The 72,089-nt window shown below is 40.0% G+C and overlaps 3 protein-coding genes across 3 annotated transcripts; 2 read left to right on the top strand and 1 right to left on the bottom strand.

The window, feature by feature from the left end:
• Positions 1-13,171: 13,171 nt before the first annotated feature.
• LOC135707305 (transcription factor Ken 2-like) lies at positions 13,172-17,384 on the bottom strand. The gene is made up of 2 exons (XM_065229107.1): positions 16,958-17,384; positions 13,172-13,404 (listed from the first exon to the last, which is right to left on the bottom strand). Exons 1-2 carry the CDS (start codon positions 17,382-17,384, stop codon positions 13,172-13,174), a joined length of 660 nt encoding a protein of 219 aa, XP_065085179.1.
• Positions 17,385-32,316: 14,932 nt separating this feature from the next.
• On the top strand, positions 32,317-32,913 carry LOC135707304 (uncharacterized). The gene has a single exon (XM_065229106.1). It carries the CDS (start codon positions 32,317-32,319, stop codon positions 32,911-32,913), a length of 597 nt encoding a protein of 198 aa, XP_065085178.1.
• Positions 32,914-34,174: 1,261 nt separating this feature from the next.
• LOC135707322 (uncharacterized) lies at positions 34,175-35,712 on the top strand. The gene is made up of 2 exons (XM_065229125.1): positions 34,175-35,177; positions 35,470-35,712. The coding sequence occupies exons 1-2, from the start codon at positions 34,257-34,259 to the stop codon at positions 35,590-35,592; spliced, it is 1,044 nt and encodes a 347-aa protein (XP_065085197.1). The 5' UTR covers positions 34,175-34,256; the 3' UTR covers positions 35,593-35,712.
• Positions 35,713-72,089: the final 36,377 nt, after the last annotated feature.

The following is a 72,089-nucleotide window of genomic DNA, read 5'->3' as shown; positions in this document are numbered from 1 at the left end:
ACGTTCTAGGTTCAATTGTCCTCAAAACTTGTTAATTAGGCTACCATCTCGCATTTTAGTTTGATTACATTCATAGATCAGGGGGCCTCCATAAGCTCGGTCGGTAGAGCCTGCGACTGTAAAGCAAACCATGCTGGAGGTGACTGGGTTAGAATCCCGGTTGGTCTAGGATCTCAGATTGGAACATTTCTCGACTTCCTTGGGCATAGTATATTATTGTACTTGCCACACAATATACACATGTAAAAAGCTCTCAATTAACAACTGTGGAAGTGCATCTAGAGCACTAAGTTGAGAGCAGGCGTTAAGTTACAGTTGGGACGTAATAGCCAGAGAAGATCATAGATAACACTAACTAGCGGAGGAATTCCGAATTGTTCTGTCCATCATCCAACAGTCCTTGACCTCCTGATCAACTTTGTCAAAGAAATCATTCGTCTAAATAGTCAGGATCTTGAGATACAGCAGCGCAAACATATTCACTTCAAATGCTCACTAGCACCACCTAGTGGAGGAATTCCGAATTGTTCTGTCCATCATCTAACAGTCCTTGACCTCCTGATCAACTTTGCCGAAGAAATCATCCGTCTAAATAGTCAGGATCTGGAGATACAGCAGCACAAACATACACTTCGAATGCTCACTAGTGCCGTCTAGTGGAAGAATTCTGAATTGTTCTGTCCATCATCCAACAATCCTTAACCCCCTGATCAACTTTGCCGAAGAAATCATTCGTCTAAATAGTCAGGATCTTGAGATACAGCAGCGCAAACATATTCACTTCAAATGCTCACTAGTACCACCTAGCGGAGGAATTCCGAATTTTTCTGTCCATCATTCAACAGTCCTTGACCTCCTGATCAACTTTGCCCAAGAAATCATCCGTCTAAATAGTCAGGATCTTGAGATACAGCAGCGCAAACATATTAACTTCAAATGCTCACTAGTACCACCTGGCGGAGGAATTCTGAATTGTTCTGTCCATCATCCAACAATCCTTGAACCCCTGATCAACTTTGCCCAAGAAATTATCCGTCTATATCATCGGTATCTTGAGATACAGCATTCAAATCATGCAAAATAGGAAATTTTAGGGCAAAACTGTGAAAAAACCCTAACTTACTCTATCGTGCCTAAAATGAAACCCACTCCAATCGATTTCTGAGATTTTTTTTTCTATAAGAATGACTATTTTTTAGTCTCTTGCTTCAGCGAGCACCGAAGTTATTGAATTTTAACACATTGTTTCGATTTTGTCCCCAGTGTGCAACGTCTTTCGAAACCGCCTACGGAATCGACCAGAATGATTTTGTTTTTTCTGTACAACGTGTTAAAGTTTTTTAGTTAAGTTTTATTCATTAAAACCACGATGTCAGATGGATTTATACAATAAATACAAATACAAATACATATACAAATAAACGCAGAAACAAAACACAACAGCAAATAAGGCTACCAGAAACATGAGTAGAAGCACAATCTAAAAATTAAACTCGTTGATATGAATGAAATGTCGTTCAGATAGGGTTAAGATCTAACTTCCACCATAATAAGCACAACCTGCACTTTACCTCTTTTAAGTATGGATTTTAACATAAAATTGAATGTTTCAACAAGGGTGTTAAAATTTAATCAATTATTTAATGGTTAATCGTATGCATTTAGAATGAAATTTAAAACATTTATTATTAATCTTTAACCATCATAACAATGAGGTAATTGATTCAGATCAATGATTAACAATTAATATCTGAAAAGATTTTTTTTCCTTGATTGGTTTTCCGTCGATCTTGTTTTCCGTGCTGAGCACCAACATGCTTGGCATACACAGTTTTGGCCACGAACTACTCATTTGCTAATAACTTTACACAGAGTTGACGAAACATAGTTCTTTTCCAAGAATTTTTGCGTTGTAAAAATGAAATGAGAAATGTTCGCTGCACATCTCAGACTTTACGAGTAAAAATTCCTTGGTGTTGATTCAAATGTTGAGATTTAGCTACTCTTTGCATATCTATAGTAAATTATGATCCTAGTCTATCAATTACTTTAAAGAAAAACAAATTTCAACAACTGAGTGAAAAGTTATTAACAAATGAGCAGTTGGTGTGTACAACTGTGTATGCCAAGCATGAGCACCAATGCTACCAACGCCAGGGAGGCAGCTCCCACACTTGGACCCTACCTAGCGATCCATTAACTCATGCACCGGGAGCCAACGGCTTTACTTTCCTGATCAGAGATGTTATGCCTCAGAACATTCCAGCGACGCCGACTTGAACTCAGGCCTGCTGGGGTGAGAGGCAATCACGTTTACCACTACACCACCGGCTCCACTAAAGCGGAGGTTAATAAGGTAAAAAGCAAGAGGAAAAAAAAGCCTAACATATGGTTTCAAATCACAGGTTGCAGAACATATCCTCACCAAGGACTACCACCACGATTTTCCAAACCGAATCCACACCATGGAAATCTGGTTGTTGCAGAAAGCCACGAGATCAACAAACAACGGAATTCATCTATATTCAACAGTCGGCGCCAACGGGATGTTCTGGGGCATTACATCTCTGATCAGATGGTAAAGCCGTTGGTCCTCGGTTCATGAGTTGATGGGTCGATAGGTAGGGTCCAGGTATGGGAGCTGCCTCCCTGGCGTCGGTGTAGCATTTTGTACTTAGTAAGAAATCAAGATCGACGGAAAAAAAAAAAAAAAATCTTCATTCAACAGGGATCAAGGAAACGGACATATATGGCTTTTCAAGTTATTACCTAAGACACATCAACGAGTTAACATTATTATTATTATTTAGCTTTATTTAGGAGGCTTTTAGCCTTAGGCTGGTTCGCCTCCAAACGAGTTAACAGTAGAGTACAGTAGAGCGTATCTGTCAAGGATAAACAAATAAGGTATTGGAATTGAATGGAAATTACTTATCCTTCTCATAATCAGATAACAATTATACCTGGTTTATTAATTTAATCTGTTGTGAAAAGGCTTGTGCAATTGAAAGGGAATAATTTGTCACATTTCCCATATTTATTGTGGAAGATTATGTACTTGGAGTATGTCCACAAACTACGTCAACACTTTATGAATGATTTAACTTTGCCTGGTTTGGTGTCAGGGATGTCTTTTCTACTAATTTTGAAAGTCGACGCATACCAACGAAATACTAAATATATGGCCCCCAAATGCCAATAAAGAGAGACATTATTGAACACTGCACAACCCATCATCTGTTTCCACAGAATTACGGCCCAAATTCGCAAAACTCGTCCGCTCTGCAGAGGAAAAACTCTACTATCGATAACGGAAATCAATTTCCAACCACTTCGTGATTAGCAATTTCATCGAAAAACCACTCATTAACCTGACAGTCATCTGTCTGTGCATTTTGCCACCCGGTTTATCCCTTTGTTCTATCGAATCATGTCCCATGGCTACTGCACTGGACACGTTCCGAATATGTTAATTTAATTATTTAGTGCACATTTTATAAAATTATAATTTCGCATAAAAGCCAAACTATGGGTGGCACGGCGTGAATCGCATTCGGCCATTACCCTCCCCCCTCCTCGCTTGGGCATCGGGAGCAACCGCTTGCGATCAGTGGAAAATGCTGATCGGAACAAATTTCGTTGACGAACCAGAAAGGCTGGTTAGCTCCGGGTAGACAAAGAGTGCAATTGGGGTCAATGAAGGGTAACGAAATGAGATTTGGAATTCACGGATGAGTAAACCCGATATATAGCGGACGGCGTTGTGTTGTGTTTTGGCATCACACGTGCCGGTATGAAGAAAATACTTCAATTAACGATGTGACAATTTGATAAATTTTTTTTTGATGCATGAACTAATTGAAATGACCAATTTTTGCACACGACGCAATTATTTGAGGATGATTCTAATTAATTTATTGAATTACCGCATTTCAAAAAGCAACGAAATCAATGAGCCATTTAATTCGCTGAACTCTTCTTCAGCCCATTCATCTCTTAGAATTAGCCTTTTAATTAGGTATGTTCGTAGAAAGGCCTTCAGTTACTGATTCATTCAAAGGCGCTTACTAACTGTGTTTTTATTTTTCCATGCGGTCGTGTCTAGTAAACAACTCAACCATTTTTTCTCTTTGCTTTGGTTGTAAAGAGCTTGGACCCATCAAATCCATCTCACCCAAACTAAAACTAAAACATTTCGAGAAACTAAGAAAAAAATCCAAATTGTATCACTCAATTACCCAGCATGATATATTTTATGAGCGATTATTATACTACGCATTTGACTAATCGGAAGCCGTTTTGTAAACATTTTCAGCAGAACAAACCGTCGATTGAGGTTTAAATTTAGTTTCGTGAGGCCAACATTTCAACGGTAACACATTCACGAGAAAATGCCATCGGCTTCATCTAGGAACTAACAGTGGCTCAGGTAGCATTTCAGCTTTCCTAGTTCACTTACCACGGTTAAAAAACGAAGCAAGTATAATTATTCTATTTTATTACAGTGTAACGAAAGAAAAGCTGCTTTGAATTTCAGCTTTCCTCTCCAGTGGAAAAAGGAAACACGATGCTCCTCGAATGCTAAGCACTCAATCCCCTTCTACCGTCGCAACCGCCCGCCCATCACTTCATTCACTCAATGGTTTTACGGCGAAACTTTTCCCCGTATTGGACTGCTCCTGTAAGAATGAGAACTGTTCAAGTAGTGTAGTCCTTTTAGCGTTACTCAACCCGACACAAAAGGCCTGTTTGATTTTGGTTACGGAAACAAAACCTAGCTCCCATTGTTATGTAGGTACGGTGGAATGTTTGCAGAAAATTGGTGAAAATTAATCACTTTGAATTGAATGCAAGGCATTCTGGAGTTGCGGTTGACGCACTGATGAATGATGGGAAAGTAATCGACGTCTGTGTGGTTTGACTTTCCGGTGGCATTGCCATTGATTCCATTGCGTTGGATGGAATTGACGACTTATGTTTGAATTTTCATCTATTCACTGAAAAACATGAGCAGTCGGGGAACAATGACACGTAACCGAACGAATTTGACTAGAGCACTTCAGTGAACACCGAAATCTTGTAGTGTCCCAGCAGTTGGTTCCAGCATCCAACAACGTTTCAGATGGTCTCTGCCAGTAACGGAATAATTTAATCAGTGAAACTTCATCAGGCGTTTAATATTTCATTGGCAGCAGTAGCTGGTGTACAATTTATCACCCAACTCTGCCTCGGTGATGTGCCTTTCCCTGGCTACTGTTGTTGTTTGTGCAAATACCTACCCCTTCCGATGTCTGTTTCAGTTTCGTAATACCAACCAGCAGCCAACACAGTCAAGTGGTACGACCAGTCAGGAGAGTGTTCTGGCGTAAAACTGATGTCACTGCAAGCAACACATTCAGAGTCAGCCTATATTACCAACACGCCGTCGTCTCTTCGATGACTGGTGCTGTTTCGAATGCCGGAAAATAGGCCAGGATGATGTTTATTACAGCTTTCTAGTGAATTAGGATTACATCAAGCGTTGGCTTGAAATCTGATACTAGGAGCAGTTGAACGAAGATATAAGTCTTTTAATTATTTAAGGTATTTATTTTGAAGGTATGCACAGAAAATAGGCATTCTAGTAGGGTTAGAGGGCTTCAATAGTTGATAATATTGACAATGAGGATTGGTTCAAAAATCACTACGAAGGCTGCTGAATACTTTGAGAGTAAGTTCGGTATACGTGATTCCAAAATCTTTGAAATCTTCATATAAATTAAAAATAACTTGTGACCTTCATGTTTTTCAGCTTTTTTTTTAAGCGTGTTGTTTTATTAGACCATGTGAATTTATTTTTAAGAATCTAAAGTTCAGTTCTGACCAAAATTTTACTTATTGAAACGAAACAAAATTTTTGATTTTAGGGAAAAAATATCAGAAACAAGCAACTATTGTCCGCATGTTATAATTTCACAAAATTTTCTTCATAGTGAATACTCAGAAGTAGTTTTCATAGTCAAAAAAGGTTATTGTTTTGTATTTGCTTTGATTATATAGAAGAAAATGGGTTTTGTAATATAAAAACGATGGAATGCTCCTTAGAACCTGCAAAAATGTTCTTTTGCTATGTAGCTACTCAGATTTACTGTCCTGCTTGTGTTTTTTTTAATCAGAGGAGCGGAGCGACGGGAAAGAGCCTAGTATAAGCTTCTAAACAAAGACGGTTAAGAAAAAGCTTCTAAACCAACAAATTTGATGATCATGAATCCACATTTTAACATATTAATATCATCCTTTTATGAGTCGTTGACTAAGTTTGTAGCTTCAAAATATAACCGAAAAAAAACAGTCTTAGTGAAAATAAAAAAAAATGTTTTCGCAGAAGCACAAACTGGAGCAAAATGTGGCCCATATATTTAGAAATGACTTGAAAACGCTGGACAGTATTGATGCAATTAACCATTTAGTTAGAACAATTTTTCTATTTTTATTCCGCGCAGCTTGTTATTTCGCTCAATAGACAATCAATTTATTATTGTTCATGCCATGCCACCATTTGAAACTATCGTGTAAATATGTAATAAAGGCCGACTAAAAGTAAAATGGAACGCAAAAAAAAAGACCTGTAATTGGTGATTCAATAAGTTTAAAAATTCCATAAATGGTTGCTGTACAGTACATTTATTAAAACTTCAAAGTTACAGCATTAGATGGTTACATTTCTCCAGTCCGAACCTTCCTCTTGATGGAGCCCATCAGTGGAAACGGACCCAGAATCAGCGTATTTCTTCCATTTTGCCGGCATTTGCTGGATGTCTTTGACTGCCCCACCACTTTGTCAAAGTTGCTGCTTTGAAATTGCCCAGTATTTTTCTATTGGTCGAAATTACGGTCAATTCGGAGGATTCATTAGCTTGGGGACCAAATCGATCTTGTTGACAGCATACCACTCCAGAACCACCTTGGCGAAGTGGCAGCTGGCCAAAAAAAAAAAACACAGCATGACAACAGCATGCTGAATTATGGCCATGAAAAATTAGGAGAAATCGTCTGGGGAATTGATTGCCCGTGGTCCCATACACCGAAGAGCTTTGAGGTATGTGTTTTGGACCATTTTACCCCATTTTCCCCTACTTTTTGGAGCAAATGTTTTTTCACAGCATTTTTCGTAAAACATAAGCACCTTATGCATGGTTTTAGAAAAGTATGTCTTTAAACAACAGTTCATGATGTATAAGGGGAATACGGGGTACACTTTATACGGGACTATGGGGTAAACGTGAACCTTCGCTAAATTTATTTTATTTCATAAAAATGTTGAACGATGCGATTGTTTGAATGACCGCAATGGTTGCCTGCAATAATAAGGTTTTTTTGGTAATTTTTAGTTTAATTGGGGTTAAATAAGCTTCCATTTGACTACTTTCTGTTTTAAGAGCGTTCTGTTTTTTTTTAAGTCTGTATACAGAAAAACGATATACTGGTTCTCGGAATTTTGTAAAAATAGGTAGTTATGTTCGTTATCGCAAAATAGAAGATCTGTTTTTTTACTTTGTCAAAAGGGTTACTATTAAAATGGTAGGGTGGTTCAAAAACTCATAACTTTTGAACTATAAGGCCTTTTTTAAAGATTAGAATACCAAATGAGAGATTATTAAAAACATTATTCAGAATAGTATATATTCAAATTAAAACAATTGAGGTTCTATTAAAATTTGTTGATTGTATTTATTTTCAATGGTTTTCATGGTTTGTAGATCGAGGGCGCATTATGATTTTATATTTTTCTTTTAAAATTTAGACCTTTTAACACAGCGATGTTTTTTTTTTCGATTTTGAGTTATATTTTTTTTTTCATGAAGTTATCATGGTTTAGGTTTTCAAATTTGATTTACGCCTATGTTGACGTTCATAGAATTAAATCAAATTTCAAAACCCACAACATGATAACTTTAAAAAATATTTAACTCAAAAACGAATCAGAAATCAGGATCATAAATTGAAATATGTATGGATAATTTGACCATGTAACAGTTGCAATAACTCAATGGAGACACATGATAGTTTATTCGCATAGAAGTATTGAGTGAAAACCCAAAACTTCATAACTGGAAAAAAATATAACTCAAAAACGAAAAAAAGCAATCAGCTCATTTTTTGATATGTTGATTTAAATTTAAAAAAAAACTTTAATAACACGATGCACGCTTCACCATGAAACCATGAAAATCGTTCAAACAATGCAATCAATGTTTTTTATACAAAATCCCAGTTTTTTTTAATATCAATAAATTTTTGACATAGAAACGGTCAACGGTTGACAAAAAAAATCTGGTCTAATATTTTGCGAGAAGGAACAAAACACCCAAGTTTTATGGAATTCTGAGAACCAGTATATTAAATTCACATTACAATTTCATGACAACATTTATATAACCTTTAAAACAATGTTCACTCAGCTGTTCAGAAGCAGGCCACTCTTGATTTGTGTCCCGCAATCGTCTGCATTCTTGGCAGCAACCATTGTGTAGTATTCCTCAATGTTCTCCATCAACAGTTTTTTCGGTCGATTCTTCGTCGGTTTTGGAAGCAACCGTTTCTTGATGAGTGTGTAAGTGCTGACCACGTTTTGCGTCTATTGCTGCAATGGAAGTGCTCTGCCCCCCATTGGCAATACTGCCATACAATGAAACCACTGGAAGCGGCTCCCGTTCTGATGGAGGAGGCTTATTGGATAACGGAAGATAAAGTGTTTATTGTGTTGTACCTTTTGACTATAGTTTTAAGATGTTTTGTATACTGAAAAAGAATCGTTGGCTCTGTAAAGTTAATTCGGTTGAGCCTTATCAAATAAATTAATAAACAACAATAACCATTCAAACATCACAACAACAAAAATTGTCTCCATTGCTGAACTAGTCCATTAAATAACACAATAATTTTAAAATGGCCTAGATTACCCAACATTGTGTTGATATCGATCCTCTTAAGGGGAAGCTCACCGGCCCAAAAATAAAAAAAATATTTTCGGTACGTTTTTATTTTTCTAAAAATATTGGGAAAAATTATCAAAAATCCAAGAAAATCAGTTTCTTCCTTAGATTTTTGTCAAAAATTACATGCAAAAAAATTTTTCTTTCCCATCATGAAAAAAAATTAGACTCTCAGAAAAACCGAAAAGTTGATGTTTTGTGGTTTTTTGAGTCCAACTTTATGCCATAATGACTTATAAAAAATGTTTTTGCACGTGAATTTTCTTTGAAAAATTAAAAAATATGTGATTTTCTTAGAATTTTGATATCTTTTTCCAATATTTTTAGAAAAATCAAAACGTAATTATTTTTTTCGGAGCGGTGAGCTTCCCCTTAACGACAACTCTAAAAATCATATGGAAAACTAAAAATCTTTCATTAATATTGAAACGCCAAAAATGGAGTTTCCAAACTGGCTTTAGAAAGTCATTCTGAAATTAAATGATAGAATAGTCTTGAAAACGCCAAAATAATTAATTAATCAAAATAAAAAGCATTGAAAACCAAAAATTGATTTTGAAACAGGTTGTCATTGTAACTCAATTTGTATTATCTCAGCATAATTTTAAATTCAATTTGCATGATCTTTAAAAAAAAAGATCAATCTGTCTGGATTCCTGCAAACCTCCTGAGGGCAGCCCACGATCCACCGGTGGTTCGCGAGCCATAGATTGAGAAACGCTGCCCTACAATTTCCCGAAGAGGATGACGTATACAGTCGAAAAATCGATGTTTGACGCCAGTTTGAATTCAAGATGGTGGCCATTGGATTCAGAAATACTGTCAAATATCCAACAATATGGGTACTTTTGGAACGAGTACGACGAGTAGATGTAAAAATTCGATATCCGCCACCAATTTGGAACCCAAGATGGCGGCTATCGGTTTTATTAAAAAAAAACAACTGTCAGATGCCCTACAAAATTGGGGTTTTCGTTGTCATTTAGGAACAAAAAAAAATTCTTGCTAAATAATAAAGTCTCCGTTCTGAAAATACTCACAATACTTTCGCATAATACCCATATTGTTGGCTGTTTGACAGTTGTCTTTTGTAAAACGGATGGCCGCCATTTTGGGTATCAAATTCACAGCGGGCATATATTGCGCATTTCACACCAAACTAGACAAATACGCTCGTTTTCACTTATTAGAAGGTATGATAAAAGTACGAGTTTCAGTCTATCGTCTTGGTGTTTCGGTACACTTATTTCTTATGATGCAAGCAATAAGTTCTCCAAAAACATCAAAACGATTTGACCGAAACATGCACTTTTATCACGCTTTTATGCATTATTGGAGCAGTCCAGTTTCAGATGCAATCAGCAATAAGTTCTACAAGTTTTACAAGTCGTCCCCGTTCTGAACATACCCATATTGAAGGATTTGACAGTTTACAAAAATAGACGTCCACGATCAGGGATTTCAAAATTGTGGTGGACATCGAATTTTAACATCGACATGCCGTTCTTGTTCCGAAAATACTCAATATTTTACGTATACGGCAGTATTTCTAAAACCAATTATCTTGGATTCCAAAATGGCGTAAAACATCGATTTTTGACTACTTCACGTCCCCAGTCCGGAAATAAGCAAATTAATGGGTATTTTATAGTTGTTATTAAACAGATATGGTGAACATCTGTTTCCAAAATGGCGTCCAGCCTTGGGTTTTGACCTCTACACGTCACCCTTGTTTTGAAAATACTCACATTGAACAGCAATACGGGGTAAGCTTCGAGAAATAGCATATTCAGGAAGTGCGCAAGTACGCTGACGCTACGTAGTGAGAGAGTTCTGAGCTAATATGACCACCATCCAGAAGACCGGGGTCATCTGCACAACTTAGCTGAAGACAGTAAACTTCTATATGGCCAGGATTTCGAGATATACCTTAGACAGGAAGTTTGCATGCATACTAGCGTCTCGTAGTGAGAGATTTCTGATCTATTATGACCACCATCCGAAAATAATAGGTTATATAAACAACTTTGTCGAAGACAGTAACCATTTATATGGCCAGGATCTCGAGATACAACATATATAGGAAGTTCATATGCACACTAGCGCCGCGTAGTGAGCATTCTGAACTAGTATGACCCCCATCTGAAAGGACTTGGTCACCTGAACAACTTTGCTCAAGACGGCAACTTCCTATATGGCCACGATCACTAGATATTCTATGTTGGGCCCAAATGTCATATTTTTATTATAGCGACCATAGAGAGACCATGAGTCAATAACAGAGTAGCAAATATTGAAATGGGATAATCCTAAACATGCCATGTATTTTGATGATACACGATGTGTGATTTCCCTCTCACAGACTTCAGAATAGAGTAGCTGGCCCTGAAAAGAATTTCCGTACCTTTATTTAAACCAATGAAAGTTAAAATGGTACAAAGCCATTTTGGGTGCAGAATTATATACCATTGATAATGAGATCATTCATAAATGACGTAGAATATTTTTGACGAATTTTAGAACCAACCTCGTAGCGTATTTTGCTAAAACTTATACATGACCGATGTCAACTTCTGAAACTCCTCCCTCTCTCCTAAAATGCAACGTCATTTATGGATGTTCTCTAAATTGTATTAACTTGATGTGTCACCCTTAAACTTGTTGTTGTAGATCGATTATGCGTCATGCAGTACCTGAAAAAAAGGGAAAAGAAAATAGATTAGATCATGTTTGATGCTTGTAAAATAAAAGTATAGTTATTCAAGACATTCGCATAGATCAAATTTATTATCAATACAGTATTGACGATTTCACATTATTATTCATTGTTCTACTCCCGTTGACATTTTTTAGCGACAGATATTTGAACTAAACCCTAAATCATATTGGATGGTTATTAATATTCAATACATGTTCTACTCATGCAACCAACACGCTCACTCAAAAGCCAGAGCCCAAAGCGTACTCGTGTCTTTTGCTGGCCAGTGAACTCCCGGAGCCCCTAATTCAAATTTGATGAATTCAATTTATAGTCAGACTCTGCCGACCGAACGAGGCCACCGAAGGGAAAACTTAAATCTAATTTTCATTAAATTTTCCCCATCCTGTACGGCAACGACGATGACGAGAATGTCATCATTCAGGCGCACAACAATGTTACACCACCGAGTGACATGGTAGCAGCATCCGACAGCTTAGCAATCGATTTCTCATCAGGCCGGATCCACCGGCTTGTAGGCAATGGCAATCTCGAGTCAAAACAAACATCGACGACGACGACGACGCCAGCCAACAACGATGACAATGTCGACTAGTTGTCTAGAGCGGAGGTACTACATAGATCCACAGGCACAGGAAACTGTAGTAGGACACATGAGAATTACGACATCCCCCCCCCCTCCCACTTCTTTATGAAAATCAGCATATAAGCAAGGCACAAACATAACGCATCTTGTGGCTGAATGAAGCACACACTCGATGGCTTCCTCTTTACTAGTTCCACACTCGACTTGGCAGCTTGGCAAACCGTGCCCTCCTCAACTGGTCCATATTTCGCTGTCGATGGCAACAGTGACAACAGCAACAACTGGAACCGGAAGACCGCGACGCATGTTTGATTTCGAGTGGATCCACTTTTCTGTAATAACCGGGAGAGCAGATGGCTTCAGAGGTGTTAGTAGATTTTCAAGGCAGAAGGCGTGCAGTTTGCCACGTTCACCTGGGCATGCCACTGACCAGGTAGTCATGAAAAATTGAGTGGAAAATAGAGGATCCTGCTGAAGTGGGACATTTCAGATTCTGGCGCACGCTGGCAACTGTACAATACCACTTTTAATCAAATCATGACATGGCACCCATTCCAGCAGAAATCTACGGTGGAGAAAGACGAGACGGTGGTGTTGCTGTGGGGGAGAAAGCTGTTGATGGCAAATATTATCAACCGGAAAACGAAAGTGGTACTTCTCAGCGTTGGCATCGTAGTCCGTCGGGGATGCGAACGATCATGCGTGTGTGTATAAGTGTTGGATTCTGCATCGCCCATTGTGTTTCAGTGTGGTAGACGTTGTGATGAAAAGTTACATTCAAACCGCACATTCGCGTTAGGTTTCCATGAGTGTTGAGAAGGATGCGTATCCTTGAAGTACGTCACATTTGATTTTTTCTTTTCTTTTGATGGTGATAAGTTAGTCTCTAGCTTAGAAGTAATGCTTCACACATAGCTGTTTGATTCCTCTACGATGCCCAGGGATGAATCTACCATTGCCACGTCCATCGTCTCCGTTATTGGGAATGGGAAGACTTTGATGATGATGATGATGATGATGATGATGATGATGATGATGATGATGATGATGATGATGATGATGATGATGATGATGATAATGATGATGATTACGGGATGGAATTGATTTTTGGTAGATAAATGGGTCTAGGATTCAACCCACCATTTTTGATTTGTTGGTATGCAAAAATGTCGGTCGGTACATTGTTTTAACGGTGTTCAGATCGAATAGATTGGACCCGATTTATCAAGAGATACGCCACGGATGCACTGGAAAGTTTCAGTGCAGCCATCACTTACTGCTAGATCCGATTTTTGCTTGATTTGTTGCTGCATAGTCAGAAGGTAGGTTCGGAATCTTGCAGACGAGTCTGAATTTACTTTTCAACAGCTCGTGTACATTTTCATCCTGAACGATCTGTTCACTTACATCTTCTGCCACTTGCTGTTGATTCACTCCAAAAAGTCAGTTCAGGAGTTTGTTAAGTTCAAAGCACATGTATCATCAGTACCTCTTGTAAATCAGGTAAACGGTGTCCATTTGAGAAGAGAACCATTAGCGTGCTTACCAATATTTACGGAATAAGATCCAAGTCCTTCAAATGACAAGTTCTTCCAGATTGAAGACAATAGTGTCAAAAACCGATAGCATCGTGAAGCTGATCGACTCCACATAGTATATAAATTCATGCGTTGGTATCGAAAGGTCTAAATTAATAACTGTGGAAGTGCATTTAGAACACTAAGCTGAGAGCACGCAATACGCTAATATGCGCTAAGCAATAATCTTGGAAATGCGAATAAGAAGATGATAAAAGGTAGATGATAAAAGGTAGATGATAAAAGGTAGATCATAAAAGTTCAAAAGAGCAAAAGATTGAAAAACAAAAACAAAAGGAAAAAGCTGTCCTTAGACTTTTATTCCTTTTGACTCTATGTCTTTCAATCTTATGTCTTTCTACTTTTTGTACCATAACCTCAAGTTCTTATAAGCTACGAGTTAAAATTACTGAAATTTCGAGCTAAAAGATGCGTTAAAGATTACTGACGAACTATCGAACTTTGAAATATTTCTATGACCCCAGATTAAAAAAAAAAGCTCTAAAATTTTCATGAATTCTATATCATGAACTATATATGAACTATCAAAAGAAGTCTGATGGAAAGCTTTTAAATAAATTCACATGATATTTTCAAGGAAACATTGAGAAGAGACTTTTGGTAAAATTTCAGGGAATTTTAGATGAATTTTAAGGAAAATTCCATGATAGTTCGATGTAGAATTCAAAAGGATTTATAGTGAGCAATTTAATCGAATTGTTTTACTATTTTCAGTGGAACTCTGAGAAGGCCTATAAGCTTATTTCATGACAAAACCCGAAGAAATTTTCTTAGATCTTCAATCGAAAATAATTCAAAAGAAAAATCAAAGATGAACTCTAAATATATTTACAAAGAATTTCTTGCATGACAATTCTGAGAAGAATTCGAATAAGCATTCAAAGTTGATCTTGAGTAGATTTCCAAAGAGATTACGACAGGAATCCCAAGGCATTTCTCTCAGTTCGTTCTTACGACGAGTATTTAGATTCAGCTTCACACATGGCAGTGCAAAACCATCTATGGGTGAAGAAAATTTCGTAAAAGCACTGGACGCGGATCCCGTGCAGATGATCACTGCATATTGCATAGCGGAGGAAAACGCTACGTTCATCAAATTCAAATAAAAAGAATCGATGCTTCTTTAAAAAAAAAACTACTAAAATGATAAAATCTCAAAAACACCAAAATATAACTCTCTCAAATTTTGATATTTTGTTTATCGAATGTTGCTTAATTTTTGTTGAAATTTTAGGTAGCGACTGTTTGCGCCTTGGGGGGATATTAAAGTTCAAACATTGTTGTATTTTTTTGGTTTTTCAACAATATCTTTAAAATTCGAAGCTTAGACCAGTATGTTTCTTCACAAAAGTTATTTATTTTATGCATTTGTATAAGAGAAAAATATAGTATTCTATGGTTGTCAGCAAAAAAACCGAAACAGAATGAAAAAAAAAACATATTTTCGACATTTTTTTTAACTCTATATAACTCGGAATAAGTAGGCTGTGGAAATTTTACGTCTTAAAAATAGTTGTTTATTTTGTAAAAGTAAACAACTTTGCCCAAGACATCATGCCTCCAAAACGTCAGATAAAGCAATTAAATTGTGGTTCCATCTTTGCGGAAGAGTTTTGGACTATTTGTTTATGTCAATAGATGGTTCTTATTATGATGAGAAACATTACCCGAGACACCAAGTCGCGGAAAAGCTTCGTTTCGAAATTGTTAATTTTGCTTTGCTAGATTGCATTTCTGACCCAGTGTGCAGTGGAGAGCATCGCTGAAACAGCAGCCACCTGTTTTCAAGTTCAAGAATGCTGCGTATTACCACTATAAATTCGGTAAAGTTGACTGTACAGAGAAGGAGCGGATAGAGGACGGGCGCTGTTGAAGGAAAAACAATTGAAAAAAGCAAGGGAGCGGAGGGCATGGCAGAAAGTGGAAGCTAAACTCAATTTACCTCTCAGGAAGAGTAAGAAGCACTCATAAACAATGTTTCTCAGTATTATTTTATTGTAATTATAACAATATTGACTGGTTCTCGGCTCAGCGCCTTAACAAATAAAGTAAATAAAAAAAAGCATTTTCCGCTCCTTTTAGGCTTCTCAAGCGGATGGTACTTCTTGGGAATTCCCGGAGATCGAGAGAATCTTTTATCTAGTGAATCTATATCATCCGAATGTATTTTTTTTTTTAATTTCTTAAGGACGGTCATGAATTCTCCTAGAAATATCTTCCGACTTCCCAACTCTACCGGAATTTTTTCCTATTTTCACCGCAAACATCTTCCAACTTTCTTCAATAACTATTTCCCTTTGTTATTTCTTCTGGAAAATCCTTCTCGGTAGTTTCTTTCAATTTTCTGACAACTTCTCCAGGAAGATTATTTCGATTTCTCTTTGATGTGTTTCCCGGTATGGTCCAGAAACATTTTTTTCTGAATGTCGGCTCTGAATGCTCCCGAATACTCTTCTAGCTTATCCCGACCTTTGCTGCTTTGTGTTTCAGGCGGGTGTATAGTTCTGTCACCGTTCCAAATGTTCTTGCGATAATGTCCATGTCGTCCGCAAAGCACACAAATTGACCGGATTTCGTAAAAATCGTACCCCGGCTGTTGAGCCCGGCTCGTCGCATTACACCTTCAGACCGATGTTGAAGAGTAGGCATGAAAGTCCGTCACCTTGTCGCAGTCCCCGGCGAGATTCGAATGAACTAGATAGTTCACCCGAAACCCTTACGCAGTTTTGCAACACCGTCCATCGTTGCTTTGATCAGTCTGATCAGCTTCCCAGGAAAGTCGTTCTCGTCCATGATTTTCCATAGCTCTGTGTGGTCGGTACTGTCGTATGCCGCCTTAAAGTCGATGAAAAAATGATACGTTTGGACCTGGTATTCACAGCATTTCTGGTGGATTTGCCGTTGTCGATCGGCCGTCGATGAAGCCGGCTTGATAACTTCCCACGAACTCGGTCATTTTAGGTGATAAACGACGGAAGATGATCTGGGATAGCACTTTGTAGACGGCATTCAAAATGGTCATCGCTCTCAAGTTCTCACATTCCAAATGGTCGCCTTTCTTGTGAATGGGGCAGTTTACCCCCTTCTTCCACTCCTCCGGTAGCTGTTCTGTTTCCCTGATCCTGTTGCAGGCAGGCGGCTAACTTTTCTGGGCCCATCTTGATGAGTTCGGGTGTTATACCATCCTTACCAGCTGCTTTGTTGTTTTTAAGCTGTTGAATGGCATCCTTTACTTCCCTCAGCGTGGGAGTTGGATCAGTTCCGTCCTCTGCTGCACTGACGTAGTCGTTTCCTCCATTGCGCTGGTCGCCCGTGCCTACGTTCTCCTCGCCAATCAGGTGCGCATCGAAGTGCTGCTTCCACCGTTCAATCACCTTACGTCCGTCCGTCAAGAAGCTCCCGTCCTTATCCTTGCACATTTCGGCTCGCTGCACGAAGCCGTTGCGGGATGCGTTGAGCTTTTGGTAGAACTTCCGTGTTTCTTGGGAACGGCACACCAGTTCCATTTCGTCGCACTCCACTTCTTCCAGGCGGCGTTTTTTCTCCCGAAAGATGCGGGTCTGCTGTTTCCGCTTCTGTTTATACCGTTCCACGTTCTGTCGGGTTCCATGCTGGCTTTAACTGGGGGCGCTGTTACCGAATGTATTTTTTTCCTTGATTTGTTTTCCACCGATCTTGTTTTCCGTGCTGAGCACCAATGCTACCGACGCCAGGCAAGCAGCTCCCACACCTGGACCCTACCTATCAACCCATCAACTCATGAACCGGGGACCAACGGCTTTTTACTTCCCTTCCGAAAGAAGGCGTGATCAGAGATATTATGCCTCAGAACTTCCCGGCGGCACCGACTGGAATTGAACTCAGGCCTGCTGGGGTGAGAGGTAATCACGTTTACCACTACACCACCGGCGCCGCTAACTTACCGAATGTACACGAGCGTATGAGACGATGAGCAGAGGGCCTCGTCATCAGTTTCCTCCTCTTTTCGCTCCTAACCGTCTTGCAGATAAAACGTGCTTCAGTATCCAGAAACACGCAAAATACCGGGCAGTGTCTGTTTAGCATTTTCAATAACACGCAAGGCGTAGCGCTTCAACTCAGTGTAGATGAATTGCGTTCATTTTGAATATCTTCGCTGGATGCGCGAGCGAAACGAACAAGTGAGTTCATTATAAATCATCGAATACGCGTTTGTTGGTAGTCACCAGTGTTTGATTATCCAACCCAAAATTTCAAAAATCAGAAGCGATCCTCAAAAGCAAAATAATCAAGGTTATTTCTGGCAAAATGATTCTTTTGAATATTGTTGACCCCAGAGTCTAACACCTCGATATTATCATCAATTCAGGTTGAGGTAAAAATTTCACATTGATGCGTGTGTAAAAATCAACAAGACACGTTCTTCAGCGCTTTATTTGTGTAAAATGAAAATAATCATCAAAATCACCAAGATGAAGACGAATATTTAAATTGACAACAACACAGACGATACTGAACATCCAGCCACGAAAGAACAAACAAATGTTGACATCGATACTCAGAGGTTGCTTTGATCAAGAGAATGTTTTTACGTCAAAATTCAAATTCATGCAGGCCGGCAGGTGGTCTCTCCGTTAAGGTTGTCTTCATTATCAGCTAAGTTTAGTGTAGACGGAATAATTTTTAACAGAAATAATACCGAGGATTTCAACCATTTACATATTCAGACCGTCTTTCCAGTGACATCCAAAGGTAATTTCTTTCGAGTTTTCTCAGATGTTTTTTTTTTGTTTTCTCTGGAAGTATCTCCAAACTTCCCCAAATTATATTTCCTACTAAACGGCGCCGGTGGTGTAGTGGTAAGCGTGATTACCTCTCACCCCAGCAGGCCTGGGTTCAATCCCAGTCGGCGCCACCGGCATGTTCTGAGGCATAACATCTCTGATCACGGCTTCCTTCGGATGGGAAGTAAAGCCGTTGGTCCCCGGTTCATGAGTTGATGGGTCGATAGGTAGGGTCCAGGTGTGGGAGCTGCCTTCCTGGCACGTCGGTAGCATTGATGCTCAGCACGGAAAACAAGATCGACGGAAAAAACAAACCAAAGGAAAAAAATATATATATTTCCTACTAACACTGGATGTTTCTCTCGAGGTTCTTCTGGCTTCTGACCTCCCAAGAAGTTCTTCTGGCTATCTGACCTCCCGGGAGTTTCTTATCACTTCCCTCCAAATATTAGTCTGACTTCCCGTGGAGCAATCTCACGACATTTTCCAGAAGACTTTCTGGCTTCTCTTGGGAGTGTTTTCTGACCTTTCACGGCGGGTTCTTCTTCTTTCTGCTTCTGCTTTCCGCTGGAAGTAGGTATCTTTTGTCTTTCTTCGGAAGTTTATAAGATCTCTCACAGATGGTGTTTCGTCTTGTCCCGGAAATGTTTTCTAACTTCCCACAGAAGATTAAAAGTTTATATCGGTTTCTCCCGGAATCATAAATTAAATTTCCCGGAAATGTATCTGGTGTGGTTTGATCTTTTCTATTTAGTGAAAATGTGTATGTATTTAGCATACCTTTTCTATAAATAATCCGTTTCCTGGTATTGAATAATTATATTTAATTGTTTATAAGGCTTCGATCATTTAACGCTAGAGTCCTAGCATGGTCTTTTCGACCCAAACGAGATAGGAATCATCGGATCGCGGATATCCTTTTGCCAACAGCTTAAGTTCAGACGGATCAGAGGTGCATGTCCAAGTTCAAAAGCGGGAGCATAATTTTGGAGTAATTGGAGTATAAAAATGCATTTCTCAGAATTGTATGTCATTCCAAGTGGTCGCGGTTACCGATGCAAGGGGCACTATCGTGGCTCCGGGCTGTGAGTCATTTACGTTTGCGCGTTTACTTCACATGGGAACGGTGGAAGAAACATGATCCTGTGAGCTGTGTATATGCTTTGATGAGAGCAGGCCATGGGCCTTCTAGATTGAGTGATAATTGTTGATGTACGTTATGAGTTTTATAAAGAGGATTGATGAAATTAAATAGGGAACAACAAATAGGTCTACGACAAATAGGAATCTAGAGCTACACTTTAAACTTTAAACTGTATTCCATTGGAAAAAAAAGTCCTTAGCAATAGTTCATTACAAAAAAATCCGGACACATTAAAATCTCTGCCATTATGGCATTTTTTATGCATTTTTTTTTTTAACTTTCCTGAATCAAGCTAAGAGTGTAAGGAGTTCATTCCGATTCGATCCTGTACGCTCAAAACGAAAATCCCGGTTAATCCACTCCTTGAAGTTTTCGATCAAATTTCTGGGCAGGAATTTTATACCTCGGTTGACCGGAAAAGTGCCTCGGAACAATGTAAAATCAAAAAGAAGCCAAAGGGGCTTATTACGGATGTCACTTCACGGTGAAAACTTGTCACTTGTCGCCACGGTGAAGTGATGCCCATTTGATTTGTACGGTAATCACGGCTCTTATTCTGAGTATCACTTCCTTATTACCGTATAGTGAAACCCGTAATAAGGCCCAAAATTCCCCAAAAAGTTCATTGTGTGGCAAGTAATCTGCAGTTGTGGGCTGAAAAGCGAAACTTTCGTTACTTCTGGGACCATGAACCAGCAAATTATCCAAGAGAAGTACCGGCGGAAGAGACTGCCTTTTCTGGAGTAGCATGAGGTGGATTACCTATTTTGGCCGAACTGCTAGTACTCAAATTCCACCAAACAGTGGTACAGCGAAAATGGCTTCATAGTGGTTCCCGAGGAGATGAATCCGGCCAATACTCTGGAACTAAGGCCAATTGAAGAATACTAGTGAAGCTTCTTCTTATTCTTCGCATTTCAAGCTTATTGCATATCGCATATTATTGCGTGCTTTCAACTTAGTGTTCTAGATGTACTCCCACAGTTATTAACTGAGAGCTTTCGATGCCTGTACCATTTCTGCATTAGTATAATTGTGTGCCAAGTACAATCATTCTCTATGCCCAGGGAAGTCGAAAAAAATTTCCAACCCGAAAAATTCCTAGACCGGATCGGAAATCGAACCCAGCCACCTCCAGCATGGTCTTGCTTTGTAGCTGCGCCTTTACCAACTGAGCTAAGAGAGGTCCCATACTAGTGAAGCACATACTTAAATACTATTGTGAAGCTCATACTGAAGAAAAAGGTGGAACTGCAATTGACCTTAAGGATTTGTAGCGGAAATGGAATTTGGCAGCCAAACAAGTGGGAACAAGACTCGTGCAAAAGATGATGGGCTGTGTACGAAAAAAAGTTCGAGCAATGGCCTTTGGTAAGAAGGAAGACTGAAACAATGGTCTTGAAATAAGCATAATACCTACTAAGCTGTTACATTGAACTATGAAAAATAAAACGCATTTTTAAACCCCAACAGGATTTTCGTGACCAGATTTTTTCGTGTTCAAACTTTATGAATCTCATTGGAAAAGTTTTAAGGAATTCCTGATGATCATTTTTTTTAATTCTGAGAGCATCGCAATGGAATTCAGAGCAAAACTTAAAGTAGCATTTCATTGGAAAAGGTCCTTAGTACATCGATCGATGCTCTTCAACAACTTTCTATTCGGATCGTCACGATCATGATAAGCCATATTCGGCGATTTTCACAACACAGTTCGATGGAAGAAGCTAGTTTTTAATAGCTAATTTGGAAAATAAAACAGCAAGAAATGGCTTTGTGTGTCAAACGAAAGCGTCAATGTAGTAGTAAATGTGCACGTAGGATGTTTTGCATTATTCGAGTTTGAATTAAATTGTTTATAATTGTTCTGAGGAGAAATTCAAGACAATTCTGAGCAAAATTCAAACTGCTACTACTACTACGTACTAACATTTATTCCATGGGAATCCAGAGAGATGAGCATCAGAATTACCTTGCTGAAACGAATTGACCCTGAAACATTTAACACTGACTTAAAACTGAAGGGTTAAGTGACTGCTAATCGATTCAACTGGTTTGAAAGGACGAAATTTTCAAAGTTTAGTAGCATACAAAATTTTCAAGACGGATTTTCATAAAAATAATAAAATGTTCAAGAACTTTCCATATAAATCCTGAATATATTCCATCAACCTTATACTATATAACCGATGGAATGATCTATTTGACATGCGAATCTAATTCGGTGTAATATTCAACAACTTTTTGAGCCAAAAACATGTCCTGCCATTCAGTTAAAGCCTTTACGGCCAATCCACGGTCACCTCCTTCATCCCTGAACAATTCCTCCACTTTAACTTTCATCGATACACACTACCACATGTGCATGGTGCCAGACCGAATGATGCGAGACGATGAAGATGAAGCTGGGCTGTGATGTGACTGCTAATGTTGGAAATCCTCCGACCGCCGCTGACGACGACGTTGCGATGGACCGAAAAAGGCGTGCAGAAGCGTGTGCCGAAAACGAGAAGAATATTCATGATCTGTATCGCTTCCTCGACGCTACAAATTGGGGGTAAGTTGGAACCGGGTGGGATTGCTAATAGAACATTAGACCAAAACGTGATGGATATCGGAAAGGAGTGTGTTACTTTCGTGGGTTGCACACATACACACACACATACATACTCATCCGGTCGCTCTTTGGGGAAAACTGATGTCTACTCGGAAACGGAAACGTTACATCATTTCAAAGGACTGCTTTGCATTTTTCCCCGCCGGAAACATTGAAGAGACGGGATCTCATCAGTGTCGAAATTCGACAAGTTTTTGGGACATCTAATTTACCAGCCGGATGTCACCGAAATGGGAGTTAATAAATTCGACGATAGTTTAATGGGGTATAATGGATTTCTATGCTTGGATCTATCATCATCATCGCTGCAGCTGCAGCCGGTGTCGACCATTATGTCGGCTTAATGAACCGCACTTTAGAGGACATTTCCGGAGATACTCCCTGGGGACCTCAACCGGCAGGCAATTTTACGGGCCCAATGTTCGGTGGTTTAGGACACAACCACAACGACAACTACTACTCCGGGTATGTTGAACGAATTTATTCGCCTCTAATTAAAATGGGCAAATATAAAACCAAAGTTTGCTGACTGAGCGCCGGGATTGACCTGCTCTGGACATCGACCACTAAAATTAAAATAGTTACAGTTATCGTAAATTTGAACGAATGGCCACTCTCTGGTACGCTGAGAGTGTGGGTGGGCCAGAATGCATGTTGCGTTCATCGTTCCATCCACCCTCCACATCTCTCGACTGTCAGATGGTTAGGAGTGATGTGATTTACTGGGGCACTCCACTAACGACGATTGCTCGGGTCCTCCTAGTGGGGGTCAAATCAAAAGTGCGGTCGTAAAGCGACAATGAATGTCAGCCGGCCACCCCGGGTCAGTGCAGGAAATCGGCAGCGCAGCCATTGTGCACCATACGTTGTTGTGTTTGGCTTTGGTTTTGAAGTACAATTATGGGAAATGCCTTCCAGTAGGACTCGTGCCGGATCGTTCAATCCAAAAACCCTAACAAATAGTAGCTGGTGCTACGCAGAGCACCAGTCAGCACTTCTGGTGACCGACATCATGGCCATTTGCTGAGTCAAGCTATTGCGGGGAAATGGAAACTCGAATTTGATATGTTGTGATTGTGCTTCGGAAAATTAATCATAAATTATTGAAGTCGCTCTCAGGCAGCATATTCAATGGGAGCGAGAGTCAGAGGCGCCCCGGCAAAGCTGGTTAATAATGAATGAAAATTTGATGGATTCTGCACAGATGAGGCCTTGGTGGGTTGTTTGCTACAAAGTTTTGCGGATTAGTCGAGGATTTTCGATGGAAATCATCGGTGTTGGGATTCAGTTAGGGTTTGAAAATTGCTCGCAGGCGAGAGACTTGTCTCTATGTACTCTTGATTAACGGGAATATACTTGGTTTGAGTAGTCGTGTTTGATTTAATTATTTTCCGAATATTTTTAGAGATGACGAGCATGATTTTAATGCGGTGGATTTTTAATATAATTTGTGCACAAGTAACATTGCATGTTTTATTGAAGCAAGGAGAATGTTAAAATCATATTCTACAAGACCACGATGAAATTCCAATTGTTATTTGGATGGTTATCTTTTTATAGTAGGTTGAGTTTGTTCGTATTTTACTTCAGGCTTGGATTATTTGCAAATTTCATGCAAGAAGATGAAGATCTAGTTTCAAAGTACACACTCAGAAATACTTAATCTTACACGTGACGGAATCCATTTTTGACATAAAGGATGAGACGTAAACAAATATGTCGTATAAAACTATGTGCTCCTAGACTGAAAAGTTCGAAAGTACGTTTGATTGAGCTGAATTTCGCGTCTATTCTGAATCAATTCTATGTCAAAATTGACGCTCGTATATGTCAGTCTCAGAGCACCTAAATTTACATCAATTTTTCTAAGTGTGTAGCGGAAAAACAATTGAATTGAATTGCATAAATTTTACCAAACAGTTCAGCTGTTCAGATTTCGGTAAAAATTACCGAAGTCGGTGATAATTTCTAAGTGTGTAAGAACATCGAGGATGTCACACAAATCATCAACTCTTTTCAAGGTCGGAATTGAGTTCTGCCATGGGTGATGTGAGCCAACTTTTCGCTACTGGTACGATCGGTGGTGCAGTAGATAAGTAAATTCCGGCAACCGATGCAGATGTAGTTACCAGAACCAAAAGCCTCACAATCGTGACCAACGAGTAACGCGAAGCGAAGGGCTCAACGGTATCAGGCGCAATGTGCAATGCAGCTGCGGTAAAAGGAGTTCCACACCTTCCTAGTTCTCAGGTAAATTTTGACGTTGTCAATCTTAAAAAAGGCTCAAACCAAGGGAGCCAAACCCAAAATGCATACTGGTACCCACGTCGTAGACATTCCCGTCTGGTCGATGAACGATGTAGTTTACGCGAAACCCAACGCGCGTTATGATCCGAACCTAAACGTTTTGGGTTACTCGGTTCAGTCATTGTGAATTGTGTAATGAACGTGACAATAGTAGAATGGTGCAGTGTGATGGTTGCGACAAGTGGTATCATTTTTCTTGTGTAGAAGTAAGTCACGACATAGCGAATTATTCCTGGATGTGCCCACAGTGTCATCCACACGTGTATTTTGGCGCAAGTAATCCAGTGCAGCAGAGACCAGTGCTCCAGCAGATTCATCCGGTAGATCCACCCCCAACGTTATGAGGTCAACGAAGACCAGCGGAAAGGCAAGCAGTAATCGAAGCAAACAACGCAAGGTTGATCGACTGTTGCAGAAGCTGGAAGAGCAGAAGCAGTTGGAGCAAAGGTTCCTGGACGAGAAATACCGAATCATTGACGAAGAAGATGACGACGACGATGGAACTGTGGTGAGTGATGATGACGTTGGATCCGAGGAGATTTCTAAAGTTCGAGGTTGATTGAGATATACGGAAAAATGTGGTGAAGATTATGATTTCGGCCTTGTTGAAGAAGATATGTACGATGATCAACCGCAACGAGTCGTTCAACAGGCACTGACAGGAGAGCAAGCAGAACCACGATCAACTCTACAGGGCTTTGTTCCTAATCAACGATCAACACTTCGAGAGCCAGTTAAAGTCGATTCAAGATCGGGAAGAAGCCGTATACAGGAGCCTCCAGTGACAGCAGACCTGTTCCGTCGTCCACCGGCACCATATCCAGTGGACCCATTCCGCAAGCCGCTGCCAGCTGTTATTTCAGATAATCAGCACCGCCAGCCACCAGTACCGATTCCAGAACTTCATATACGACCCCCTCCCCGAGCAAAGTCCAGCATCAAAATGACAGCAAATTGAAATCAAGTTTTGATATCAAAATCAAACTGAAATCATAATTTGATTTCAGTTTACGCAATTGACACATTTGATACCATTTTTTGTTTTAATTTTACTGTACATTTGCTCTTGAAAAATATGTTGTTGCGGGTTTGTTTTCATTGCCTTAGCATAACATCAAATTGAATACTTGTATTGGTATCAACAGGAAAAATTGATATCAAATTGAGATTTCAGATTGAGTCTCCCTGATAGCGGAAATAGTTTTCAATGTGAGAAGCAAAACGACAGCAACCTAAGTAATCATTATCATCGAAATCACAACATCAAATTTAGATTTCAATTTGATCTCAGACTTTGCTCAGGTCCACCGCCTGCTTTCGAAGACCAATTCTATCGACCTCAAATTCATCCATCAACGACAGCTTCAAGAGGAAACGAGGCTCAACAACCGCAAGCTCATTGGACAGCTACTCATAACTACCAACCACAGGATTCACGACAATTTTCAGCTTCAGGAGTCCAGTTTGATCCATCATTGCAAGGCTCTCAGGCAGCACGGAATCGTAAAGCTTCGAGGGCCTTTGTGGATGTCTATGCGAAATTCAGCTAGCAGTACACCTAAGTCCTCCAAGATGTCCTTCAGCCAGATTCCTTCGGATGCCGCAGCTCTTAGTGCCACGTAATCTGCCTCGCTTGATGACATTGCCATAGTTTATTGTTTACTGCTTGCCCAACTGACTAGAATAGGTATCCGCTTATTGATTTTTGATCGCTGCTATTTGAAGCCCAATCTGCATCTGCATATCCAGTCAACACTTATGCGTCATGCTCGCGGTTGATCAGTACCACAGCTCGATTTGGGAAACGCAAGGCCCTTCTCCATCGGAACTTTCACAGGCTTGCACTTTTCCATTCCAAATTTCGTCAGAAGTTTGTCAATGACCACCTGGCGCATAATAAATCCATTTTCTCAATCATAGCCAATTCAAATGCCAAGGAAATGTCTAACTTCTTCACAATCACACATCTCGAATTTCAGCGAGAATGTTTTCTTCAGTTGATCTATCATAAAAATGTTGTCTCCCATCCGGAGTAGATCATCCACGTACACAATCACGTAGTGTATTTTGTCGCGACTCACCCTGGTATACAAACCGTAGCATCAGACAGTTCAACTTCTCGTTCCAGCATCGAGGACTTTGCTTAATACAATCTAACGGTTTCGCTAGTTTGTATACCATATTTCTTGGAGCTTCTACTCCTTTTGGAACTGCCATAAACACATCTTCTCTTAGTTCACCATATAGGAGTATTGACAGCAGTTTTGACATCAAGTTGAAGGACGTGAAACACTGCAAGTGCTGTCCTTATGGTGCTCAGCTTAGCTACTGGAGCGAATGTTTCAGCATAGTCCACGCCAGCCTTCTATTGGAATCCTTTAGCGAACAAACGAGCTTTGTAGCGGATGGGGTTGCCAAAGTCATCATCTTTGATTCGAAATACCCATTTTGATTGCAACGGCTTGATTCCCTCAGGACGCTTCACAAGTCGCCAAACGTTCATCTTTCACAGTTTCCAACCAGCATGTCTTGTCAGCTCGACCGAAGGTATCATCCATCTAGAGCACATGAAGATTGAGCAGCAGTTTCTGTTCCAATCAACATCGTATTTGACTTACCGCAGAACGGGCGCTCCCGTTCGCAAGACCTCGTAGAAGTTTCAACCGAACTTGATCTACGTTCAAAGCACGAAGGGAGCGCAGTATTTGAAGCTTCACTAAGTGTCGTCTTGCTGTGGAGCGCGGCCGGTGTGTTGAAAGCAGTATCTGGTTCGACATCCTCTTGACCATCTGATTCGACATCTTCATTTGATTCTCGCCCCTCTTGCTCGAATCTTCTAGTGTCTGGTAGATTTGCTGCAACATCAGCATCCGCTTCTTTTGTTAAATCGTAAGGAGCCGCAAACAAGGTGGGCTCGGGCTCTGCGTTAATCTTGGACCTAAACGGAAAATTGTCTTCGTCAAATTTTACGTCTCGTGCTACAAACAAGCTCTAGATCTTCATATTCCACAGCCTGTACCCATTTGGTCGACCATAACTGATAACTGACTATACGAATCTAGCTTTTCCGCTGCTGAGTGGGAGCCCATGCGTATGCCTAGCTGCAAACACTCTGAGCTTTGTCATATCAGGCTTCTGATTCGTCCACATCTCGATAGGAGTTTTGCTTTACGAAACAGCATTGGTCGGACTTAGGTTCATGAGATAGACCCCAGCTTCATTCACGATACGTTTTGGTGTATAGGGCTCTATCAGCGTCATACGAACTTTCTCGATTAACGTCCTCTCGGAGACTCCATTCTGCTGTGGAGTATATGCAACAGTTGGTTCTATCTGGATACCCTTCTCGGAATAGAATCGTACCTGGTCCTTTGAGCAGTATTCTCTGCCCTGATCCACGGTAAACTTCGAGATTCGGTGGCCCGTTGCAGCGGAAACCATCGCTTCATAGTTTCGAAACTTTTCGAATACCTCTGATTTTTTTTTATTGATAAAATTACTGCGAAGTGTGTAAAATCACCAGACGATGTACCGAGCTTTTTGCGTAACCGGTCTACAAACATCAGAGTGAACGCGTTCTAACGATCTTTCAGATCTTACTCGTGTGTCGTTGAATGGTTCTCAGCACTGCCTCCCGAGAACACAAGTATCACAAAAATCAAGTTTACCTTGTTCAAAGGCCATACCTGCTACCATTGCCGTTAGTTTCCGCAGATTTTGTATCAAGGTGACCTAGCTTGCGGTGCCACAAATCAGCTACGCACAGGATTGCAGTTTCATACTCCAGGTAAACGTCTAGTTTGTAGAAATCGTCTTTGAGAGGACACATACCTACAATCTCACCAGTGTGGTTCATCTCAGCCAATTTTTCTTTAAACGACCCCTTGACACCTGCTCTTGTCAGTTTTTTCACCGATAGAAGGTTCGCTCGCAAATCTGGTACATAGAGACCGTTGTCTACGGTACACTGAACACCTAGGCTTTCGACTTCGTTAGTGCCAAGTTGTTATGGACAGGTCATCTTTTGCAACACAAATAATGATGGGATTCTTCGTCCTTTCAAGAGATTCGAAATATCCCTTCTGGTTCACTAGATCCAGAGTCCAGCTTGTAGGTAACCTTTCTTCGATCACCGCTTTCAGATGACCTACCACCCATGAACGCAACAGCCTTTCCGCCTTTCTGTAGTTCTTAGCCATATGTCCTTTCTTGTGACACCGATTGCATTTACCTCTGAACCTCCGGGGTTTCTGTTTGATTCCAATAAACGCTGACGGCTTCTCTTTGAGCTCATTGGTCATTCGGTAAGATTTCTTCATTTCTTCTGCCAATAAACTCTCTCGAGCGGTCTACTTATCTTCATCAAGCGCAAGTAACAATTTTGGTTTTATGAGGGATCTGTAGGCCATGATTTAGACTTGTAGAATGCTATAAAACCACGATAAAACCAGCAATGTTACTTGGGAGGTTCTCCAACGTTGTGACTAACGGGCTGGGAGGGTAACGAACAGCTGCGAAACCAGATCACTTTCTCCTAGTTTTACTCCTACTGACTTCAGTTTCCGAATAATCTAGTCGAAAGTGTTCAAATGGCTTATTGATTGATGTATCTTCGGCCATTCTCAGCTTTGCGAGTTGCTTGCGAATAAGCGTTAACGACGAAACTTACTTCTTGCAGTAGATTCCTTCCACAGTACTCCAAATTTCCTTGGCTGTTTCTTTTTTTCGAATCAAATCCAGTAAATCATCGTGGATGACGGAGATGATCACATCCGTTGCCTTTCCATCTATGTCTTGAAACGTCGCTCCTTCAGCCGTTACGGTTGTTGCATCTTTCTTCACCGCATCCAGCAGGATGCACCAGTCGATTTCAGGAGGTTCTCAACTCTAAACTTCCAATTCTCGTGTCCGGTACCGGAGAATTGCGGTATCCCGATTACGGATTATCTGTATGTATCGCCCATAACTTTTAAAATTTATAACAGTGGTTTGAATTAAGAAAGAACTATATTTTGAGTCTGTACAGGACGAAAGTTTGATAACGAATGTCAAGTGTGCACTTTTTGATATCTTCAAACAAAAAGGTTACTAGGGTAGTGTCTCCTGATTACTTCGATCTTTGACAGTTCGGTTAGGATGCTCCATTTTCCACTGACGGTTGGGACATGAGCACTAACTCTTATCCTAGAATGTTATGGCTTAAGAACTAATACTCGTATAATTTCAAATGCAATGAATTCTATTTAGATGATCAGGTAAGTATCAAGATCCACAACATCTCGGCCCCCCGTTAAAGCACAGCATTCAACCGACAGAAGATAAAGAAGGTTCATCGGTCAGCTGAGTTAAATCGGTCGACCCCAGCTGCTGTGTCACCTGAAATCTCATAAATCGGTAGCAGACACAGCTCTGTTGTTGCACAACGACGAATTCCGGTTTGAGTGTGGACATCCACTACCCGTACTATGTTGTCATTGTTTTAGTAGACCGCTACAACGCGTCCGGGAGGCCAATGTTTGGGTGGAGCGACCGATCCCGAGGTCGGTAGGGATCTTCCTCCACTTAGCTGGACGCTGATGCAGCAGGCCAATATATTCTTTAGACCAGCGGTTCCATAAGTCGTTCGTGGCTCGCTGCGTCGTCTGAAAGTGGGATAGGCGATTAATGGGAATGCTTCAGTAGTCTGGCCCGGGGAGCCAGAAAATATGCAGGAGTGAGCACGGAAAGGTCTTCAGGATGATTGGAAAGTGGAATTAAAGGTCGTGAATTCATGAACGCTTGAACGCCTGAGCCTGAGCAGCAGCTATGCGAAAATCGTCAAAGTGGAACATTGATGAGTCAATGATCCTGACGAGATGGTGCTTGAAGCTCTTCACCGCAGCTTCCCACAGCCCACCACAATGCGGTGCTCTCGGGGAATAAACTGGAACTCGATGCCCTTTTTTAGGCACTTATTAGCCCATTCGTTAGACTTCAGTCGCATCTCCTGTATCTCGCGGAACGCGCCAACGAAAGCGCCGACGAACGCGACCGACTCGATTAACAAAGTTGCCTCAACGGATTGACGCACGCAGTAGTCAAGTGAATTGATCTGGCAATCAACCTTGAGAGATGATGATCATCACGTAACAGGATCGGAAAGTGACTGTCGAAGGTGCCAGGTGATTGCACTAGGCGGCCGTTCATAGAACAAGCCCTTACTCGTCGATCAACACGTCAATGTCCTTGAGCGGAGATTTGAAGTCTGCTTTTCGCAGAGTCAAAAACTCTTGGCCGTGGTTCTGTAAATATCGCAGTTCCAGATGGAAAGTTGATCCATATGCAACTCGAATGAGAGATTTGAGAGCATTGTTGTACTTGATCGGTGTGATCTGCCCGAAAGTTCGAGCATGGCTCGACAATTGGTAATTCTTCGCGAAACGAAGGCAGAACGAAGCAATCTTAAGAAGATGAGACAGTTGCGAAAAGTCATGAATCAGCGAATCATCGAACGTGACACAAACGAGTGCGACCATCGGCCGCTGCTTGACAGTTTGTTGTTGTATGTCAGTCGAGGTTATGACAACAGGTATGGTGGCCCATACCACCAAAGTGCATCATCGCTGATGTCCTTGGGTTGTACTCCGCGAGAAATTCAATCGGAAGAGTTTTACAGCGTTGGAACGTGACGCCATTGGGAGCCTTCTGTGGTTTTGAGGACCTCTGCTCTTCGATTGGATATGAATATTTTCCACGATGACGGCGGGGAGTTGATCCAGTGCAAAACGATCGTCGAGTCCGACCAGATGGTGATTTTGGCTTTAAACTTCGTGGTTTTACGGATGCAGTTTGTCAAATTACTTCCCAGAACGGCTGCACAGAGTTTCAAACGTCGCGTGGAAGAGCCGCTGATTGGAGCGACCCGTGATTTTACTATGAGAAGATTGCTTGTTCGCGTGGCGGTTGGCCCTTGGGATACTACGTAATGCATGCTCAGTATTCATTCGAAGAAGCGTCAACAAAGCAGTGCAGCCTGACTGCATCATCTCTGAATACTCATCGTGATATACGAAGATCTCGGATGACACAGACCGATTCTCAAAGGGACAACTAACAAGATTGAAGAGTCTGCGGAAGTCCATCGTCCCAATTCAGTTGGAGCTGCCATAGCCGCTGAACGAACATCTTAGCGGTGGCGACTACCGGACCGATGAGCTGAAGCTGCAACATCTCCGACAGGACAATGCGTTTGATAACTCGTTGTAGTTGTGGAAGATCAGGAACTTTGAACGCAAAATCGTCGTTTTTCGGGGATCATAAGAGACCAAGTGTTTTGATGGATGAGAAGCGATCAAGTTCTAGTGACGGTTGATCCTCCTTGAGTTCGTCTGGAAAGTGTTCCAGGATACTAGGATGTTTCGCGCTCCACTTGCGCAGCTTGAAACCGCCTCTCTTTAGTAGGTCGTCCAGTGAGAGGCATCGGACAAGCTAGTAAACGTTCGCTATACAGTGACAGTACAATTCTCCTCTCGTTTCAGATAAAATTATAATTTAGAATGATTGGTGCCGTTTGTCTGCCAACAAAGACAGTAGAGATTAGCACCTGAAAGATCCCTGAGCATCTACCGATGGCGGATCCTCAATTCAACGTGAGTCACGGCATTAACCTCATCGTTGGTGCTGAGCTGTTCTCGATCCTGCTGCTAGCGGAGAAAATTTCGTTCAATGACAACCTTCCGGTTCTACAGAAGACCACCCTTCAATACAAAGTTCCTACCAGCACACCCGCTCAAATTACGTGTCTGGTGTCCATTCTTGGCAGCCTAGTCACTCAAGTGAAGAGATTCTGGAAAGTGGAAGACTTCGACCACGGCAAGACGTTCACGGCCGAAGAACAATTATGTGAAGCTCAATTTGCCAAAACCCACACCCGCAACGCTGAGGGACGCTATGTGGTCCGTCTACCAGATCGCCAAGAGATGGTACCTCTCATCGGGGAGACATGGTCAATGGCCGCTCGAAGACTCACCGCTGTGGAGAAACGCTTTCGGAACGAAAATGCTCTTCATACAAGCTACGTGCAGTTCATGGACGAGAACCAACAGCTCGGGCATATGGAGAAGATTAAGACGCCCGTCGCATTGCCCCAGTTTTTCTTGCACCATCACGCAATTCATCGTCTCGATTCATCTACAACCAATATAAGAGTCGTGTTCAACGGCTAGGCCAAAAGCAGCAACCAGTTCTTCTTGAACGACATTCTATTAACAGGACCAACGATTCATCGTCATCAACTCTCGTTTCGAATTGTCATGAAAGCAGACGTGGAGAAAATGTATCGTAAGGCTTTGGTTCATCCGGACGATCAAGCTACTAGGCGGAGAAAAGAGTCATAGCCACTGAGAACCTACTGTTTGAACACCGTCACCTACGGCACATCTTGTGCTCCATATCTGGCAACCAGGTGTAGTGATACAGAAATCGTAGTTGAACTCTAAAATATATTGTAGATAAAACCAGGTACATATTTATTATACAGAATTGAATATTTAAATAAAAAATAACAACACGGTTAAATGTAAGCACAACCCAAACGCTCACGGTATCATGTTTGGCAACCAGGCATGTAATTAACGCAAAGCCTATGCGTTTTGGCAGCATTTCCGGAATGTTCGGTCACATAACTGAGATGCGAATTGGATTCATTCTGTGTGCTTATTTCATGAAAGCAGGACGTGCGTTTCAACGTGGGATACGACCTCGGATACGACATGGCGGAGCCGATAGGTAAGTAGAGTGAAAATTGTGAATAAAATTAATTGTTTGGTCAGCAAAAAATTATCGCCGATAAAAAAAAAAAAAAAGCTTTGTTAAATTAGTGCGAGCGAAGCGGTCTTAGCACATTTATGTATGAAAAATGTATGGGCGAAGCGGTCCCAAATACAGCATTGCATGAGTGAATCGGCTTAGCAAAAAAAAAAAAAAAAAAAAAAAAAAAAAAAAAAAAAAAAAAAAAAAAAAAAAAAAAAAAAAAAAATGGTTGAGCGATGCGGCCTCAGCCCTTAAATAAAATGCGCGGAAACTAAACAAAAAAAAATGTTTTTTATTGTGAATTACAGCGAAACGAATGCAGACGCAGAATAAGCAGAAACAAGGTTATAGGATGAAGGATATGACACGTGAAACACCGGTTGAAAATGCTAACGCCCCTCCGGTAGAGAAACAGAAGAAAAAATATAAAATGAAAGATCTGTCCCGTGAACTGGCAGCTGAAAAGGCTAAAAACACACAGCTCATGGAAGAACTCGAACAAAGTCAGCGAATCAACGAGGAACTCTTAGCTAACCAAGCTGATAAAGAGGCTGATGGATCCGATTTTGACAGGGAAACCCGGTTTTCCAGCACTCGGAGAATGACAGCTGTACCACACTTGGAAGAGTCCAGGTTCTACACGTCCATTAATCAGCTCTCCATTGCCTCGGTGAACATACCCGAATGCAAACCTGCGGATGACGGTGAGATTCATCGCCAGTGTTTTGAAGCTTGGAAAGATCTTCTTGTGGACTCAATGACATTGGCAGGAGTGGAGGATGAACTCACTAAGTTCACAATTTTTAAGGTTAAGGCCGGTGCAAAACTTCTTGAAATCTTCAAGAACACTAGGTCGTCGAATGAAGATCCGAATGTTGACTATTTTCCATTCACGAATGCAATGTCCAGGCTCAAATCCTACTTTGGATCGGGATCAGATGTAATGCTAATAAGGCGTAAATTAGCATTGTTGACGCAGAAGCCAGATGAGTCCGACTTATCATACATAAATCGGGTTGGCTCAATGGCTAGACTCTGCGAGTTCGATGGCTCAAAAGAATTCGAACAGATCGTCGCAACAATCGCCGAGCATGCCATAAACCGAGATGTCCGAACGACTGCACTAAAAATGCTGAGTCGCAATAAGTGTTTCACAGACCTGATCGATAAAGTACGCGAAATTGAAACCATTAAATTGAACGAAGAATACGTCCGTAAAAAGTACCGGAATGTCGAGCAAGGAGTGGTAGCATCCGTTAGTGCATCTTTTCCGAGGAACACGAGTCATTATACATCGCAGAGAGGTTTCCAGCATCACGTAAACAGATCAATGAGAGGAGGCAGTCGAACTCTACGTGGCAGACAACCTTACGCTAGTGGTGGTCCATCGTTCCGTTACACACCTAAGGAGTCTTACGCTAGTGGTGGTTCATCGTTTCGTTACACATCTAAGGAGAAATGTTGGCGCTGTAACAGCATATATCACGAGGCTGATGTTTGTGGTCACAGAGAAAAGAACTGCAACAACTGCGGGATTCTTGGTCACATTCAGCGAGCGTGTCTCTCTCGTGGTAGAGGTCATGGTATGAAGCGACAAGCAACGGAGTCGTTGGAGACTACTGCGAAGAAGATAGCAGCAATTGAAGAAGTGAAAGATGACTTGGTTTCTGTTGAATCAGTAAGTGAATCGACTGAATTTTAAGCTGATTTTTTTTATTCTTTTCTTTGAAATATCATTAACGCACAATGTTCTGAAACCAAAAAAAAAAATGGATAAAAATACAATTTAATAATCATTGCTTCTAAAAAAAAAAATAAATAAATAAATAAATAAATAAATAAAAAAAAAAATTTAAATAAAAAAATTAAATATATAACACTTCCGTTATTTACTATGTATTTGAAAGGTATCTCAAAAAGGCAATGTTAAATAAAACAATCTTATCAATAGTAAACACATCTTCCTACAGGTACGTTCGGAACCTGCACAAACTGTGGCGGAAGTTGTTTCAAAATCTATAGTTGGCCCTCAAATGCTATCAAATCAAGTTCAAGGGATTATTCTCGAGAACGTTGCACAGGTATCTAAGTAAATAATTTGTAAGATGATGTATCTCATTATGTATATACACAGGTTGCGTGTACCAGCTCCAATGTCCAGTATATTGGGAGAAGCGACGCTACTATCACTGCGAAGGTATCAGGTATGCAATGCGTATTCATGATTGATTCCGGTGCGCAAGTGAATACGTTCACCGAGAAAATGTTTGAGGAGCTGATTTCACACGGCAGCTATAGCAGCGGGGTTTTAAATGTCCAGTATAAATCAGACAAGTCACTCAAAGCATACGCAACAGAAGATACCATCAACGTTTTGGCTACGTTCCATGCTCCCCTTTATATATCCAGCGATAGGCCAACCTTCGTAGAGAAATTTTATGTAGTCAAAGAAGCCCGTGCTTTACTAGGAAGACCAACGTCATCACGGTACAGTGTTTTGATGCTAGGTTTACAAGTCCCTATTCAATCTATAGTGGAGCACCCGTTTGTAGAATCAATGTACGCAGGTGAAATTGCTTCGATTTTGATAGCCGGAAAATTTCCTAAGTTCAACGTCCCTCCAGTTAAAATCTACTTTGACACATCGAAACCACCATGCAGGAATGTTTTTACTAATATTCCTCTGGCAGTCAAACCGTTAGTCGAAAAAAGACTCCAGAATCTGGTTTCAGCCAACATTATCGAAAGAGTAGTCGATGGAATGGATACTTCGTTCTGCTCGTCAATGTTGGTGGTACCCAAAGGTAAAGACGACATACGTCTAGTAATTGACTTGCGTGGACCAAATCGCTATATTCACCGAACTCCATTTCCAATACCTACTCTGGAGAAAATACTCTCCGAGTTAGATGGGGCCAGATGGTTTTCTACAATAGATCTGTCCTATGCGTTTTTCCACATAGAATTGCACGAAGACTCACGCCATCTTACCAACTTCTACACCGAATTCGGAATGTTTCGCTGCGTTCGACTGCCATTCGGTCTCTGCAACGCCCCAGACATATTTCAGGAGACGCTTCAACGAACTGTGCTGGCTGATTGCAAGGGATGCAAAAATTATTTAGATGATGTGTTGGTGTTCGGGAAAACCAAGGAAGAACATGACGTCAATCTGGCGAATGTACGAGCATGCCTTGCTAACCACAATGTTGTATTGAACGAAAGCAAGTGCGTCTTCGGAAGCCAGTCGGTTGTCTTCCTCGGATTTCATCTAACTCCTAACGGTTGGCAAATTGGGGAGGAAAAAGTACAAGCAATTAAGAACTTCAGGCAACCAAACTGCTGCGCTGAAGTTAAAAGCTTTTTGGGCCTAATAACTTTCATGGACAAATTCATTATGCATCGTGCAACAAAATCTGAACACTTACGAAATCTCGCGAACTCCGAAAAATTTTATTGGAATGACAACGAAGATGATGAGTTCAATTGGCTGAAAAACGAAGCTTTGGAATCCATTAAGAGGCTTGGATACTACAACCTGACAGACCGCATAGAATTATTTGTGGATGCCTCACCTGTTGGTTTGGGGGCGGTACTTACTCAAATCGACGGAAATAACATTCCACGGATTATAGCTTGTGCGTCTAAAGCGTTATCCGTTGCAGAAAAACGTTACCCCCAAACACAGAAGGAAGCACTTGCAGTTGTCTGGGGTGTAGAAAAATTTGCCTACTATCTGTTGACTAGGCCGTTCACTATTCGGACAGACGCGGAAGCAATCCAATATATTTTCAACGTTAATCACCGTTTGGGAAAACGAGCAATTTCACGTGCGGAGAGCTGGGCGTTGAGATTGCAGCCTTACGACTATGACATCCAAAGAGTACCCGGAATCCAAAATGTAGCCGATGCGTTGTCTCGACTCATACCAGCTACACAAGAGGCTATCCCATTTGAAGTAGAAGAAGAAACTCACTACCTATACTCTTTGGATACTGGTAATATGATCATTACGTGGGATGAAATAGAAACGATGTCTGAAAATGACAGCGAATTACTATCAGTGAGAAAATCGGTGTCGTCGAACAAATGGCCATCTGAACTGCGAGCATATGAGGCACAGAAAAATAATTTGCGTTGTCGTGGTTCTATGATCTTCAAAGATGACAGAGTAATCCTACCCTACTCTCTGCGACTAAAGGCACTTGATTCAGCACATGGAGAGGTGGCGATGAAGCGTGTAATGCGTGAGTTTTTCTGGTGGCCCAGGATGTCTGCGGAAATAACTCGCTTCATGAAGACCTGCAACACCTGTGTTCAACTCTCGAGACGAAATCCACCATTGCCCCTATGCTCAAGAGAATTGCCTGAAGGACCTTGGCAAATGCTTCAAATAGACTTTCTTGCAGTACCCTCCTGTGGATCCGGGGAATTTCTGGTAGTAACGGACACATACTCGCGCTACCTGTTTGTAGTAGAGATGAAGTCAATGGATGCAATTGCTACAAACTCAGCCTTAAACGATGTTTTTCAAATGTGGGGATACCCTTCTGTCATACAAAGTGACAATGGACCTCCATTCCAGAGTACCGGATTCATCTCATATTGGGAAAACAGAGGAGTTAAAGTACGAAAATCTGTACCACTAAGTCCTCAGAGCAATGGGGCTGTTGAAAGACAAAATCCAGGTATCATTAAAGCCCTATCAGCGTCTAAATTAGAAGGATCTAACTGGCGTAAAGCACTACAGCAGTATGTCCACAGACATAACACGTTAATCCCGCATTCACGGCTGCAAGTTACCCCCTTCGAATTAATGGTTGGTTGGAAGTACAGGGGTAACTTTCCCGGTCTATGGAAGCCTTCCGATTTTAACGGAAATTCCAGTGAACTTGACCGCGCGGAAGTTCGAGAGCTTGATACTGAGACGAAGTTAATATCGAAGCAGTATGCTGATCACGTACGTGGGGCTAAAGAAAGCAATATTGTCAGCGGCGACACGGTCTTACTTGCACACCACAGAAAAACTAAGACAGATCCTACTTTCTCTTCAGAACGGTTTGAAGTTATTGCTAGAGACGGTGCAAAAGTTGTAGTGATGAGTAGATCTGGAATTCAGTACACTAGGAATGTCCAAGATATTAAAATAGCACCAGGTTTAAATCACTCTGATCGGCAAGAGTCGCATGATAGTGATACACAGCCTACACATAGCACATCTACTGACGATCAACCATCGCTTCAACGGGACTTCAGGAATCTTCGACAACGGAACACTCTAAGTCGACCAGCAAGATTTGACGAGGATTACATCTACCAACTATTCTACTGAATCTCGATGCAAGGATCTCATAACGTTAACACCAAACATTCCCAGAACTGGAACGGCAAAGCACTTCGATGTACCCGAGTACTTGGATTTTTTTTTGTTATAAAGCTTATTCATAACACTACAAACTAAAATTTAAGACTGGCTAAATAAAGAACTATTGATTTGGTAATTCCTATTCATTTTGTTCTCAACTCGAGTTGTATACTTCTCTAAAATTCGGTTTATAGAGATTGCTGACGTTTATCGTACGCACACTACGTCACGTATACATATACGCAAAATGTTTTCATCGAAAAAAAAAAAAACTTCATAGCGGAAAATTTTCTTGATGAAAACAAATCACTGACACAACCATACTTTAGCGAACCCTTTAGCCTTTTGTAGACCTTTTGAAGTTTGGTGACGCAAGTCAATGACTTTTATACACTGGAACAAAAAAACCTCTTTTTTTGCTGGGATTCACATTCGACATAAATAATAAAATTTATTAGTATTAATAGTATTCACAATAAATCATAATGTCCACAACAATAAACTAACCATATAATTTAATGTTTTCACTATAGAATCTATGGTAAATGGCGAAATCTACAATAGATCAAGGGGGTTGTTATGTATCTTAACCAAAAATCACTTTTTCCCGAACAAACTTGATCCATTTACCCGAGCATTTACCACTAATTGTATTGTTGTTCTATTTTTGTAAAATCCTTACAGTATGGGACATATTTTACATTTATTGTAATAACAATATGTTAAAATTTCTTGTACAATATATGCACAATAAGATCAATTGTTGGCAAGAGATTTAGTTGTAATTGTATTTTATTTTATGGTAACTATATGTTTTTTTTTCCGGCACGGCAAAAAAAAAAACGCATTTATTTTCAGTAGTATGCAAAATCAAATATTCGAAACATCCGCTCATACAACAGAAAGTAAAAAAAAAAAAAAAAAATGAATTTCTAAGTATTTATATTAATAAATCATTGAATGAGAATTTTATTTTCCGATACTTATTTTTTAAATACACGTGATCTAAGTTAGAAAGCAAGTAAAACGCTGTCCAGACTGTTGAGGTATAACATGTTATAACGGTTGTCGAATAATTGCAACACAGAAACCACCATCAAGATAGCACTATAACATGTTATAATAACTCTGTAGTCTGAACGTACTATAAAACGCTGTCCAGACTGGAGAGTTATAACATGTTATAACGGTTGTCAACTAATTGCAACACAGAAACCACCATCAAGATAGCGCTATAACATGTTATAACTCTGTAGTCTGAACGTACTATAAGAAGGAGTACTGTTGGGGGTAGATGTAGTGATACAGAAATCGTAGTTGAACTCTAAAATATATTGTAGATAAAACCAGGTACATATTTATTATACAGAATTGAATATTTAAATAAAAAATAACAACACGGTTAAATGTAAGCACAACCCAAACGCTCACTGCATCATGTTTGGCAACCAGGCATGTAATTAACGCAAAGCCTATGCGTTTTGGCAGCATTTCCGGAATGTTCGGTCACATAACTGAGATGCGAATTGGATTCATTCTGTGTGCTTATTTCATGAAAGCAGGACGTGCGTTTCAACGTGGGATACGACCTCGGATACGACACCAGGGTCCTAAATCAGCTAGCTGATGATGAAGGGCATGAATTTCCACTGTCTGTCCCCATTGTCAAGAAATACTTTAATGTTGACAATGTCTTAGCTGGAGCCGACAGCATTGAAACACTAGTTGACACCAGTACTTTTCTGCGATTTAACGCAAGGCGTTAGCGTAACGCTTCGAACACGAAACTTGATTGTGCACGAGCGAGATGGTATTGTCCATGATTGTCCCGGATCTTGACAAGTGATGTGAACAACATCACCGTAATAGCAAAAATTTAGCTTTTGAACTATGATCGAAAAATTTCGGAAGAAAACTCCGGGAAATGTTTGAATTAGCTTCTGAACGAAGCTGAAAAAAAATCCAGAGAAAGTCGAAAGAAGCTCTCCTGGATGAAGTTCGAGGAAAGTTCTAATAAAAGTTGGAAAAAAAACATCCTGGAAACTTCCAAGGCATGAACTGAGAAACTTGTGGCAAAAATTTAAATAAACTTTCGAAAAAAAAATTGGATGTCACATTTAAAGGAAACCAGAAAAAATTCGGAAATCGGAAGTAAATTTCCAGAAGTAGCCATTTCCAGGGAAAGTCAGAAGAAGCTTGGAAAAAACCATCCAATAGAAGTCGAACAAAAAAAAAACCTTTGGCTTATGGTCAAACTTCCAGAAGAAGACGAAAGAAATTTCTGAGAGAATTAATAGAACTTCCTGGAGACGCTAGCAGAAACTTCCTAAGGTAGATTGGAAGAAACATCTGAAGGAAGTCGAAAGAAACAAGGACATAATTCATAAAACATCCCTGAAGACTCCGTTATTCCCCTGAAGTTTTCGGAACATTCACGAAATGCACTTAGGAATATTCCATAATTCCTCAAAATTACTAAAAAGTTCTTGTAATTTAACTGAAATTGGGGGCTGTTTTGGAGTTCTCTGGTCATCCTCGAAGCGCTCGGAATTTCCCTGATTATAATTAGAATACCGGAATATCTCTTATCATCTTTTAAGGTCTCTGGACTTTCTTGAAGATTACGAAATCTCTTAAGTGCTCTCACAATTTTCTTGAATTTATTGTAACGTCAGCATTGAAGCTATCTGATCTTCCCGATTTTTTTTTTAATTTTTTAAAATTATCGAAACTGCTTTTAAAAAGCATAGAACTTCCCATAAAATGTTCTCATAATGTTCTTATTTTCATGTTACTTCCCTCACGTTTCCTAAATTTCCATGAGCCCCTCAGTACATTGCTAAAGTTTTCGGGAATTGCCTCATTGAAATTAATTGATCTGTCCTGATGTTCTCTGAGCTTCACTGAAGTTCCTGAAAACCATTAAATCTCCCTGAAGTTCTTTGGAAGTGTGAAGTTTCCTTAAGTTCACTGGAATTTGCTGCACTTTTCTGAAATTTCCGGGTTTTCGAATTTTAACAGAAGTTAATGGAACTGTCTTTGATTTATCGAAACTTGCGCAAAATTCTGGACTTTTCTGAAGTTTCAGAACTTTTTAAATGTTCCTGCAGCTAGTGTGGAACCGCAAACAACATCTGATAGCATCCTTGAAGTTCCGGGAAAGTTGAAAAATTGGAAGGAGATGATAAAAAAAATCATTCGAACGAAGGTGGCAGAAAATTTTGGATGGCTGAAACTTCAGGAAGATTAAAAATGAATAAAATCTTCCGGAAGTTAAATAATGTTTAAAAATATTTCTCGATTCCCTAGGAACTACCGGAAAGAGCCATCGACTATTTCTCGATTGATGGGTAGCCAAAAACGGCGAGGAAATGCAAACATTAGTCGAAAGAGTATTAAGCATGAGCAGTGTTGGCAAAGTCAGAAATCAATTGATATTTTTCCGCTCTCATGCGCTCGCAATATCACGCGTGATATTGAAACAAAATATCATGCTTGATATTGATTTTACAGCTCCTTTGATATTGCGAGACTATTCACACCGTTCAAAAATCAAGCTGAGAGTTGATTCGACACAAAAATGATTCCATTGCACATCGTTTTTTTAGAAAGAGAAAGCATAAGTTGCTATCTCTTTTTAGTCTTTACCGATGGCAGACGCGAAGGGACTGCTTGAAGCCGTTATGGAAGTTTCGGTTGCATTCGGGTGTAAAGCAAAAATCATTAAACTCAATCTCACCACAGTTTGGTGAGATTTGCAGTTGGTGAGATTTGTTAGCTTGATATTCCGAGCTGCGATATCACAGCTTGCAAAATCAACCGCAGTAGTTTGTTTGTTGATTTTTGTCTACGAAAATCAATTGTGATCTTGGGCGTTGGTGAGATTTGATTTTTTGATATTTTCCCAACACTGAGCATGAGGCATCTTTTGAGATGATTGTTTCGAATTTTGAAGGCTAAAAAAATATGAGGTATTCAAAAAGTTACAAGTCTCTCACAAAATTTTTCTCCGAAATTCGAGCGCGGGCAGGCAATTATAATTATCGGTATGAAATCTCAAAAATCGGTTTTCTGAGGAACCTTATCTGTATTCGAAAATTGGTATAAATACCGATCAATCGGTATATCTGGCAACGTTGTTTCAGCGTTCGTGAACCAAGGTTAGGTGAATACAAAGGTAAGGTAAGTATTAGGTTCTGCAGCGTGACGTCACAAATGAACTCAGTGTTAAACGGCTGAACCTTTTTGACAGTTCAGTGGTACTGTTTACAAGCACTTAGTCGTTTTTTCGAAAAAAAAAATTCTAAAATTTCCGAATTTTAACTTGAAAATTGTCGAGGAACACCGCATTGCAAGGATGTTGCTCGTGAACATTGCAGAAATGTGGTTTACATCTCACTGCAGTCTGAAAAATTATCGAGAAAATCCACCCAAGAAAAAATCGGCTAAGTCCACGTAAACAGTACCACTAAACTGTCATCAGATGATTGAGGTTAACCCCGACGGTGCAAAACCTAATAAAAGTTTTGTTGCAATAGAGCACAGTGGGTTCAACGGATTTACAAGCTAATTCAAATGTTCAACATCGTATAATTTCAAATGAAATGAATGCTATTTAGATGATCAGGTAAGTAAAAAGATCCGCAACAGGGACGTAGAACTAGAAAGAATGGGATGCAGCTCTTGCAGAACTTCTTCTGTCTTCAGTTGTTTAACTACAACATATAAATATGTCTCAAGTTCCCAAAGCTTAACTAAATGTTTCAGAGCTTGTCTGATTTTTGACGTAGGACTACGGCTGTGATTTCTATATGGGAGCACACTTTGTGAAACCCAGAAAAGGAACATGTAACAAATTTATGAAAGATTTTGAACGTTAATAACTCAGCTGCCTCTGGACCAATTTCAATAATTTTATCACCAATCGATCAGAAATATTTCTACGCATCTCATCAGTTTTCAAAATGTCACTATTAAAAATTGCACGAATGTGTAACTGTTTCTATGATAATTAAATTTATCACCGATTGCCTGCGAAAAGCGGTTTCCCTAACACAGCTTTCAAAGATGAATTCCATCCGGTCTCACCAAACAGAGTTTATTTAATCACCGCGTGGTGAGTGGTGATGTTCTCCAGTACACAATGAAAAGCTACCCGCAAGCATCAAGCTGCAGCCCACTTGAGCATCCAAAGAAGGAGAAAGAAGGCGCACCGCTATTAGGTTTTGCACCGCCGGTGTTAATCTCAATCGGATGACAGTTCGGTGGTACTGTTTACATGGACTTAGTCGATTTTTTCTTGAGTGGATTTACTCGATAGTTTTTCAGACTTCAGTGAGATGTAAACCACACTTCTGCAATGTCCACGAGCAACATCCTTTCACCGTGCATTTCCTCGACAACTTTCAAGTTAAAATTTGGAAATTTTAAAACATTTTTTATTTGAAAAAAAAACGGCTAAGTGCTTCTAAACAGTACCACTGAACTGTCAAAAAGGTTCAACCTATTAACACTGAGTTCACTTGTGACGTCACGCTGCAGAACCTAATTAATCTAAATCAATAGCTTTCCGTCGCTGTGGGCCATCTATGTCAAGCACGTATAAACAGAGAGATCCCACTCAAATTCATATTCCTACATAAAACACAAGCTTCTGCTGCAGTTAACAAATAAGAATTATTATATAAGACCCCTTAGTCTTACGTCACCATTGCGTACAGCCCCATAGGGCTGTCCCTTGTAGTTTTTTTTTTACTTTTCGTAAATTCAACCAATACTAAAATGATAATCTTAGAATTTTATCTGACCATATGCCAAATTTACTAAATTTCTGAGATGGTTTCCAAGCTTTTCTAATATTTGACAACTTATAAGAACGTCCTTTGACTATTTTTCTGTAGATGTTTTGTAATAGATTTACCAAAAAGTTTATGACCTTCAAGAAATTCCTAGTAAAGCTTTTGGCAGTTTTTGAATGTAAAAAAATGATTTTAAATTGCTACCCTGCAACCAATAACGATTTCTACCTGTAATTTTCCGACTAGAAACTTGTTGCATTATTGTCAATTGATATGAATGAATCAACTTCAATTTTCATCATGCTTGATCATGCTCATTTTACTACTTGTAAACTGCCATATTCCAATGGCACTCACTTTTCAAAAGCGATTGTCGTCTGCCAGCTAACGTCTGCTGCCTTCAAAAGCTCATAAAATATTAAGCCATCAATTTGTACTGCATCAAGTGGAGGTATTCATTCAGATTGACATCGTCAATAAAAGACAACAACGAGGCGACAACGGGGATGTGCTTTTCAGACTAGAATCCCACTCTCCAAGCTTGACGGTAAACTGACAAAAGAGGTGTCCCGCAGGTGCAGAAAACAAAAAGACTCGGATTTACCTCGGCGTACACATTCTTCGCATCTTTCTACCGGTGCCCTTTTGTCAGCCTCCCTCTCTTTTCTACCAATCGTTTCAGATAATCTCCAATGATTGTTTGAACATTTCACAGATCAAGAGTTTGCTCGCACAAGTGGTATTAAGCAGAACACAACGGATAATAAAAAAATGAAAGAGTACTCGCTCACGCCACAATTTTCATCCTGTACAATGCCCCATCATGCGGATGGAGTTCACTTGATACGGGATGTTTGATAATCCTGATCCGGAATCCAATTAAACGAAACGAAATTAAATTTACCTAGTCTCTTGAAATTTTCCAACTGCTCACCTCCAAATTTGCTCTTACGGTGTGGGGCGGGTCCGTTCTCTGGTTCGTCAATACCGTGGTGCTGCTTCCTCGTTCTCTACCATCTAAAGACATAGGACCTTGCATCGTCAATATTTACAGCCGACTACTGCTGCCCGTGACCTCCTGATCTGGTGGGCCATTAAATGTAGGCATTATTCGCTTTCTTCCTTCTTGCCCCAATATTGCCAACGACTGACGCAATCGTAGTCATCGGCAAGACGGGCGCCAGGAGCGGTGGCAGCGAATGCCGCGTGCAAAGCTCAATTGAATTTTATGAGTCAACAGCAATTTCTTTTCTCTTTTCGAAATTGAAATTTCACTAAAGAATGTTTGCTTATGTTTTTGGCTTCGCGTGACCTTCGTCGACCATGCGGAGCTGGAAGTTTGCATGTGTCGTTTCCCCCCAGGCATTTCGCATCATGATTGGTACAAAAACTGCAAGTGTGATGGTGGTGGTGGTTGTTCATTCAATTTAGTAAATAGACGAGATAAACCGCCTCGTGCCATTTCCGCACCTCGGTAAGTGCTCTTATTCGTATTGAGGTGATCTTTCCCGAAAAAAAAACGTTTATTTGCTGACATTCACTGACATTGACACAATTATGGGAGGAAACTTATCACCATCTGGCGCGTGGTTACTGTGTTTGAGTCACGTACATATGACGAGCAAAGCAGGAAAGCTGCTGTTTGAGATTAGCTGGACCAGAATGGGGTAGAGCGAGTATTCGTTTTGTGGAAATTGATGGGTCTAAGTTAACATGGGATTCGATGCTAAAGTAATCATTACCGTAGGTATCCCAGTTCTCCTAGTTAAAGTTTTCCATGAGACTCCGTGAAATTTTTTTCGAATATTGCTGTCAAGACTTGATCATTGTTACGTATCTAAAGGGTGATACGGTCAAAATTTGGTCAATATCAACTTGACGTATTTCTTTCAATTTTGCATTTAAAAAACCTGAACACCCCTTTTTTTGAAGGTGTGTGTGTGTAGAATGTTGCTCCTATTTTGATTTTGGAATTCACTCTTCAGTTGTCAAAATGCCGTCCAAGCAAGAAGAGCAGCGTATCAAAATTTTGCTCGCGCATCGCGAAAATCCGAGCTACTCGCAGGCAAAGTTGGCAAAATCGCTAAAAGTAGCCAAATCAACCGTTACAAATGTAATTAAAGTGTTTGGGGAACGTTTGTCGACAGCCAGGAAGTCTGGATCGGGGGGAAATCGAAAACCGGAAGCCGCTGAGACGACAAAGAGAGTTGCCGGTAGTTTCAAGCGAAACCCTAACCTCTCTCTCCGAGATGCCGCAAATAAGCTGGGCAAACTGGCTTTCTGCGGCGAAGAAGGTGGACAAGGTGGCTGTACAAAATCTGATGGCAGGGGTCAAGCGTAAGGCCCGGCAATTCGGATTTGGAAAAGTGGAAGCCTAACTGAATATTTTTCCTGAATTTTATACTAATTGAACTTGAAAAAGAAATTTAATTTGATTTTTTAAATAAACGATTTCACCGATTTACACGCGTTTTCCCTTGACCAAATTTTGACCGTATCACCCTTTACCAAGCTTTCGCTGTTCAATATTTCTATCTGAGAATTAAATAAGGGTAAGGAGGAATTTCCAAGTGTTGAGTCGAGTGCATAGATTTTCTATTTTGTGATAAAAAAAAAGGAATCTATAAAGCTTCAACCTGTTCCATCTATACAACTACGGATAGTACAGTTTGTGCTCCTTTATCCAAAAAGATCGCAAATTTCCTGCTATTAATTTCAGTATCCCTAATAAATCAAAAACAATCCTCTCGATCAATTCATTATTCCCGGAAAAATGGCGTTAATAAATTAAGACCCACCAGACAGCCGCAATAAAAAAACCACCCACCCCGACTGGCAGCAAACCAAAGATCAAAGCTTAAAGTGCACATAGGTTCGAACATGAGTTCGCAACTTCCCCTGCAAGACCGCACAGCGCATCGCAATTTTGCACTCCATCTCTTTCGGCTCTCCGGTAACTCTTTGATCCCGATTCGGAGTTTTGTAATTTTTACGTATTGCACACCACAACGATGGGCACACGAGCAGCATAATTTCACAGCGTCACCACGGTTCATAAAAAAAACGGAACTTTGACTAAAAGTATGCTTCATCATGGAAAGCCACACGCTGCCACCAACGGCACACACATACACTGCGACCGGGGTGTCAGCCAAGTTCAGCAATTTAAAACATTGCGCGCGGCTCGTGCAGTTCCTTTTTTATGATCTGCTTGTTGGCGAAACAGCACAACGATGTCGTCGTTTTCCATCCTGCCTATGCCCAGTCTCGGAGGTTGCTGCTGCTGCTGCTGCTTCTGCGATGTGTTGAATGAATTATTGATTTTAATCTATTTAATACAAAATTAAATTGCGAAGTTATATTTTTTATTTCCCCCATGAATTGAAATGAGTATGAGCATTATTACTGCACTAGGTAGTTGGCGACAGACATGGCTCTGGAAAGTTTGCCAACGTGGAAGAGAAGCGAAATTAAATAAAAAATGATAAAGTTTGTACGCAAAAAGTCGCACATACACGCAACTGAAAATAATTGCGCGGATGGAAAAGTTTGATCCATTAGCTTATTTTTCCGACTAACTGGTGGGGCGGGAAATTGCCTTCTTCCGTGCAGCTGAAGAGAGCAAAAAAAGTCAAGTAATATTTGCCTATAAAATGAACAAATAAACACATATACGACCAACGAGTAGGCTGCTCCTCCGTTTATCCTTAAGTTGCTTCTTTCCCGTGCTTACGTTATTTTTTTTTCATGCCCAGTCATCGTAAAATGGAGAATGATAAAGTTTTTCGTACTTTGTTGGGTTTCTCGGTTCGGATTCCCTTTGTAGAAAATAAACATTTCATGTTTTGGACGAGTTTTATTTATCGAAGTGATTTATTTGCTGAGTGTTATCTGTGCAAATGGAGCCGAAGAGTGAGATTGATTCAGATGAATTGGAATCGAAAGAAGCAAAAAAAAAACATTTTCCCCAACATCGGGGTCTCCGTTTTTTAATCATTTGGTTCACAGAACCCCCGCTATAAATATGTTGACGAATATTTTGGAGTAATTATCTTCTGGTATAGGCATGAGTGTTGATCTGCCGTCTTCAGCCACCTTTAGAGTACTCTGAGCTAAAACGAGGACTGTTTTGATGTAGACTATGTCGTACGGGAAAATACAGGGGGTAACTTGAAAATCTAAAACTGCATCCGTCACGGAAAGGTGTTAAGTTTTGAGCGCTTATAACTTTGTCAGTCATAGATGAAATTAAAATCAAAATGCACTAATCGATCACTGGCATGCACAGGTGGGGGCATGGTGGGAGCAATTGCCTCCTTTTTATAAATTAGATTTTTAATTGCACATATAAAAACTTATGATAAAAACTAACCTGATGATAACTTGAAGGTAAAATATCTTCATTTCATAATATAAGGGCACTGCAAACCATTTATTTCGTCAATTTTTTTGTAATGGTGCCTGAAAATTGCACCTTTGTGGACAAAAAATTGCCCCACAGTGGAGAGGTGCATTCAAAAAAAAATCGGGTGTAATTTTGTTTTTTCACCTTCGTGGTGGTAAATCGAAGAAAAACTTTTTGTAGAATATTTCTAGTACACAAATATCATCAAGGAGGTGCATGGAGGCACAAAACAGATAGGTAACTCAGAGCAAACGGTTTCATCTGAAACTGAGTTCATGGTTTTCAAGTAATTTTTGCTATTCCTTTCTATTTTCATTTCGCAGTGCACATGAAGATTTAAAATCCTGTATAAATTGGTATAATTACCGTTAAAACATTTTGCTTACAGTACGCTCCTAATTGGTTGAATATGCAAAAATTAATTTTGTTTTTTCAATGCTTGGCCAAAACAATCATTATTGACGTAATTCTAGCGGTTTTGTTTGAATATGTGTATAGGGTAACGGGTGTTCAATAAAAAATGAGAATGATTTTAGCGCCGTCCAGCACTCTTGTGAGAGCATCGCGACTAAGTTGCGTCGTACGGCCGACCAGGGCTCCTTCTCCAAAAGTCATTGACGATTTTAGAAGAATAAACATTATGTTTTTATTAAAAAATACTGAATTCGCTGCAAATTTTTTTTTGCTAGCTATATGACAGAAAAAATTATCATTTTTTATTGAACACCCGTTATTACATTGCTTTTCATAAAATCACTATTAGTATCACAATTTGTTTGAACCAATTATTAAAATATTTGATGGGATGTTGGTGAAGTGTCTCCCCGCATAAACAATAACCATAAGAAGCGCCTAACCACCAATTCGGGACATCTTCCCAACTTTATGTTGTATGGTCGTACCATCTATGATATCGTTAGTGTATGTTACCTGTTTATTAGAGTCGTTTTTAAATATGGTGATTTCAAATGTGTTTGTGAAACAACTATGTATGTTTGTACAACTATGCTATTTGCTGTTCTGACTCTATATGATAATAATAAGGTTCGATGACTCCGTCATTTAACCATTCATGGTCAAGCAATTGGTGTAGTTTTTATTCAATTCAACTACACAACAACGAAATGCAACATAAAATTTTAAAATCCATGCGCGGACCAAATGATATGGTTTAAAAGATCTGTCTGCAGATTTGTGCCAAAGAGGAGTCTCAGAAATTCTTTAGAAACTTTGCTCACAGGTTTACGGATTTTTACATTCATCACTTGCTTTGCAATTTTGCCACCCTCAAGCATTGTAAAAATAGTGTTTTTTATTCAAATTTTCAAATAGTTAGATATTTGATCTTGACACAAAAAGGTAAGAGAATCCATGCTGAAGTTTTCACCAGTGAAAGATAAGAAATCTTCAAATAGGGTAAGTGTGCCAGTTTTAAAACTAATGCTCCAGTTTTGTTGGCAGAATTATGCTGGAACTTATTTTAAGCCGAGTAATTAATTGTTGCAATTTTGGTTTATCTCGTAATAAAAACAACAAAGCATGAAAGGCCACTTATCTTTTCATTCCTTAAAGCTAAAGAAATAGCCAATAACCAGAAATCTGAGGGCATCGTTATAAACTATATATAAATGTTTATTGAGCATTTCCCCTCACTTTAGATCTTTGAGTGAATACTTCATAAGAAAAATCACCAAAATGAGGACTAATAGTATGTATAATGGTCGTATTGTGAATGTATATGGATCTTAGATTTTTGAGGGGGGTGTCCAATTTGAAAAATCACCCAAACGAGGGGTAAGACGGTGATATATCGTTTTTAAGTGTTGTAGAAAAATGTTCCTTTAATCGTTTCCTACAAAAAACTCTTCGACAGCAATATCGTAACATGTTTTAGTTTAGGCAACACACGACCATCATCGGAACAACATACCAAAATTCATAAAGAGGGTGGTAGCCAGTGTTGTGAAAATATCAAAAGATCTAATCTCACCAATGTGCATAATCTCATTTGAGTATCGTAAACCAAAAACTCAACCCGCAAACAACAGCCGATGATATTACAAGCTGTGATACGGTTGCTATGATATCATGCTAACAAAACTCCCCGGCTACAATTCTCACCAAACTGTGTTGAGTTTGAGCTTCAAGATTTTTGCTGTACATCCGAACATGAAACGAAACTTCCATCACTGCTGGCAGCAGTAACTTCGTGTCTGCCATCTGTGAAGCGTAAAGAAAGATAGCAAACTATGCTTTCTCTTTCTAACAAAACGATGTGCAAAGGAATCATTTTTGTGGTAAGTCAACTCGTGGCTGCAATTTTACATGTTCTGAATAGTCTCGCAATATCAAAGGAGCTTGTAAAAACAATATCATGCTTGATATTTTATTCCAATATCATGCGTGATATTGGGAGCTCTTGAGAGCGAAACAAAATCATTTAAGTGAGGATTATGCCATCACTGGTGGTAGCAACAAATAAAGACGTATTAGGATATAAGTATGTTCTAGACTTTTACTCAGGGGACAACAGGAAAGTCAAATATTATTAATTTTCTCAGTCCTAGAAAGTTGTGTTATTTTTTTAATAAGAAAAGGCCAATAATATTTTTAAATTGAATAAAATAACAATAAAGTTTGATTAAAATCATCGCATTTAGAGTGTGTTCTTTCTTATAGGTTGTTAAAATAATAACTTTATGAAAATCTCAACACCCAGCACATAATATGGTCTTTTACAGTGAATTTATATGAATTCTAGATTTTTAGTGGAGTACTCAGTTTGAATAATCACCCAATGTGGGGTAAGACAACGAGATATCATTTTTAAATGTTCTAAAAAAATGATTCTTAAATCATTCCCTACGAAAAAAACTCTTGGACGGCAATGTCTTAACATGCTTTGCACGTTAGGCAGTATACAACCGACATCGGGACAACATACCAAAATTCATTAAGAGGGCGGTACCAACAAATTAGGACGTTTTAGGGTATACGTTTGTTCGAGACTTTTAGTCAAGGGTCCACGAGAAAGTCAAATAAAGTGAATTTTCTCAGTCCTAAAAAGTCTTGTTGCACAGTGTAGTTTGCGGGTCACGTCAGCGCGTATTATTTGTTATTACGTCATGTTAAATAACCCAAAAATATTAACTATTAAAACAAAACTAAAATCTGACTGCATTGCATAGAATGCAGCATTTGATGCAAATGTTGAATTAAAACAGCTTCTCACACCACAAGATTTACGTCCTATTTTGAAAATATGTTACATGTTCACAGCACAAGACGGAAACACTGAAACGCTAAAACTCATCCACTGCGAACACCCAGGGCTCAACACGAAGTGAAATCACATAAAGCGTCATTCAGGTCAGGTCGCGATGCGTTAAATTAGGTGTTTTGCGCTGCTTATGCCAGCACATATCACCAAAGGACGAGCTGCGTTCGATCACGTGAATTGATAGAAAATTAATTTTGAATTAAAATATCAATAATGGTAAAATTTATTCGATATTGTATTAGTACATAATGTGCGAGGGGTGCGACTCTATCTCAGATGCAAAGTAGATTTTGTTTTGCTGTCCTGAGATGCGCGCGTGATAAGTAGATAGAATAAATTTTGATGAAGATTTTGTAGATTTCCGGTAAAAAGATGGATCGCGATGCGAGTAGATAAATTTAGAAGCTTAAAATGTAAAATATTTTGCGTAGAGTGATTCGCTAGCATTAGATTTTTTGAGCATCTAGGATTGAGATTAAGATGTGTCTCTCCTCGATAATGTCACTTTTACTAAAGAAAAAAAATCCTCATACCAAGATGCAATGTTTGAAGAGAAATTGCCGATTTTTCTAAAATCTCTATGCTGTAAAACAACTTTATCTACCGCCGTTTGTTTTGGTTGCGTATGTTGTGGTAATAGAGCTAATAAACTATAGAGGCAGAATAAGCGCAGCACTACAGTATCTCTGCTGGATTCTGGCAAAGTTGCCAGTCTTCTTGATATGATGTCTTCAGTATAATTGTACTTGCCACACAGTTATGCTAATGTAAAATGATACCGGCATTGAAAGCTCTCAATAAATAAATGTGGAGCATCTAGAACACTTAACTTAGAGCACGCAATAAGCTTATATGCGATAAGCAATAAATTTAAATGCGAAGTAGAAGAAGAAGAAGAATTCAAAACAAGCATATAATCCAAAAAATGAATAACATGTTCTCATCTTTCCTACAGATACTATATACATAGCACCAACAGAAGGTGTACACACCTTTCAATATGTGAATCTTGGGTATGTTTGAATTGTATATACCAATAAAGCTGGTATAAATGGTAAAAGGTTGTATAAGTGTAAATAGATTTAGAGTGTATAAAGCATTCTCTCCACCGCTAGGTGTTATTACCAATTGAAATTTAAATGCCTCCGTTTCTGATTCCCATGTTATCTATCTGTTCTGTGATGGAGGGACTAATCAAAACGGATAAATCTGGTGGAAAAACTGAATCACGTTAAAATTTGGAGGTGCACTTTTAACTGAAAAATTCTGGTGGAAAGTTCGCAACACAGTGGTGAATGTAGAAGCACGGATTATTCATTTTTCTGGTGCATATTTTGCATCCTTCTGATGAATGCAAGCTTCATTGAAAATGTATGAAATCCTGAAAATTGCACCACAAAGGTGCATGGTGAAGCAAACTTCACTGACAATTTTTGGTGCACCGTTCTGAAATGGAGGAGCATGCTTCATTGAAAATTTCTGGTGCAAAATTTGCATCGCTCTGATAAATGAAAAAAACAAAAAAATTCTGGGGAAAACTTGCACTGGTCTGGTAAATGAAGACACACATCGACTGATACTGAGATGTTGCGGTACAAGCACATATCGTCGATAATAGACTATTGTTGTGTAGAACGCTTGCGCAAAAAGGCTAGGGTGGGAAACGGATTCGAAACTCAAATGTCATTAGCCAAATACATCCATAGACCATATAGGTCTACCGTTGTATAATTGGCAATGCACCCGTGTACTGAATGGGAATTGTGGGTTCGAATGCCACCGGCACCCTTAGATTTTCTCGCAAATTTTTTCACACACACGTCTCTTTCCGATGATATGTGCTTACCTCTCAGTATGTTCAAACTTTCTGACTAAGGCACAAGCTTTATTTAAAATTGAGCTACATTGAAAAATTTTGGAGCAAAATCTGCACCGTTCTGGTAACCGGATGAGCAAGTTTTTCGGAAAATTTTTGGACTTAAATTTGCATCCTTCTGCTGAATAGAAATAGAAACTATAATAATAATTTCTGGTGTAAAATTTGCGCCATTCTGATGATTGGAGGGAAGCTGCTCTACTGAAAATTTATGATGAAAAATCTTAAAAATAGGGGCAATTTTTATTTGATGGAAAACTTGCATAATTCTGATGATAGGAGAAGCAAGCTATATTGAAGATGTCTGGTATAAAATGGAAAAAGGAAATCTGTACCAATCAGAAGATTGGAGAAGCAATTTTTATTGAACATTGGTTGGAAATTTGCATCGTTCTGATCAATTGAAATTTTCTGGTGTAAGATTTGCAACAATCTGTTGCATGGAGTGCCCTTCCTGAATTGAAAATTCCTGATGTAAAAATTGCACAGTTCTGGTGAATGGAGGGGCAAGCTTTATTGAACATGTCTGGTAGAAAAACTAAAACGTTTTGGTGAATGGACGGACAACTTAAACTTGACTTCCGAGAAGATCCTCAAGGTTATGGAATTCTGAGGACTGTTCCAAAAGAAAAGATTTCTTGGTTGATTCCAAGAAAATTATGCGAATAATTTCTAGTGAATTTTGCAGATAGATCCAAGATAATTCCGAAAAGAATACCGAGAAAATTAAATTTTGAATGAAATTCCAAAGGGATGTTGGGAAGAATTTCAAGGAAATTTCGTGGAAAATTTCAAATCCATTTTGAGAAAAATTTCTGGAAAATACAGAGGAAATTCTTCTGAAACTTTAAGGGAATTTCAGTTCCAAGAAGTTCTGAGAAAAAAAAAAAGTTCTAAAATATTCCGAGAAGAACCTCAAGGATATTGAATTCTAAGGACACTTCCAAAATATTTCTGGATATTTTCAAGATAATTTCGAAAAGAATACCGAGAAAATCAAATGAGTGAAATTCTAATAGGATTTCATGCAAAATTTCAAGCGAATTTCGAGGATAATTTCTAGCTCATTCCAGGAAAAAATTCTGCAACTCTAAAGGAATTTCAGGTTCCAATGTGTCATGAGAAAAAAAAATCATGAAGAGTTCTAAATATAACAGGGTTCAATCCCAGTCGACGCCGCCGGAATGTTCTGAGGCATAACATCTCTGATCACGCCTTCCTTTGGAAGGGAAGCAAAACCATTGGTCCCCGGTTCATGAGTTGATGGGTCGATAGGTAGGGTCCAGGTGTGGGAGCTGCCTCCCTGGCGTAGCATTGGTGCTCAGCACGGGAACAAGTAATCAGAGATGGTATGTATTTCGTGAACTAATCAGAATAGCGGACGGATGGGATGAATCTGTATTCTCTCGAACGGACATCACTTTCCAGCTCGTGCGCAAATTTGCATTGTTAATATGATCGGAGCTCGGTTAAAACTGATGACGCAAGAATAGTGGAAAAGGAAGAGCAGCCAAAAAGGGCTGCCAAATCGCTTCCACCGCAGTTTCTGCCAGATAGTCGAGCTGGTCGGAGCTAGCAGATAACGTCAGAGTAGAGGGAAAGGAGGAGCTGCGGAAAGGGATCTGCACACTACAACACGCAGTGTCCGGGTCGGATGGGATTTGCGTTGTTAAGCAAGAGGCCACTATAGCTAGCTTAACACCGAAAATACCGTCCGACCCGTACACTTAGTATTCTAAATGCACTTCCACAGTTATTAACTGAGAGCTTTCGATGCCAATACCAATGCATGAATTTGTATATTGTGTGGCAAGCACAATGATATTCTATGTCCAGGGAAGTCGAGAAAATTTCCAACCCGAAAGATTCTCTCGACCGGATAGGAAATCGAACCCGCCGCATCCGGCTTGGTAATACCATGCCTTTACTGACTAGGCTTTGAGGACCACATAATTATGAACATTTGTGCCCATTAATTTAAATTATGGATCTTAAGCCACTTGCAAAACCCATAAACACACATTTAAAAAAACGTGTAACAACTCTTTTCGCTTTTGAAAAAAGGAGACGACCATATTTTCAATCTTTCTGCAATTAAAATAATTTTCAAAGCCTAGGAATTCTAGAGGTACCTGAATAAATCATTCATGAATTTTGTCCTTCACTTTTTTCCTTAAAATTGTTGATAAGCAAGGTACAATTAAACATTGAAGTTTTTCCTCATAACCGCTTTACCACCGACAAACCGACAAGGATGACCATAGCAAAAGCAATAAAATATCTGACCAAAGCACGCTACTGACATCTGGCTCCGTGTTCGCGGAAAATAATTAGCGAAGCCATGAACCCGCATACAAAAGTTAAGAATTAATTCGTGTCATATATCTTCTGGACAAAATATTTTTATCTCGATCAAAACATCTTATGTTTTTAACAGTTGGGATCACTTCACATTTAAATTGGCCGTTTACGATTTTCGGGCATAAGTCAGAATTAAGTGTCATGTCGGTTTGTCGGTGGCTTTACTACCAGTCTTCAGAAAGCTGAAAAATTCAAAATTGATAGAAAAAATTTTCTCTCACGATCTCAATTTCTCAACATGCCACGTATTCTGATGACATTCGATTTGTGACTTCCCTGTCACAGACTAAAAATAGAGTACCTGTCATTTCAAGGAGAATTTTGAGAAGAGGAGGAGGAATTTCGAGAATAATTGCAAGGGATTCAAATTTAGAGGATAGCTCCAAAGGAATATATGACTGGTTGTCCTTTGGCCTGGTTGTCATTTGGCCTGGTTGTCATTTGGCCTGGTTGTCCTTTGAAAGAAGGACACAGGCACATAGAAGTCGTTCCCATTCCACTCAATCCAAGCTTCCATGTCACCAGCCATGTTGTATACTTCACAGGTTTCCTTTTACCTGGTCTATCCGCCTTTCCCACTGCGTGATTTTTTTGCTAGTTCCAACCGGGTCAATCTCGAGAACAATCCGAAATTCTTACGACCGGTCTAACCCTCGTGGTTCTTCCAGCAGCTGGTGCAATTCGCGGTTCATTTGTCATTCCATCGTGTACCTGGGCCTACTGGTGACCGCCAATAATGACATCAGCAGAGAAATCCAAAGACGCATTATGGCGGGAAATCGTGCTTACTTTGGACTCCGAAGGAAGCTTTGTTCGAATAAATTTCACCGCACCACGAAGTTGGCTATCTACAAAATGCTGTTTAGACCGGCAGTCGTCTACGGCCACGAGATTATGCTCGTGGAGGGAAAATGAGCCCATTGGGTATTTTTTTAAACAGAAAGTGTTGCGTACCATCTACGCACGGTGGAGTGCAAAGGATGACGGAACGTGGAGAATGTGAATAATTCACGAATTACCCCAGCTGCTGGGAGAACAACCCAATGGAAGCCGACCTGAGAATATGGAACTAGTTTCCCTGAAATCGGGAAACGTGATTTATGGTAAACATCTCGGGAATGGTTTCCCAAATTTCACTAGGTGCCCCATACCCAGCAAAGCCGGTCCTCAGTGATGCCACAGTTCTGGTAAAAGGTAGCCAAGAGATGCCAACCTTCCCATACTTTTTGCTCATTCTAGCGAATTTCCTGCATCGCTACGGCTTCGAAGTTGCGGAGTTGAAGCAACTTGCATTTCCGTACCCTGAGTTTCCAATTATAGTCCATTTTCATCACGTGCGTCTTTGCCGATAGTGTCGATCCTTTTTTTACTTCTTTGAATCAATTATATATAACTATGGATAGATAATGTCTTCAGCTAACTTCCTTGCATCAAAATTGTCTACAACTTGGCTCAAAACTTCAACGCTACATGTTGATATTTCTAAATAACTATTTGCTTATCATTTTTTCTAGGAAAGTCATCCAGCCGAAAAAGCACTTACACCAGACTGGAAATTGCAGCCACCGCAAACGGCTTAAATAACAAGCCTCATTTATCGACTAACTTATCGGAAGTCCCCGAATAGGGTTGAATGGAATGTCATTCGAATTGGAATCATTTACGTGGGATATTCGCACCATACACATAAGTGGCCTAATGGATACACAGACTGAATCTTTAGATTTAAAAGCCATGAAAATAGACAAATTCGAATCCAATTTCCACGGCAATATTATTCGGTCCAGTGATCAAAAGCGCTGCACTTAAAAGACCTCCGCGCTGGACCGTAGCAAATTCCATTCCTATTGGATACTCTCAAAATGGAAATGTTCGGACAGCCAGTGCCGCCATTGCCATAAAACAACACCCGTGAAACATTTTCACACAGAAATATAATAAATATCAAATGATTTCCACTCAACGAGACAACAACGGGATTTCCCATCTCTGCTCCGGCTGGTGCTGCTGCGACTGATGCCAGCTTGGAAGAAAATTTAGAATCCTTGCACAGCACTCTCGGCATCGCTCAGCTTCAAGCCGCATGCTGCCATAGCCGGCATCAAATTTCACCTCCAACTTGGAAAGTGTCTTTCTGCTTTTACGGTTAAATATATAGAAGTTCGAGTGGGACGGATCATTCTCTCTGTTTCATGACAAAAACGACAGCATCCAGTGTTCAGACCGTAGGACGAATCGCTCTCGCTGGCTGCATGGTGGGATAAAACGGATCCCAAGATCCGGGAAGCGAGCGAGCAAATATTAAATATTAAATTGCAACATTACAGCTTTAAATTTACGGATTATGTACAAACATAACGACTGACTGCCAGCAAGCCAGGATCGGTTCGGGCTTAGAAAGCGGTGGGCGGAGGAGTTGGGTTGGGTGACAGACAGGGCTGCAAAGTAAAACACTTGGCTACGAACGGGGGAATCTCTTTTCCTATAGCTGGCGCAATAAAAAGGAGCAGCAGTCCTGTTTCGATATATGATACCACCATAATCCAGCAACGGAACTGAATGGATACCTACATGCAAGAAAGTTGAAACTGTAATGCGAGTGAAATAAAAAGGCCATTACCGCGAGAGAAGGGTGCGTAGATCAGAGGAAATGTGCGAGTGCAGTTGAATTCACACTTATGATTTCTTTTTTGCAAAGCAGCACGGTTCTCCTTGAATTATACGTTTACGTGTTGGAAGCACTTCAGTAAGTCGAGTGGTGGTGGATGAAGAGCGTGATTCTACAAGCAGTTGCAACTACACTTGACAGAGAGGAATCGTAATTATTCACAGCGTGTAATTTGAACACTCTAGCAGTTCCAGGACAAATAGCAATACAAAAAAAAATGAATTTTTGATTCAACCTTCTCCGATTTGAATGAAACTTTGCATAATTGTTTGTTATGGGCAATCATTTACATTTTCGCTAAAAGTCGGCTGTTTTGGAACTTGGAAACATCAAATGTAAGGGTCTTACGTCTATGTGGGATAAACCGGGCTAGGGTGCTTATCAAAAATTGTGTGACGAAATAGTGTCAGGTTTTAAAAGCTAATAACTTGGCCATTTATAGATGAATTTCATTTCTTATCACTCCATTTGATACAGATTTGATGTAAGATTTGTTTGGTTTGAAGATAATATTAGTTTCTCATTAGAAAAAAATTGAAAATTTAACAAACTTGTTGATCGTAATCAACCAACCACGTGCTTGTTTGTTATAGCTATCAAGAGAACAGAGAGACGAGCTGATAGCGACGTTATGAAAGAGCGTACTTGCAAGTTTTGTTTCAGTTTGACTGTGGATGTGGTGAATTTCACATCGTTAGACGCCGAATACCGCCGATGAGACAATCTCAAAGTTGAGTAGTATTTCACTAAATATTCTAGAAATTGGGGAGCTTTACTTTTCCACGATTTTATTGATTTATTTAAAACAGCAAAACATGTTATCTTCCATTTAATTCCACTAAATTAATGTTGGTATCCATGACAGATACGTGTTTCGACTACAATATGCAATCTCCATCAGGGTCATTCCCTCTAAAAACTTGTCAAAATCTAGCTCCCTTAAGTACTTATAAATGTAAAAATGTCTCCTCAACTTCACTTAAGTCTTTGGTTATTATTAGTTGGGTAGGTTCTGATTCTTCACGTTGTTGTTTCATTTTTATACCTGGGATCTTGACATTTTTACATTTATAAGTACTTAAGGGAGTTAGATTTTGATAAGTCTTTTTGGGAATGACGCTGATGAAGATTGCACATTGTAGTCGAAATATGTATTTGTCATGGATACTAAAATTTATTAAGTGGGATTACATGAGAGATAACCTTTTTTGCTGTTTTAACAACGGTAACAACCCTATTTCATTACCTAATTGATTTATTTGTTTATTATTTCTTCTTTGATCATCAGACGCGTAGGTAGTCATGACATTTTAGATGAGGAAAACCTCTTTAAGGTTACTTTGAAACAATTTAGAAAAATCAAACCCAATTTTTTTTTCGACGCATCGCATATGTAAAATAGAATAAGGAAAGTAGGAAAGAAGAGCTTCTTGCAATCTGAATTAATGCGTCGAAAAAAATTGGGTTCGAATTTGTCTGCGAGTTTAAATTTGGAGTATCAACGGATGAAGCCAACCCAAGTAACAATTTGGGTTTTATGAGGGTTCTTAGACCATCTTTAAGACTTGTAGTATGCTATAAAACCTCAATAAAACTTGCAATGTTGCTTGGGAACAGCAACCACACTCGCCGCATCGGTAGAAGAACGTAGTATTTATGAATCCTTTGTTAGCTTTAAGGAATAAATGTATAGTTTAAAAATAAAATGTGTAGTGTAGTTAACAAAAAATAAATTTGGTGTATTGTGTCGAACGCGATGAGTGTTAATTGTATCCAAGGAAGAAGGAAAAGATCATCTAAAGGAAAGGACGATACGGGAGGAGGTACGTTGTATGGTGAAGGTCGTGTGTAGGTCGGAATCAAAACCGTCGGGCAGTTATCCGACAAAAGCTGATCCTTCGAGCCAGATCTCCACTACCAAGAGATCTTTGAACGACCGAATCTCGACCGTTTGACTACGGAATCATCTTCGCGCCAGTTAACGTCTATCAAAAGGCCAACCCAGGACAAAGGACTCGCGCCATTCCATAGTGTCCTGAATGGAACAGTCGCCATCTCAAGATACATGAATAGATCCTGTGGCCTTTTCAAGATCGTGAAAGAGAGTCATCAGCCATCGTCCCCTTCTGTGACTGTGACATCAGCTACATCAATCTTCATCGGTGACTGGGAAACGGACTTCAAGACTACATTGGTTGTTCATCCGGATTGTAGAATAACCAGAGCGTTTTCTACTACCATTCCAGGTATGTTAGAACTTGTATGTGTCTAGCCGAAGCTTATATTCCCCACAAACGCCAACCCTACGATTTTGTGAATTTCGATTTCGATGAGGAACTACGACCAACGGACCTTTCATTGGTGAATCGCTTTGCGAAGAATCGATACAGGACGCTTTAGATATTCTGTAGGTACAAGCGAAACAATCTGGGAAATTCAAGCGGATGGGGATTATGAGGGAGAGGATGATTTCCAAAAGAAGCAGTTGGAGATATAAAACCGTGACTACGATGCGAAATCCTTTCTGGTTAAACAGGTTAAAGGATTGCACGAAGGGTCTTCGTCAAACTAAACAATGCGCACTGCAGACGCTATTCTACATGGCGTAATGGATCATGTTCGCCTGCCTCAAATCAAGCTGCAATATTTTGATGGTAGTATCGACGGTTGGTTCACGAAAATCCAGATCTACCCGATGTAGAGAAACTTCACTACCTCAAAGGGTGCTTAGCAGGGAAGCAAAGGCAATGATTGATCCGGTAAAGATCACGAAGAACAATTATCAAGTTGCTTGGGACACGTTGCTAAGACGTTACGACAACGATAAACTTTTGAAGAAGAATCAACTGCAAGCGCTCATTAAACTGCCTTCACTTAGCAAGGAATCTATCACGGATCTCCATAAATTAGTTGATGGTTTCGACCGTGTGATCCAAATTTTAGATCAAATCATTGAACCAGCCGAATATAAGGATTTGTTGCTGGTAGAGCTGCTCAGTTCTCGTCTCGATCCTACACAGTTCGAAAAAGTAGTGTAAATTTCTGTTCAATGTGATGCACATAAATGGAGCGTCATATATCATATAAATTTATATTATAAATCGTGTAAAGTTCAGAGACATTTCATGAAATGTTGCAAATATTGTATACAAAAGCCCATCTTTGTAAACAACATTGCATACAAGTTGCTCGTTTGCGTTTAATGAAACACAAGTTTACGTGTATGAATGTTTACATCACAATTAAAATTCAGAATTATTTGCTGTGTACCACACGGCGAGGGTGGGAAGAACATTCATCTACGAAGCAGCAAGACACCCTAAAGGATCTTCAGGTGTTTCTACTACGCAGAATGCAGATTATTGAGGCTTTACCAACGAAAGTAGAAGCAAAGGTTGAACAGTCCCAACAACCAAAACGGAAGCCGTTTTCTGCAAAGTTCAGCCACAATGCCGTACAAGCCAACAACGCTAAGTGTCCTTCTTGCGCGGAGATTCATGTCCTGCTTTTTTGAAGATGTCGCTGATCAGTAAGGAATCCCTCATACGTGCTCAATCTGTCTGCCGTAATTGTCTCAAACGTGGTAACCTTGCTAAAAAATGTTCATCGAAGTTTTCCTGTCGGTATTGTAAAGGTCGGCACCATTCGTTAATGTGATATAAAGGAGAAGAAAGCACAGGTAACCAAGGATCATCCGGAAAGACGAAACCGGACCAAATCAATAAGCAGGACAACACTGGTGGAAACTCCAAAGCAGCGAATGCCTCAGCGGTTGAATCTACTTCTTCCAACGCGGCTCAGTGTCTCTTCTCTCAGGTTCTTTTGGCTACAGCTATCGTTACGATCGAGGATGATCAGGGTTCCCGCTATCCAGCACGTGCACTACTGGACTCAGGGTCAGAGTGCAATTTCATCTCTCAAAATCTATGTCAGTTGATGAATGTCTCCAGTCAGAAGACCAACATATCGATTCTGGCATCGGACAATCGAACACGCAGTCAACTCGTAAAATCAAGGCTGTCATCAGGTCTCAGATTTCATCGTATTCTCGATTAATGGAGTTTCTCGTCCTACCGAAGGTTACAGGTTGTCCACCAACTTCTACAGTTCAGGTAAATGGATGGAACATACCGGTAGAGATCCAACTGGCGGATCCAGAGTTCTTCCGGCCAAGAAAGATCGATTTAGTTCTGGGGATCCAAGCATGGAAGGGAGATTCAGTTGGGCAAGGACCTACCCGTACTAACGGAATCGGTTTTCGGGTGGATAGTGCCAGGTGAAGTCACTACACAAAGTGGAAATACCAAGTACGCTTGTAACATGGCGGTATCGGATAATCTCGAACAGTAAATGGCACAATTTTGGTCCTGCGTGGAAGTTGGTGTTGTCAACAAAAACTCTCCAGAACAAGTGCGCTGTGAGGAGCTGTTCGAGCGTACTGTTAGACGGGAATCGGACGGGCAATATACAGTAACCCTCCCCAAGAACAATGAAGTTTTGGTAGAACTGGGTGAATTTCGAGACATCGCATTAAGAAGGCTGCGAGCTGTAGAGCGAAGATTGGCAAAGGATCCTAGTCTACAGAAACAGTATGTCAATGTCATGACCGAATATCTCGAGCTCGGTCACATGCGAAGATTGGATGAAAACGAAGAGAATGCAGTTAAACGGTGTTTTCTACCACATCACCCCGTTATCAAAGAGTCTAGCATCACGACTAAAGTGAGAGTGGTATTCGGCGTATTCTGCAAAACATCTTCAGGAGTATCTCTCAACGATGCACTGTATGCTGGGCCAGTAGTTCAACAAGACTTAAGGTCGATCGTTCTTCGAAGTCGAATTCGTGAGGTAATGGTCGTAGCTGACGTCGAAAAGATGTATCGACAGTTCTGGACGAGTCTGGATGATACACCGCTCCAATGCATACTTTGGACGGCACCTGATGGAAGCGTAGTGGCGTACAAGCTACTAACGGTGACATATGGTACGAAGTCCGCACCGTATCTGGCCACTCGTGCTTTGAATGAACTAGCCAACGACGAACGAGAGCAGTTTCCATTGGCGGCAACTACGCTCGAAGAAGGCGTTTACATGGACGACGTTATCTCTGGAGCAGACAACGTTGAAGTTGCTGTCGAATTGATGATCAGCGGTGGATTAAAACTACATAAGTGAGCATCGAAGTACCCTGACGTACTCACGGGCATTCCAAGTGAGAATCTGGCACTACCGGAGACAATTGGAATCGATTGGGACCAAGATGCGAAAGTAAAACATTAGGTTTAACCTGGCTGCCTAATGTAGACTGTTTTCGATTCAAATTTTCCATTCCACCACTCACGCCAGCCCAAATCCTCACGAAGCGACAAGTGTTGTGCTTCATCGCAAGACTTTTAGACCCGCTGGGTCTGCTTGGTGCAACGATCACAGCGGCGAATATCTTTACGCAACGGCTGTGGTGTTTGAAGAACGAATAAGGTAATAAACTCGAATGGGATGACCCACTACCAGAAACGGTGTGTCATTGCTCCATCGTCGGAATCCGTACAATTTCACTGCTTTTCAGATTCCTCGATAGTTGCGTATGGTGCGACAATCTATGTTCGTTGTCAAGGACAAAATGGTTCGGTTTCGGTGCACCTTTTGACTTCAAAATCAAAGGTCGCACCCCTCAAGGTGCAATCTCTACCACGGTTGAAGTGATGTGTAGCGCTCTTAGCAGCTCAACTCTGGGAAGGGGTAACAGAATCGTTGAAGGTAGAAGGCAATGTCCACTTCTGGACGGATTATACTTGTGTACTTCACTGGATCAGATCACCGCCAGGAACGTGGACAACTTTCGTCGCCAACATATCCCGTGGAATTTTGCCCAACAACATCCTAGGAAACGATTTGTGGTGGCATGGACCTATCTTGTTGAAAGATTCATCAGAAGAATGGCGAAAATCTGTGGGAAATCCTACTGATAAGGAATTGGAGGGACGACGCAATGCTGTTGTTTGTGTTTCGTCGAAGGAATCTGGGTTCATTTCTGATTCGGATGACCGCATACTGGTTGGGCTTCCCAAATAACTTGCGGTTCCCTGAAATAGAAAGACTATCAGGATATCTGTCTACAAACGAGTTACAACACGCAGAACGGTGATTGTTCAAGCAGAATCATTCTCGGACGAGATCAGGAAGCTGTCATCGGGCGAATTGGTGGCTCGGAATTCTCCACACGGTTCAATCCACAAATTGACGAAAACGGCATTCTATGGATCGGTGGACGACTGGCTCACTCCGAAGAACCGCAGCAAACAAAGCACCCAATTGTTCTGCCAGCTAAGCATAAGTTTACAGAGCTGGTTATTCTGCACTATCATCAACAATACCTTCACGCTGGGGTGCAGTTACTCTTGGGTACCGTTAGGCAGCGATACAAGCCGATACACTTGGAGGCAGAAACCTAGCAAGAAAGATCGTTCATCAATGCCAGCGATGCTTTCGTGCAAAACCTTCGATCATTCAGCAGCAAATGGGGGAGCTACCAGCTGCTAGAGTAATCGTTTCGAGGCCGTTTTCGAAGACCGGCGTCGATTACTTCGGTCCTATATACCTGAGGACCGGTCGAGGCCGAAAACCATTCAAAGCATACGTAGCACTTTTCGTCTGTATGTCCACGAAAGCCGTCAATGTGGAGCTGGTGTTGGATATGTCTACAGACCGTTTTATCAGGCCTCACGTCGATTGTTCGCACGCCGAGGATGTTGTACACATGTCTATTTGGACAACGGTACAAATTTCGTGGGAGCGAGAAGCCAGATCCAAGAGTTGTTTGCATTGCTGAAAAACGAAATGCACCGTGAGACGGTTTGCAAGGAATGCGCTAATGACGGAATATATTGGCATTTCAACCCTCCAAGTGCACCACACTTCGGTGGGCTGTGGGAGGCAGCGGTACGGTCAGCGAAGTTTGATCTTCTTAGAGTTCTTGGTGGCAAGCCAGTGGCGCACGAAGATTTCATCACCTTGTTAACCCACGTGGAAGGATGCCTCAATTCGAGACCATTGATGGCCCTCTCCGATGATCCTTTGGATGTAGAACCACTAACGCCGGCGCACTTAATTATAGGTGGCCCACTTCACGCTCTGCCAGAACCAGATCTCGGTAACATTAAGTTGAACCGACTAACACAACTTCAGCTCGTTCAGTGACAACTTCAGGGTTTCTGGAAACGATGGCGTCATGATGGGGCCGTGGATATGGAGGGTTTTGTGTGTCGGATGCTTGCTTTTTGGCCTCTTCTTGTGTCTAAAATGTGCAGAGTATCATTGTAGCGTCTAATGATTTTGAGATTCCAGGTTGCGTGAAATATATTTGTGAGAATATCTCACGTTTTGCCTGTAGATTATATTTAATTTCTTTCATGTAATGATCGTAAATAATAGTTATTCAATAATAGATAGTTCATCCATATTTTCGTACTTTGACGCTAAACGCTGCGGATTATGAGATGCTCGATGACCTGGATGGATCGATTTTGCTTACTGAGCAGAAATTCATGGGTTTAACCCCAAGCTCGTCCACAGCACAATAAATCGTCACCATCATTTGTATATTTGATATTGAACATTAACCTCGGAAACTATTTGCATATCAAGCGAAAGCGTAGTCCTGTATTGTCGCGAAGCGTTATGGTTCTGAGATGCTGGATGACCCTGGAGGGATCGTTTTTGCTTACTGAGCAGAAAATCATGGGTTTAATCCCAAGCTCTCCGTCATGACTCTTAAAATTCATGATCACTAAGCAAAATGAATATGTTCTTTCGATAGCCGGCTATCGAAAGATTAAATAAACAACAAATAAACAATACATACTTTTGGTTGCATCGCCAACTTGAGGTGAATCCTAACCGAATACCATACCCAACCCTCCAACTCCGTAGCACTTATGAGTGTGTCGCTAAGTCAACATTTCCTTCCCTATCCCTAGTTATGGTAATGATGGGCGTGGCCAAGAATAGCGACAGTCCCCAGACAACCAGAAGTCGTATAACAATGTACATAAAGTATCGTAAATAACTATAGTTTAAGTCAACATCGCATATAAGTATTACATACATCGCATTATGTTTAAGTTAAATAGTATAGAATGCAAATCTCCGACTTATATACGACGAATCTTTTTTTCATCGTACCGAATCACAAATTAAATCAGATTACATCGTAAGGTTTTTCAAATTGAATTTGTTATTACAGATTGAATCGTGCATAATGTCAAATCAACTCGTTTAAAAAGAAATTAAAATTTGCACGTATATGGCCTCCAGTTTTGTATGTATAGGCGCTTTTTTTGCATTCTATACGATTTGTTTGTTGGTATATATGTTTGTATATTACAGAAACAACTTTTAATATACGTACATTCTGGTTGTCTGGTACTCTTGTTTAGATTGGAACCAATGTATACTCCCCAGCATTATTCCTGAAAGTAGTCTAAGTGAGAATTTCAGAAGAGACGTATGTGTCGCTAGTATCCAATCTACGAAGTATATCATAACAATGCTAACGCTAACGCTAAACACGGCTCAAACGAAAACGAGAATTTGGGTGTATGATATAAATATAAATATAAATCATCAAAGAGCTGAAAATTAATTTTAATCGATAAATTCTTTTTAGATAAAATCTAAAGAAGTTCCATCATCGAGGAGCTGAAAATATTCCTGAATGAAATGTTGTTGTTGTTTATTTATTAAGGAGGCCTCTGAAAAGTTTGTATAATTTAAATCAATAGATCCAGTGGCAGTTTAGTAACATCTGTGTCACAAATGTTGTGCTATTAATTCTAAAGCTGCACGATAATGTATAGTATTACTTATAGAGCAGTCAGAGAATCAGTAACAGGAATGGTCAGAACACTCCGTTGAATTCTATCGAAGAATACTGCCTATTCGCCGTAGATTATACCGAAAATCAATCAACAACTGTTGAACTTCCAACGATGCGATGTGACATGCCAACCCTCGAACAATAGACACCATCATAAATAGCAATCAAGCGTTCATAAAATCCAGCACGGATCGCATCCACCGCTTATCAGGCTCTCGAAATAATTGGTGCCACGGGGTCAATCGGGACAAGTGGATTGATTGAAGAGAAATAGGAGCACCCTATTAAAGCAACACGATACTGTATGAATCACCCGTTTGATAAATTCTCTACAACCCGCTTGATGCATTGAGATTACATTTACCGAAGGTGCCACAAAAATTACAATTGACCTCACTTTTGATCCCACACTGCTGCTACGAAATGTTACGGCTGTATATTTTCCAAACGGTTGATTTGGTGTTTAAATTGATATCAAGATAACGCAGTTCCAGCTTTGTCTCAGTGTCTCGGTGCAGCCAGTCCAGAGCCATAAACGACAGTCATTTTTCACACTTATTCAATTTTTTATGATCCGATGAAGTGCGGAAAATGGAAATTGTGCGCGCTCTCTCTCTCTCTCTCACCATCATCAACCAACAACGCCATCGTGTCCGTGTGACATTTGTGGTTTTAGGAGTTGCAAGAAAGGATAACAATGTGGCCGGGATCCATCGGATCGTTTCACATTGGGCAGTGTGCCAATTTGAGTGTGGGTCTCGTCTGTTGATCAGCACTGGCAGTTGTTGCCGATTTACGGTGTGTTTTAAAGCTTTTGACTCGACAATAAAAGTGCTTCGTCATCCAGTTATTGTTCCACTTAATGAAGACGTCGCCCGTCGTCGTTGTCCCGTCATACAGTGAGTATTATGCTAAACTCTATTATCTCCATCAGACATCATCATCGTCGACGCCATCGGGCCAGCTCACGGTAATTGAGTTTATTAATAGTTCGCGACCAGAACCTATAGCTCGGATGAGTATGACGATGGTGAAGGGGGGATCACAGCTGCTACTGGTCACATTTTTACGCTGGACGGTGTGGTTATGGAATGCCTGCACAGTTTGAAAAAGTAGTGTAAATGTCAGTTCAATCTGATGCACATAAATGGAGCGTCACATATAATACAAGATTTCATTATGTATCGTGTAAAATTCTGAGACATTTAATGCAATGATGAAAATATTGTATGCAACCGTCCATTTTTGCAAGCAACATTTCTTGCAAGTTGCTGGTTTTCGTGAAATTAAATATAAGTTCACACGCACGAATGTGTACATCACCAGTAAAATTCAGAATTTCAGAAAAAGTACAGCTACTAAGCATTATTCTACTGGAGGTGTTGGATTCGATTCCTCCGGTCTGGTTTACTCATTTTTTGACTTCATTGGGTATAAGGCAGTTCAAGGATTAATTTTCAAAATGACATACCGGCTTTTGTGAACATTGATTCAAACGTCAATTTGTCGAAACTTTCAACTCTTTCACGCAAATTAAAACTTTCAGCATTTCCTCAAATTGACGATTAAATCTTTGATTAGAAAATCAGATAAGCTCTTTGGCCATGAGCCATGGGTTGTACAAAAAACGAATGTGGAAATGTACAAAAGCCGTTAAGATGAGATTGGGCGAAAACCTTCAGTTTGGACGAAGTAGCCAAATAGAGGAGAGAGGATGAATAATACAATTCTAATGAAACTATGTTTCCACTAGCTTGCTATAATTTATCCATGCATAAATATATATATAACAGAGTGGCATACATGAGACGCATAACTCAAGAACAGATCGTTCGATTTGAGCTGTCTATTTTTGTTGTGCTCATCCTCGCCCAAAAAACATTTTTACAACAAGAAAATTTTTAAAATTTTAAAGAAAAATTGGAAAAGTCGGAGTGGCGTACATAAAGTGAAAGTGGATCGGATTAGATTGACTAACTTCATCGATTTTTTACAAAATAACGCAGCGATCAATCAAAACACTCTTCCGTGCAAAATTGATGAACTAAAATTACTATATCTAGCATTTTTTTCAAGACTGATTTATTGTTTTAATTTTCTGAAACCATTTTCGAAGTTCAATTTTAGGACCACAATCATAGTGGTCGCTAACTTTGCTCATCAATTACACAAGTATTTCGTATGAAAGGTCATATTTCACTACCGTAGATCGTTTTAAAATATTATTAGGAACATTTCCTCCCATGACAACATACCTGTAAAATGCATTATTTTAATGCAAACCATTTTTTGTAACGCAATTCCAAGCATTAAGCTGGGCTTAGACAGGGCAAGTAAATTGATCAAGTCAGTTGAATTCAACTGACTTGAACGTGTAAAGCATGCTATTCAACTGACTTGATCAACTCACTTGAATTGAAAAAAAGTTGAACTAGGCTCGACTTTTCAAGCCAATTGAATTCAACTGAGTTGATCATTTGACTTGCCTAGTCTAAACCCAGCATTAGATTTCGTTTTCCTAAGCAATCAACTGGCTTTTGTATGTATATGTGCGTAAACATGCTCCACGTTGAAGAACAATGTGATTTGGAACCCTCGCACAAAACAGAGAAGCGATCCATGAATGAATAAGCAAGAAAAACCATTAGCACCATATTGTAAGATATCTTTTGGTAGGGTAGAGAACTACTTCGGCCTAATCGCCCATTTTGGGCCTATCGAATAAATCCATGATTTCAGAGTTAACAAGTCAATTATGCGTTTGGTACGATACTTTAGTTAATAAGCTACGAAACGAAGTCAATGAGAACGCGTGATAAGAAGGTTTGCACCCATTATTCCCAAAAACAAAAGAAGCGCTTCGACCGAATTAATTTTTATCGTCATCCGATAGGCCGAAGTGAATTCATTGGCTTTTCAATGGCGTTTCAATGCGTTAGGCCGAGTTTAGAATCTGTAGGCCAAGTTTGGCGTTAAGAAGTAGTGTTAGACTTTTGACAATATCTCAACGATTGGTTTCTCTTTATTAAATCTTACGGTACATACGGATAGGTAAATAAATTTGGAAGCCACCAGTAATAATAACATTCCGTTTTGTGCTAAACTGCGCTAGATTAAGAAAGACTAAATGCGGGTTGTGCTTAATATGCCGGAAATGGGGTAGTAAACCCCTGAGTACTGCGAACTCAGCCGGTTTTATTTTTCAAGTGAGCTAGAAAACATCTTGAAAACCTTCCGAAGTTTCAAATTATTTTGCTGAAACAGCTCACAAAATTGTATATACATGCTGTCAAATGAACTCTTGGCTCCTCCTACTCTGCTCCAGAATTAACGTATACATGGTGATGGGAGTGCACCTGCCCACAAAGCTCACATGACTCTTATAAAGTTTGATTACATTCTTGTTTCAGCAACCCAGTTTTGGTATTATTAATATCAAATAAAAGACACTTTTTCGAGCATCACGCTCAATGATTTACTTTATCCGCCTACTAAGGTTTTTTTTTTTATAATTACTTTATTTGTACAGGCTCAATCGAATAAACTTTACAGAGCCGAGTTATCCTTTGTGTTATACATTATTACTGTCTTAAATTTAAAGTTAAAGGAACTGGACCGAGTACTCGCGGTTGTCTCGAGGTTAGTGGAGATTTACAATTTTTTGGATGGGAAAAGGGAAGAAGGAGGTTTGAAATGTGGTTTACGATACAACTATTTAATTAATCCTAAAGCATGAAATTATTTCTATTCATCTTGAAAACAAACATTGAAAAAAAAAACCCACACGTACAAAATACAAACTAAGCACAAGGTTAATCAAACTTACAATCTAAGGTTAATATCCTTAAAGTAAACATATATGAGTTTCATAAACTCCAGATCGCGTCTAGCCAAAATATCCCGAACTGGAACATTAGGTTGTCTACCTCGAGCCCGAAGGGAATCATAAAAATGTGACCTTA

The sequence above is a fragment of the Ochlerotatus camptorhynchus genome, unplaced genomic scaffold (genome assembly GCF_037179485.1).
Source record: "Ochlerotatus camptorhynchus isolate MF236.1 unplaced genomic scaffold, CSIRO-AGI_Acam_v1.1 ptg000307l, whole genome shotgun sequence".
NCBI lineage: Eukaryota > Metazoa > Arthropoda > Insecta > Diptera > Culicidae > Ochlerotatus > Ochlerotatus camptorhynchus.
Note: the sequence above shows the minus strand (reverse complement) of the source record. Positions and strands in the feature narration are given on the sequence as shown.

Bases quoted from the DNA above. Each gene is read 5' to 3' on its own strand.
- LOC135707305 (XM_065229107.1), bottom strand. From the start codon at position 17,384: ATGGAACTGGTGTGCCGTTCCCAAGAAACACGGAAGTTCTACCAAAAG. The intron at 13,405-16,957 runs GTAAACTGCCCC...GTTGAATCCTAG, and splicing joins CGGAGGAGTGGAAGAAGGGG to ACCCATTTATCTACCAAAAA.
- LOC135707304 (XM_065229106.1), top strand. From the start codon at position 32,317: ATGGCGGATCCTCAATTCAACGTGAGTCACGGCATTAACCTCATCGTT.
- LOC135707322 (XM_065229125.1), top strand. From the start codon at position 34,257: ATGACATTGGCAGGAGTGGAGGATGAACTCACTAAGTTCACAATTTTT. The intron at 35,178-35,469 runs GTAAGTGAATCG...ATCTTCCTACAG, and splicing joins ACTTGGTTTCTGTTGAATCA to GTACGTTCGGAACCTGCACA.